This window comes from Alligator mississippiensis, chromosome 2 (genome assembly GCF_030867095.1).
Source record: "Alligator mississippiensis isolate rAllMis1 chromosome 2, rAllMis1, whole genome shotgun sequence".
In the NCBI taxonomy this organism is placed as follows: domain Eukaryota; kingdom Metazoa; phylum Chordata; order Crocodylia; family Alligatoridae; genus Alligator; species Alligator mississippiensis.
The window spans coordinates 5,954,537-6,026,625 of NC_081825.1; the positions used below are offsets into that span (position 1 = coordinate 5,954,537).

Below are 72,089 nucleotides of genomic sequence, written 5' to 3' on the forward strand. Positions count from 1 at the left end.
GTCCCCCTTTCTCTTCCCCTAGCTCCTTCAGCCTTTCCTTGCAAGTCACGCATCCCACCTCTAAGCATTTTTGTCGCTGGAAGCAATGCTGGAAAGGAATCCCATCCTCTCCCTGCTTTCTCCTTGCTATGGTAGCCAAACCATTTGCTAGTGGCCTTTTCCACTAACCCTTCCCCCCATTATATGCTGGCTGAGCTGTGCTGGCTGGTGGGTTGTGGGGCTGGGTTTACAGTCCCATTTTTTCTGCCAGCTCTGGAGCGCAGAAGCGGCCACGCACCCGCTCATGCACCTGCTCCCAACACCTTGGTGGTTGCATTAGGCTAACGGGGGAGCTTCATTTCCTTTTACATTCCCCGGGGGGATGTTGTGACCAAGAGACCGTGCAGCCGGGAGCAGGGAGCATAGACATTTTGCACCCAACAGCAACCACCTACCCCGAGACCCCTCCATGGGCCAGGCCGGCAACATCCTCAAGCCGGCAAGGACAGTGAAAAACAAATCCCCTCCAACACGTGGCTAGAATCAGCACTTAAGCAGAAAAAAGCAGGGAGTTGTAAATGCTGCCTGGGAGGGAAAAGGAGCTTATTTTTATTTGCAAAGCAAAGGCTTGCAAATTTATACGTCTGGGCAGACGGCAGCAAAATTAGCAGTGACAAGCCCCTGGCCGGCAGCGACGAAAGCCCTTCATTGCACCGTTTCAGTCCAGAGTTTACCCACCTCTTCGTGCAAGATGCTGAATCCTCCCTCTCAAAGGGGGGGTTTCATTTTGCTTTTCAACCCCCACTTTGAGTTGTCCCTGCAACTGCCCCCCATCACCCCACTGAGCTTTTCCACGTGAGCTCATGATTTGATCCAGGCCCCAAATCTGCGCCACCAGCTCTCTCCCCGCAGCTGCCAGAGCCATCAAAGCCTGTGCTGCCCGCGCTATGCTGGCACTAGCACGTTCGTCCAGAAAGCAAGCAAAGTGCCATACGTTTCCCCCTCGCAACTCATTTGGGCCTCCTAGGATGTGCTCCTAATCCTCCTCCCGTGATGGGGAAGCGATAACCTGACCAAGTTGTACGGCCGTGTTTTGTCACCACTGCAGGCAAAAAAACCCCAAACCAAAAAAAAAAAAAAAATCAAAGCGAGCTGGATATAAACACTCTCAATCAGCCCATAATAACCTCGGCATCGCCGGGGCCAGCTGTAAAGCTGCTTTCAGGAGGAATATCTCCTGACATATTAGCAGTTGATTTAAATACTAATGGTCTGGTAACTGCATTTGAGCAGAATAATGCCCGTAATAATAGCAGCCATAAAAAAGAGCAGCATCCAGATATACTTGGCATTTTTTTGTAGGCTTACTCTCACCTGTGTGTTAACCCTATTGGTAACTCTCTTAGCAAGGAAAGCTTGCAGGTAAAACAACAGGCTGCCTAGACACGTTCTAAGGTAGGATTATGCATTGGTGGGAGCGCTGCCGGCAGGTCAAGGGCAGTGATTCTTTCCTCTGTTCAGCACTAGGGAGGCCACATCTGGAGTCCTGTGTCCAGCTGTGTGCCCCACTACAGAAAGGATGTGGACATGTTGGAGAGAGTCCAGTGGAGGGCAATGAAAATGGTTTGGGGGCTTGGGGACAGGACTGGTAAGGAGAGGCTGAGGGAATTGGGCTGATTGAGTCTGCAGAAGAGAAGACTGAGGGGGATTGAATAGCAGCCTAAAGGGTGTTTCCAAAGAGGATGGAGCTGGGCTGGTCTCAGTGGGGGCAGATGACAGGACAAGGAGCAATGGGCTCGAGCTGCAGCAAGTAGTTGAGGTTGGATATTAGGAAAAGCTTTCTCACTAGGAGGGTGGTGAAGCACCAGAACAAGCTACCTAGAGAAGTGGTGGGATTGCCATCTTTGGAGACATTTAAGGCCCAGTTCAACAAAATCCTATCTGGGATGATGTAGTTGGGGCTGGTCCTGCTTGGAGCAGGAGGTTGGACTAGATGTGACCTCCTGAGGTCCCTTCCCACCCTCATGTCCTATGATACTAAGATGCTTAAAGGGTCAATAACACTTGCCTTTATTATTACTACTATCACCACCGCCAGAGTGTCAGGAACCCTGACCCACCTTCTTCAGGTCCAAAACTCCTCTTGGCATCAGCTGTGATCAATAGCTGTTAAAATTAGGAGCAAAGAGATGTAGAAAGAGAAGGGAATTCCTGGCTTGTCTTGTACCGTCTTTTGTTGTGGCCAGCAAGCATGTATATAATCCTGGATGCCATGGGAATCGAATCCCATTCATAAATTTGTTAAACTCCATCTTGAAATGAGTTTGAGTGCTTTTGCCTGCACCCATCATAACAGGTCACTTGAAGCTGTGGCTCCTAGTCAGGTCCCCGAGAGCCACAGAGAATAGCTCATCTCTACCCTCTCTATAATTGCCCTTCAGGTATTTGAAGACCATTTTAGTCTGTTAATAGACCCCCTCTCCTCCAAAATATTTTCTTCTCCAGACTACCGGCACAGAAATGTGCTCGTCTGATGGCTTGGAGATTCCAGACTCAGTTTATCCACAGCCAGTTTGTACCCATTTGTTCCTATGCCCACATAGGAGGATCAATCCTTGGGGCCACAGAGTCCAGTCCCCTGCTATTGCAGAAATGGTACAGAGCCCCTTCTATAAACACATCTGGCTCCATCTTAAAAGCTGCCAGGTGTTTACCCCCTTCTTCCATCGGAAAGCTCTTCAGGAATTGTATTTCTCCAATAGCTGGAAACCTCATTTCAAGCCAGAGGGCCCAACACCTGTTAGATTAGCTAGCTCCCTGTCCTGGTGTATTTATAAACAGCAGTTCTAGCCTCCTCCCCCCCTTCAGTTTTCTAGATGAAACCAGGCAAGCACTGCCCATCTCTTCTCAGAAGAGCCATCCCCCCGATCATCCCAGTAGCTGTTCTTGCTTGACCATGGGTTCAGCTTGCTTGACCACGGTTGACCAGCAAGGCATGCAGGATTGCAGCTGAGGTTTCCCAATGCCTTATACAATGGTGTTAATAACTTACTTTCTACTGAAGTGCTCATCAGATGGATTTGAGGCTGCATTCGCCTTTTCCAGGGTCTCGTGACATCCCTGGCTCATGGCCTCCAGGCCATTACCTAATGTACTCTAATTTTTCTCCTCCCTCTACTGTTTCTGATCACGAACAGCAAGAATGACAATGACTTGGAAGGCAACATTCAGAGGACAGCAAAGTTTCCAAGTCCTGTTGACTTTCAACATGAGCTGGGCACTTTTCCACCTCTTGTGCTCATGAAAATCCACCCCAGCGCACTGTGGCTATGGTTTCCCTATGTTACCCACTTAAGTTATACTACATTTCAAGCCAGTGGTAGTATAGACATACCCTGAAATGAGCTAGCTCAGGGACCACGAGCAGTATAGCCACGGCAGCAACACATCATTTGTCCCACTGAGAAGGGCAGAGAGTGAAAATTCATCAAGTGGTTACGTTCAACAGTCTTGCAGTGATTCCAGTGGGCTTTGGGACCTAGCTGGTGCCAAGGTCATGTTCATCATACATGGGAGATGAAATCAGTCCCATGGTCTCTCTGGCATTTATTGCTGAGGTGCTGCTTGCACCCTCATTACAGTTGTGTTTGAACACCTCACGGTCCTTAATGGATTTGCACCATAGCTCTGTGAAGCAGGGCAGGGCGACGATTGCAGTTGTACAGGTGGGGACCTGAAATATGGCTCCTCAAAGATAAGCCATGAGACACGGGTATCTAAATCCCTTGGACGAGCTCCATTTCTACAACTTGCCTAGGGTCACCCAGGACTTTTGTGCTGCAGCCAGGAGTTGAACATCAGCGTCTTGAACCACTTTAGACCTGAGTTTGTCCCTTCAAGGCTCCTCTGATCAGGATCAAGGAGGACTGAACCCTCCAACCACGAGTTCTTGAGATCCAGAAGCATGTTAAATTTTACAAACCACTGTGCTCAGATATGACATGCCATAAATGTTTATGACTAACGAGCATTCATAATTAATGACCACACATCGGGATCACTGCCTTCACCCCTAGGTTGTCTTTTCCTTTCTACTTCCATAAAGATTTTTATTTTTCTTCTCAGGCCTATGAAACCCAGTTACGAGCAAGAGAATGGAAATGAAAATTCACTCTTGGGTAACATCAGAGTGGCAGCGCAGTAAATGAATTTGAAATGAAGTGTAGCAATAAAATGAATTATTCAAAAAACACACCTATTCCTGTGTTGTTTGATCAATTAGTGCTACTATATTAAGGCTATAATTTATTGCAAGGGAAGAAGAGAATTAAAAGTGAAACCAACAGAAGGGTAAGAATTAATTGTGAGAGGGATAAAAAACAAGGACGAATAAGTGAGATGTTAAAAGGAAAAAAGCTATCGGCCAATGTGAATGGATGTTTCTGTCCCCTGGGTCTTCTCACCTTGGCTCATCAAGGTCTAACGTGGATTAGCAGAGCTGGCTACACATTGGAAGACAAATGTGTATTCATGGATGAAGCGCTGGCCTTAGCTTTGAGATCCTGAGTTCAATTTCTCCCTCCTTCCCTGAGTAAATCACTTAAAATCTGCCTGCCACATGAAGATAGTGCTTCCTTCCCTACTTTGAGAGAGAGACGGGATCCTCCATGCTTGAGCTACGTCGTTATTACCATGCAATCGCACTCAGGCTTAAAAGCTACTGCCCAAATCACAGCCCATATTGTGTTAGGTGCTGGACAGACACATGGTTAGAAAGAGACAGTAGGGAGAGGAACCGATGAAGAGGCTTTCCCAAGGATACACGAGTCAGCTTGGACAAGACCGGAGATGTCTTCATTCCCAAACCAAGGCTCTAGTAAGGAGGCCAGAGTGGTTCCTTGATCTCTCTGTAGACATGCTAGCGGGAACATAGGATGCACAAAGACTTAGGGTACTGTTACAGGTGACCTCTAAAACATTTTTGAATCAGTAGACTGTTATATCCTTATTCATTTAGAACAGCTTCAGAGCAGTCACTGGGGAAGACTTAATGCCATCTCAGACCCATACTGGTATGACTGGGGAGCAGGAGCATGGGCAGGAGCCAGGAACCTATCCCTCCTCTGGGGTGGAAGAGGAGGTAGAAGGGCTAAAGCAGAGAAACCATCCTGGGGGCTGTGGTTTCCTCCCTCCACAGCTGTCAGGAGCCAGCCAGACCCACGGGTGGGAGGGGAAAAGTCTTGGGGGCCAACAAAAAAAAAAACCTGTTGGAAGTAAATGGGCAAAGGGGAGAAGTAAAGAAAAGAGTGGAAAAGAATAGAAGTAAATAAAGGACCAAAAAAATCTTGCACGCATTTCACTAAATTGGGATTGGGTCAGTGGTGTTGGGCCAATACTCACACCAGAGCAGAGCGGAGACCCCTTGCTGGCTTGCTTCATGCCACATCAGGGCAGGAGCTGGGTTAACACCTACACCAGGGAAGAGCTGAGACCCAGCAGGCTCACTGCATGCAGGCCACACCAAGGCAGAGCTAAGACCCAGCTAAAAATGTGAAGAGAAGGAGCCAGAGAGAGGTAGGATTGCTGCTGCTTTTTTGGACGTGGGTGCAAAAGCATGCAGCAAAGGGGTGAGCTACACCTGGGTGCTCAGAGTGGTCGGGGTGTGCTCGGGTCAGAGCCCATGGGTGTTGGCTTTGGACCAGAATGACCCCTGGGCAGAAGCGTTCAGGAGGGTTGAAAGTTTGCCCAAAGAGCTAGGAGGAAGAAGGCTGGGAATGGTGCATTCTGGGACGCTGGAGGAATGAAAAGAGAGTATTTTCTCTCTCTGGAGCAGATTAACAATACCTGTAGGATGCTCACAGAGGGGACAGAGACGGGGTTTTCTCTGTGGCCACAGGGGACAGGATTAGGAGCAATGGCCTCAAGTTGCAGCAGGGGAAGTTCAGGTTGGACATTAGGAGAAACCTATGGGATATGGGGATGGGTAGGAGTCAAACTTTGCAACAGGCCCCTACAGAAGTTGTGGAATCTCCATCTGGAAGCATTCAAGAGCAGGATGGACAGACCACCCGGCTGCGGTGGTTTAGTTGGAGACGATCCTGCCTTGAGCAGGGGCTGGACTAGATGCAAATCTCCCAAAGTCCTTTCCATCCCTAATTTCCTATGAACACAACACACACGTAGATGCACCGAGGTTCCTGCTCTCTGCCAGTTGCACACTGAGCATTTCTTTTCAGACCATACATACCATAGGGCATTAGTGGCTGCTTTGTGGCCGTGGTAGGGGGTAAGGGGTGTTCTAGTTCAGTGTTTCTCAACCGGTGGGTTGGGACGCTACAGTTGTGTAGGTGTTGGTGGGACTTTTAGTGTCCTTAAACATTTCCAATATAATACTAAAATGCATGTATATGTAAAAAAAATACACTTCTTGGAAAAAATGTGGTTTTGCTTTTATTATGGAGGGACCAGGGTTTTGTGACAAAATGATTGGTGAGATGCAAGGTGCAGATGGTTGAGGACTGCTGGTCTAGTGGACACACCTCTATTGCATGACAGCCTGCCATGACAAGGGCTGGATTCTGATCTGGCTAATTGTATAATCCTACTTGTTTCTCGTATGTGAGCCCAAGAGCAGTTTCTGTGCACCTATAGGGCATGTGTGCACACAAAGGAAGATGACCACCAATGGACATGAAAACAAAGTCCAGAAGGACCGTGGCTAGACTCAGCTAACAAGTTTATTGTGCTGCAAGAAAGATTCAGAGCCCCATTAAAACACAGACCCCGGTACTCCCAACATTGGGAGAGGAAAGGCTTTCCATAGTAACTGCCCTAGCACTATCCTCCTCTGCTTTGCTTGCTGAGGGTGCATTGGAGCTGTAGGACACTCTGACATGGATGCAAGCAGCTGGTAGTTTAGGGAGAGCTCTCAGATTCTGTTTTAAAACACCGAGCTCACCATATCTGCTCTGGCTCAGGTCAAGACACCCTACAGATGAGCAGAAACACAAATGTGTTGGACTTAATGTGGGTTGCTCGAGGGCTGGTATCTGCAGCCAGAAGCTCTTCCTCTGTTGGAAGTCACAGCAAGAAGGTCAAGGGCTACCTGGACAGGTTAATGAAAGGGAAGTCCAGGAAGGGCCATATGGGGCAGAGACCTTTTTGAAGGACACAGACTATAGAGCAAGCCTTCTGGAGGTCTGCCAGCATCTCCTTTAGGATATGGAGGAGGAGGATAGATGGGCTGAACACACTGGAGGCTGCTCAGACAGCCCTCGGTCATTGTAAAATTCAATGCAAATCAGCAAGAGGGTTCCCAATGGGATGGCTCCTGGCTAGCAACAGCAATGACCAAAAAGGGGGTGATCTTCCTGAAATAAGAAAAGTGGAGATCCAGGAAAGCCTTAAGTTTTGTTGAGAGACAGCTTTGCTGGGACAAGGAAGGGTTTGCAGACAGCTACACACTCAAGAGTCTACTTTTCTTTGGCAAAAGGTAAGTCAGTGGGCTCTGATGCCATTATCAGCTTTCTTGTCTGATAATATTGAGGCAGGTGTCTCAGCACGTAGAGGCCCATGTCTTCAGTTGGGAAGGGGAGGAGATGGCTTGGTAGTGACAAGTGTTTGGAGCAACAGTGACGAGGAAGGTGAGACCTCACCTGCCAACACAAACAGCCCTTCATGACTCTTTATGCCACATCTCAGCCATGTCTCCTGCCTGCCCATCCCACATCGTGAGGGTCTAAACCCAGGGGTCAGAAGGAGGTATAATAAGGGTTAGCGACTTGTCTGGCAAGGGCCCAAGAAGATAGAGGGGTATGGGAGAGGTAAGGGCAGGGAAATCTAGGGCCCTGCCCCCTCCTAACAAGCCTTTTGGCCAAGACAAAACCCAACGCTCCTTGAGATAGGTTGAATGAAAGACCTTGGCTACCTTCTGGGCTGGTAAAGGATGCATCCCATTCATCTTTGCCCCCCACCTAAGTTTGGCTGGATGAAGAAGGACTCCTTTCCTAACACAACCAAGCCTACCACCATGGAGTCAGGGGGTCCAAGAATACCTTGATGATCAATGGCATTGATAAAGACCCCCCTCACAGTGCCTCTACTAGGGTGGTGTAGGCAGGATCACCAAAAGGGTCTTCAAAACTGACATCATCTACCTCCCACCCAAGCATGCAATGCTAGTAGGCAGGTTGTCAGGGCATAGAGGGGAGGGAGCAGGAGAAGGTTGGAAGGGAACTTGGTCCACATGTTTCTCTGGTGTCTAAGTCAGGTATTTTTGTATTTATGCAATTGTTACAAGTCAGAGACTTAAAAAAATGTCTAGCATTGCAGCAGAATACAAGTGCCATACCTCTGCACGGAAGCTGGCTTACAAAGCAGCCACGGGAAACGAAGGAAAACAGCTCAATGGAGTTTCTTGAAGTCTGAGAGGGTCAAGCTGAGATACAGGAAGGATCCAGGAGGATGAAGCAGGACTGAGTTGAGCTATTTAGATGCCAAAAGCCTCCATCAGTGCCTCCAAGGCAGATCCGGGCTTGGCACAGTGCAGTGTGTCTATGCTACCTCGGCAGTCACCTCTCTAAAAAAGAGGGCAGCCACTTGTTGAATGAGGATAAATGAAATCAAGTCCAGCTGTCAAAAGCAGTGATATTCAAAGAATATGCAGAGACCCTTATTTAAAACCCAGAATGGGAGCAGGCCCAATTTCAGCCAGGCACGCCGCAGAAAGAAGGTGTTTGCACATCCCATAGCTTCTGCATACAGTATCTAGACTGAGGAGGCGTTGCATTGCGATAGCCACAGATAATGCCTCTGTGCCACCGAAGAGGCGTGCGGTTATCAGCTGTTTCAGGAACAGAGGATGTCTCAGGCCTACAGAAGTGCTTATCGCAACGCAGCCTGCTGTGAAACCAAATCACACCCGGGGAAGTTTCTCTGTAAGCCAGTTTGAGGAAGGAACTGATAAAAGTTGATAGGAGTAGCCCAAGGTGCTTGATGGTGACCTTTCAAAGGGATACGGGCAGGAGATGACTGTCAAAGCAGTTTGGGTTGATGTGAGCTGCCAACTTCTGCTTGCTGGAAAGGCTGGTGGACGGGAGTCTGGAGGGAGCTGAAAGGCTCGATAAGGGTTTATTCCCCTTCCCCTCCCGCTCAGCTGACATTTGCTTTGCTCCAAAAAGCACGGCGCGAAGTTCACCCCGAGTCAGATCCTGGTGTGTTATGCCCTCTACGTCGACTTTCTTTGGTACTTCTTCCTATGGATCCTGACCCAATCGCCCCTTGCATTCATTTTGCCCAAGGCATAGACGATGGCACAGGATGGAAAGTCAAGCTGTGGGAGTCTGTCCTACTTCCACTTGGGATCTGTTTCTTCTTTTCTTCACCTTCTTGTGGGAACCAAGACCAAGTATCCATGAAAATCACTGGAAAAATCACTGGAAAAAAAGAAATATCCCGCTGATTTTAGTGTGCATCTGATCAGATCTATAGTCCCATCTGGCTTTGTGAGTTGACGTGCTAGTAATATATCTTATATATAGTAATACATCTATATTATATATGGTAATTATCAGTTGGTTACATCTCACCCCTTCTTCTGGGTTGGGATCAGGGCTGATAAAGTCATCCATGCCAGTGCAGCCTTCAGGTATGGAAAGCCACAAATTGTTCAACAAGCATCCCAGGATCAGAAGGGACCTTGAAGGTCGTCTAGTCCGACCATGGTAGATGTTGTTCCTACCCCATCCTTGACAGATGCCCATTCAGCCTCAGCCCCCTTGAGCAGCTGGTTTAACTGGAGAGAGAACTGCATCACAGAGTTTCATCGCATTAAGATCACCATCTCTTTCCACCAGTTGCTTCTGCCCCTCATCATCCTCTTCTTACAAATCGGAAACGGTTCCACCATAGTGCTAGTGAGAGACCGGCATCCCTCAGCTGCCTCCTTCTCATTTGCACAGCGTCTGCCCTTGCAATCCCCAAACCATTTGGCAATAATTACACAACAGCCCTTGGAGCTGGATGAAGGACTCACAGCTTCTCCCCACCCTGGCTATCAAGTATAATCCTGGCCCTGAAGCGACTGAAGCAGCCTCAGCAGCTGCAATAGCCAGACTATGTGATGCTCTCTCCAGCCCCCAACATTTCCCCCGCCCCCCCAAAAAAATACAACGTTCAACTGGAACATCTCCAGAGCTTTGCAAAGAGCACATCCATACCTGCATTGGTGCTCTTTTGGAGACATTGGTGTTGAGCTCGTTTGAGCCCAATAACTTCCTGCCCATGGAAGGGGACTTCTATGCTATTATGATTTTTCTTTGCACGTCATGGACCTCTTCACTCATTTTATAAGCCACTCAGTCCGAAGACAGCCTGAGCACAACTAAGGTGGCTGGATCCATCCGTGGTGGGGCTCCCAGCAAGGAAAGCAGCAGGTGGCTAATCAGGGCAGAGGATGAGCAGGTAGGGCCCTGAGCAAGGCAAAGGAGCACAAGCCTGCTGCATGAGAAGCCAAGACACATAAGATAAGGCTTTCTGCTCTTTGCATTTTAGCAGCTGCTCATAGCCATTTCCAGGAAGCCAGCGCCCACTATGCTTTTTGGCTAAGACACCGATTTCATGGGAGCAGTTTGTCCCGAATCCCTGATGTGCATAACTACCGGTATCAAAGGGAGATATGTAAATCTGTGCCCACATCCAGCTCCAAGTGGGATAGATTTCCAGCAACTATTTTGTCTCGCTTTGATGTTAAAGAAAACCCACCTTAGGAGGTAAAACCCCCCCCCACATTTGAGACTGGCCAAACCTAATGACAAAACGCACCGAAGAAGACAACGCCACGCTTGCAGCAAGATAAACTCAGAACTGTAATAAGATCTTTTTCCACCTCCTATTTATACAGACTCAAACTGCTCATGCAGAAAGCAAGGAGAGACCGGGGAGAGCTATTTGTGTGGGTAATTGGAGTTATTTTCCCTGCCAGACAGCACGCCCAACTTCCACAATTAATATAAACATTTTCTAATGATAGCCTGTGCCTTTTGCGGGCATGACGTGGCATTAAAATTTACAGCTAAAAAGCATTCCCTGCGAGAGCCAGGCGGCGCGTTTCAGCAGAGCGCTGTAGTCCCTTGCAAATACAGATCTGGGTTGACCAAAATGATTTGCAAATTTATGCTGAACTGGTCTGGAGATTTTTTTTGGCAAGACATGCACACACAGAAGACAAATTTTGAAAATGTTTTGACTGACTTTTAAGCGAGTCTCTTTTACTTCAAGTCAAACACTGGTAGAATTAGGTAAGTCCCCAGATGAAACCTGTCTTATAAGAAGACATGAAAATGAAGGGGTTTCTTTGTGTTGGGATTTTTTCAGTGGGGAAAAACACTGAAAGTTTCCTTTTAATTTAACACCCCCCGAGGATTTGGGGGGCTTTTTTGGTTTGGCTAGTGAACAAAAACCCCCCAACCCCAGTGACTCATCCACCGTACTCCTCGGAGGGAAGGTGATAAAGTTGCACTGCTATAAACCCCGAGAGCTGCGGCTCTGACAGGTGAACAAAAGGGGGTGGGGGTCTCATTCACACGATTTCCTGCCCCATCCTTTGTCCTTTGGGGGGTATATGAACCAAGCTTAAAAAGGCTGCATTTAAACTGATGCGTATTACTCGAATGCCTGGAAATCGCACCCCAGATCCGGGCCCCGTCTTGTTTGCACTGCAGGTTCGCTTTAGTGGAGACTCTTCTTGTCCTGACGAGTTCACAGCCTCATGACGGAAGAAGCAAAGAGTCCAGATCATGCAATTCATTGTGGGAGACCCATGATTAGGAGTGAAGTCACTCCCCATCTCCTTCCCCCATAGTTGCTATCTCATGTCTGCACATTATGTGTTCAGCTCCTTTCCTCAGCTGATTTAACAATAGCCACTGCGCTAAACGCATCTGCTGCACTCCACTCCAGAAGTGGCTGCATCTGTTCACTGGATGAAGTATCTTCTTTTTACATGACTATTGGTGCAGCGACCTCTTACTCAGACTCTTGTTTCAGAGCAAAGTAAGGCTGGGGCAATCAGGCCGGACACATTCCCAGTTTTAGGAGCAGACTGGGATGGGTGGAAACAGGCCACTTCAATGGAAGGAGTACGCAAGACTGCTTCAATATAACCTGCCTCGCTGGCTTTGACTGTAGACCTCCACAGTAACCTCCGAAATGAGGAGAGCAGGTCATCTCAGTTGCAAGACTAGAGCCAAATCATCTTGGGAGCCTTCTCTACCGGTCTTGTTTCCTCACTTCAGCCACTCACAGTCACAATGAGAAGCAAATTTCCTAGGTTATACAATGCTGCAGAAGATCCCGCGAGGGCCACAATCTCTCTTACTATTCGGGACAATACCAAGCAAGGAGCTGGTGGCAGGAAGGGCAAGAGATGCAACAGCAGCTCAAGGCTTGTAGTAAGCAAGCAGCATCAGGGACCTATGCTGGATCGATAACAGGGCAGATTAGGGTGGCTTCAATGGACTCATAACCGCTGATGAGCTGGCTTGTCCTTGGAGAAGAGACAACCAGCCTGGCAATAGCAGAAGGTGACATAAGTCTAACAAAGAAACCCCCCATCCCCTCCAGATCTGGGCGGGACAGAGAGATCAGGAGAAGGAGAGAGAAGGGAGGCAAATGAGATGGAGCAGAACCAACATTGCAGGGTGTCCGGAGGAGGTAGCCGTGTTGGATCTACATTTATCACCCGGTAATGCCCCGAGCCCTGCGACACTTCCAAAAGCGGCTAAGTCCTCGAGACTGTTGTATTCAGAGGTATCCATCAGCAGAGGGGCAAGGCTCGAGTGCAGAAATCCTCTTTGCCACCTTGAGTTTCTATGATCACCGGTTCTTCGCCCTCAGCACAACTGCGGTTGTATGAAGGACCCCCCCAGGGTCTTAAAGCAACGTGGAGGGCCTTGCTCCACCCCCAAAGATGCTCCAAATCCTTCCTGAGACATGAAACACTGTGAGCACCCCTAGGAGGTCTCACAGACTGTATTAAAGGGGTGCACTCCCCAAATTCCTGTACACCTCAGAAATGAAAACCCTGCTCTATAAAGGGGCACAGGTTGTAGCTGTATATTGGTCTACAGGCGAAAGGGAGCAGCACTCGTGGTAGAGGTGATATCGTTTATTAGACCAACTAGATATTTGCAAAAAGATTTTGATTTCCACCTAGGAGAAATTTTACAATCTTTGCATTCTCCTATGCCTGACGAAGGGTGTGCGTGCCCAAAAGCTTGCAAATAAAGATATATATTTTTTGCAAATATTTAGTTGGTCTAATAAAAGATATCACCTCTACCATGAGTTCTGCACTATAAAGGCAGTCATGCTCAAGGGTTGCTTGCATAGTTAGGAGACCACGGCCCAGTGTGAGCTATCAAACCAGTGTACCCTGGTCCAGCTGTTGAACATGAGAGGAATCACTGCCATTTTCCTTTGGGGATAGTGGTTCAGTGAGCCATTGTTGGGGGGCTCTTTTTAAAGTAAAAGATACTGGAACGAGCCCTTCCATCTCTCCTCCATTTATTATTTCTTGGCTTTATTTAGTGCGTTCCCTCATGGCTTGGGATCAGTCAGACAGGCCGGTTCCTCGCTTCCAGCCAGGGATACAGCTGCCGCAGACCTGCCGTTACAAGCGGCTTGTGTTGTCTTCATAACTGGTCTCTCATACTGCAGCTGGGCTCTTGCCGGGAAGATGAACTGCTGGCTTCTTGGCAGAGGCTGCCCCGAAAACGTATATCATAGCCAGGCCCAGAGGTGACCCACCTGACTTTGCCTCTAACACTTTTGGTTGGACAGGGACCCTTGTCCCTTGCCAAGTAGAGTGAGGTCCATGCAATGCACATGTCCCAGTGTTGAGGGCATCTTCTTGGGCTCTGGAGACATGCCTTGCATTCCCCGTGACTACTCCTCCTTCCCCCACCACCATCTGCAATAACCCTTCTCTACCTGACAGGGTCAGCTTGAGGATAGACAAGTCGAAGCCTGAAAGGCACTCAGATGCCACAGTCATGGGGATCAGAGAAGAACATGCTTCCAAAATGGTCCAGTGGTAGACCCAGGATGATAAAGGATTGCCAGTGTAAGGCAACGGTGACTGGCCCCATATAGGGAGGTCTGCGGAGAGAACCAGGCTGGATGCTTCTTGTAGGGCTCCCAGATGTCTCCCCACTGCCCCCAAACCTCCCAAGGAGTAAGACACAATGGTCAAACATCTGAAGAGTTGGGGCCCAGGCCCCATTTGGAGACTTTTAGGTTCCTCCTCCATGAGGAGAAGGAATCACACCTCATCTACAGGGTCGGAGAAGAGCTCAGGGGGCATGTCATCTGGCCCCCAAAAGCAGAAGCGGTTACAACTCGAGTTAAAGAGTCACGCCTTCCCTAAAAATCACATTGCAGGGCCCTCAGGAGGTCACATCTAGTCCAGCATCCCAGCTAAGGGTCCAACAACCTACGCTTAAAACTACACACATAACCCTCCTGCAGATGCCCCCAAGCACCAAGAACACCATCCGTGTCCCAGGTCAAGCAAGGGGACGAGGGCCCTGCCAGTGTCCCACCACTTCAAGGAGAGGAAATAGTTGTTAAACATATTGGTGCCATGCCTGCCTGTTACAGAGGAAGGTGAATCCTTACTGACCCCAAACATGGAGATCATCTAACCCTGAGCAGGATCTTCTAGCCAGAAGCCTCTGGGTTTTAATCCCAGCGGGAGCATTGGCACAGCCAAGTCAGCTTCCCCAGCCCTGATACACTCCACGCCAGTTTGATCTGAGCATTGGCTGCTTTGCAGGGACGTGGGCAGTTGTAGGCTGCAGAGCCCCGGGTACTACCTTCAGCTTGAAACCTCCCCAGACATGCAACTTCCCCAGGTACAAAGCACGGTCAGGCTGCAGGAAGCAGGCATCATGGTATGGGTGGAGGACCTGAATCACAATAGTGAGAAACCCGGCTAGGATCAGAGCGAGCCAGTCCACAAAACACCTCTGATGGGTTTAAATAAGGATCCTGCTGCCCTTCCTAGCAATCAGGAGCTGGAGAGGTGGGGCTAGCTTGATGTCTTCCAGCTGGCATGCAGCTCCGGCAGGGCTGCCTGACAATTTATTCCCACCAGCCTTAGCTCTTTGCTAAGGGGGCAAACATGTCATGTTAGGAGATGCATGGACAGACACAGAATGAGGGTGGGAAGAGACCTCAGGAGGTCACATCTAGTCCACCCCGTGCTCCAAGCAGCACCAGCCCCAACTACACAGGATGAACCCTGTCTTGGTACCCACTGCAGAAAGCATGCAATGTTTTTGAAGAGTGTTGCCTGTGTCTGGTTAACCTGAGATCCCCGGGTGTCTACAGCCCGCTGATGCATTTTCAACACAACAGACTCATGTGAACTAAGGGTAAGATCATGCTTGACATCCAGCTGGTTAAAACTAGACACTAAAGAGAAGCAGATTTTGACTGTAATTCAGAAAGCACCGGACTATGGGTGCAGCAGGATGGTGAAACCAGCTGCTCAGGGAGGCTGCGGAGTCTCCTTCCTTCCCTGGAAGTTTGCAAGCAGAGACTGGATGGGCATCCGCCTGGGAGGGCATAGGAGCTGTGCATCCTGTATCTGGGCAGGGGGTTGGAGCAGAGGACCCCTCTCCAGCCCTCTCACTCAATGGGCCCAACACCATGAGCTGCAAAGCTGATGTTTTGAGGACTGAGAAAACTCAGCAGCTGGCAGGGTGGAAACCTTAACAACAATGCACCTTCCAGCTGCTTTAATTGAAATTCCTGTCCTGGCCTGGGGAAACAAAGAAGGGGCATGCTATGTTGGTCTTCAGCCATGCCCCTAGCTTTCCTTCAGAGCTGGGTTTGGAGAATGGCACGTAGGAAGTATGGTCTGGTGGGTGGAGCACTTGTAACACCCAAGTGCCATTCCCTTTTGGCCCATTCCCGCTCTGTGCCTCAGTTTCCCCATCTGTGAAATGGAGCTGTTTTGTCACATGCATCAGGAACAACTGTTTTATACAAGAGCTGAATGATAACAGCATCCCAGTGATATACAGGCTAATATATGCCCCTGGGACAGGAGTTATTCTTAGGGGGGGTGTCTCAGGCCTGAGTGCCAAGGAGATCCAGGCTAGACAAACCAGTTTCCATCAGGCCTGGGGTAGCAGGTGATGGTGAAGCAAGGAGAAGGCTCACCGGCTGCTCCACAAACACAGCTGGGGATGCTGCCTTGAGGGTCCCTCGGAGCATGTAGAGCCCCTTCAATGTGACAGCTGGAGGGGTGGCACAGGCATGATGGGGGGAGGATCATCCTGGACACCCATGCAGGGAATCATAGGGAAGTGGGGCTCCAGAGGTCACATCTAGTCCCACCCCTTGCACGAGGCAGGATCAGCCCCATCCAAACCATCCCACGCAAATCCATTGTCTAACCCATTAGCAGAACTACACCATCCATCCTGGCACATCACAGCGCCCTACCCTGCCCCAGGGAAAGCTGGGAAAGCACGGCAGCCAGCATCCTCAAGAGATCCCAGGTAAAGGCCACATCCCCCACTACAACCCCCCCAGTCTGTACCCATCTGAGCATGGGGGAAAATGTCTTCCTGGCCCCAAATATAGTGATCGATCTGACCCCAAGCAGAGGGACAAGACCCTCTAGCCAGGAACCTCCTGGTTTAAATCCCGTTGCCACAGCCCAGTCACCATCCCCAGCCAAAACCCAGTGCAACTGAGGAAGGCTTTATTAAAAAAAAACCAAAAAACCAGACACATGTAGGAGCAAAAGGAGAAAAAATTGTTTTTCTGCATTTCAATCTGAATCTGTTGAATTTCTCCCCCCACGAGTAGAAGGACCTACCAGTTCTTAGCTGCCTTTGCTGTAGGAAAGTTATTTTAACCTCGTTGGTTATTTTGACTCTTTCCTATCGACACGACTCCTTCGCAGTTCCCGAGGTGCACGACTAGACGCTGCAAATAAACACCGCTGTTACAAAACCCCCTGATTTTAGAATTCAACATTTTGGAGAAAGACAGAGAGCGAGAAAAAAATAACGGTGATGGGTTCTTTGCTCGGGAATAATCATTCTTATTGTACCACTGTACAATCAGCCCACTCTGATGAATTAACATCCTTTGAAACCTATCATTTCAGGAGAAGTTTAGCAACTGCAGGTTTAAAAATCTAGAGATTTGCTGCTCGTTGTCTGGGAGAGATCTGCGTTGTTACGGAGGTGCAATGATTGAGCGTACGTCTAGTTGTGTCATTAACCAATCCATGAGAGCGGATAAGTAGAGAGCCAAACAATGCGATACCTATCTCTTGACAATTGCTTAATATATATCTTTTGGAGAGTTCAGATGGAGTCTTTCTTCATAGAAATGCTATTTGGAAAGCCAGCGAGTAATGCAGAGGGAGCTCTTTTTACTTACATCCATTAATTCAGGAATAATTCATAAGTGCATAGGACTGCAAGGGGCCTCTAGAGTCACTGAGTTCACAGGTGATCATTAATCAAAACCAGCCCCTTCCAACCCTCACCGAAAACTATTGAAACACCAAGAATGTCCTACAACTTACACAGGTAAAAGCCGGGGAGACAAGAGCGCTGCCCGTTGTGCCGCAGTTCGGTTGACGGAGGGAGAGATATAGTCCAAATAGCACTGATGGATGACATTTCCGAGAGACATCCATTTTAACATGGTAGGCACATCGCTGAGCCATCAAAGAACCAAGATAGACACGCTTTTTGCTTTGCCCCTGACTTCAAGGCTCAAAGCCATCTTTCCTCTGCTATAAAATATGAAATGTTATCATCGTCTAGCCAGGGAATCCCAGAATCCTTTGTGTAACTACGAGCAAGCCCATGAGCTAATGGCTCCCTGCTGTGACCAACTAAGGATGAGGTCACTGCTTCTCTCTGGAAAGGTTTCAGGCAAAACCTGGACTTCATTATCTTCCTTCCTCTGGCCTCGGAAATACAAACGTGAGTTGGTCTTTGGAGACGTATGAATTTCGATTGCAAGTATTCAAGGAGTTCCTAGCCAATTAACTCTAGACGCTAACTCCCAGCAGGTGCGTGCTGCAGAAGAATAAGCAATGGTATTAAGATAATCTAAATAACTTCCAGATATTCCAGATCATTACAGTTTTATGATCACATCCTTCTAAGAGGTTTCAGTCTCCAGGGCTTATTTGATCCTGAGCTCTTCTGCTAAAGATGCCAGCCAGGGCATCAGCTGTGGTTGGGGGTGTTTTCACAATTCTCCTTTCCCTTTTCTCCTAAACAAGAGTTTGACCGAGTTCAGTAGCCAACACTTGACTGAAGTCCGCTTGCCTGACTTGGGGTGCTCAGGAAGAGGGGGATTTTTTGGACCCATGGGCTTTTGTGGGTTCCCATGGGCTGGGGAGGCATGATGATGGGCTGCGGTTGGGTAGGGAGTGAGGACACAGGTGTCTGTTAGATAGCTTTTGTAGTTTCATAAATGTTAGGGGCTGAAAGGGACCTTACAGATCATTGGGTCCAGCCCCCCCCCCCCCCTGCACTGGGGCAGGAAAGACCACTGGGATCAGATGACCCCAGCAAGATGGGCGTCAAGACGCTTTTTGAAGATCGCTGGGGTGGGTGACTACCACCTGAGGGACCTTTTATTGAGCAAGAGAGCTCATTTCTAAAAAAAAAAGTGACAACAAGAGGGAAAAAAAGACGGTAGTAGAGTTCTGGCTGTGTACCAGAGCAGCCAGTTACACCAGAAGGGGGCTGAGAAGCAATGCAATGTGGGATGCCTGGAGGACTGATCCAACCAGTGTCTTGGATTGCTTGGTGTCTACATGCAACATTGAACCTGCTTCACAGTGCACCAGTTCAAAAGCATACTTGCTTTTCCAGGTATCCAGGTTGTAGCCGCATTGCTCTAGATGCAAAAGGAATCAGAACTGGTGATAGAGGTGATATCTTTTATTTAGCAACTAGATTTTTGAGGTGAACAGACTCTCCTGGCAGGTAGGAGCTTGGGTTCTTGTCACTGGATCTCCAAAGGCATTTTCACATCTTGCATTTAAAATCCAATGGGAAATGGATAAACAGGAGCATGGTGGTTTCCTCCCCAGAAGTCAGGAATCAAGGTCAGAGTCGAGCCCTCCTACAGAACCACGCTCCCTTTGGATTGCTGTCTTTCAGGCCCCATATATCTCCCCCTCTTGACAACATCAAGAAGAGAGCTAGGGAGTCCTCCAGGCTATGTCTAGCCCCTGGCTTGGCATGGACATGACTCTGTTATTGAGAGTGCAGGAACAAGCCATCCCAATGCAAAGGAAAACTAATAAGTATGGCAGAAGGCTAGCTTGGCTTAGCAGGGAACTCTTCAGTAAACTAAGTCACAAAAGGGGAGCTTATAAGAAGTGGACACTTGGACAAATAACTAGGGAAGAATATAAGAGCATCACTTGGACATGCAGGGATGAAGTCAGGAAGGCCAAAGTGCAATTGGAGTTGCAGCTATAAGGGATGTGAAGGGGAACCAGAAGGGTCAGCTCCCAGACTTCTGCACTGGGCAGCACAATTTGGGGAGGAGGTGAGCAGCCTTCAGTGGTAAAAGAGCAGGTTAGGGGCTACTTAGACAAGCTGGATGTATATAAGTCCACGGGGCCAGATGGGATGCGCCTGTGAGGGAGTTGGCTGATGTGATTGCAGAGCCACTGGCCAACATCTTTGAAAACTCATGGTGATCAGGAGAGGTCCTGGATGATTGCAAAAGGGCAAACATAGTGCCCATATTTAAAAAAGGGAAAAAAGAGGATCCAGGGAACTACAGACCAGTCAGCATCACCTCAGTCCCTGAAAAAATCATGGGGCAGATCCTCAAGGAACCTATTTCTGAGCACTTGGAGGAGAAGAGGGTGATCAGGAACAGTCATCTTGGATTCACCGGGGCAAGCCATGTCTGACCAACCTGATTGCCTTCTGTGATGAGATGACTGGATCTGTGGATGCGGGGAGACCGGTGGGTATGATGTACCTTGATTTTAGCAAGGCTTTTGATACTGTCTCGCACAACATTCTTGCACGCAAGCTAAGGAAGTCCGGGCTGGATGAATGGACTGTAAGGTGGGTATAAAACTGGCTGGAGCATCGGGCTGAGAGATTAGGAATAAATGGCTCGATGTCTAGTTGGTAGCTGGTGTCAAGTGATGTGCCCCAGGGGTTGGTCTTGGGGCCAGTTTTGTTCAATGTCTTCATCAATGACCTGGTAGATGGCAGAGCGCACCCTCAGCAAGTATGCAGATGACACCAGGCTGGGGGGGAGTAGTAGATACACTGGAGGGTAGGGTGAGGATTTAGAGTGACCTCAACAACTTGGAGGATTGGGTCAAAAGAAATCTCATGAAGTTCAACAAGGACAAGTGCAAAGTCCTGCACTTAGGAAGGAGTAATCCCATGCATTGAGACAGGCTAGGGGTGACGGGCTGGGCAGCAGCTCTGCAGAAAAGGACCTGGGGGTGACAGGGGACAAGAAGCTGAATATGAGCCAGCAGTGCGCCCTTGTTGGCAAGATGGCTAATGGCATCCTGGGCTGTGTGTTGCTAGCAGGTCAAGGGAAGTGATTATCCCCTTCTGTTTAGCACTGGTGATGCCACATCTGCAGTCCTGTGTCCAGTTTTGATTTGGGCCAACCACTACAGAAAGGACGTGGAAAAATTTGGGACAGTCCAGTGGAGGGCAACAAAAATGTTTGGGGGACATGAATGGTCAGGAGAGGCTGAGGGAAATGGGCTGATTGAGTCTGCAGAAGAGAAGATTTAGGGGGATTGAATAGCAGCCTTCACCTCCCTGCAGGGGGGCTGCAAAGAGGATGGAGCTGGGCTGGTCTCAGTGGGGGCAGATGACAGGACAAGGAGCAATGGGCTCAGGTTGCAGCAAGGGAAGTTGAGGTTGGATAATAGGAAGAATGTTGTCACTAGGAGGGTAGTGAAGCACTGGAACAGGTTACCCAGAGAAGTGGTGCAATCTCCATCCTTGAAGGCTTTCAAGACCTGGCTAGACAGAACTTTCTCTGGGATGATGTAGCTGGGACTGTTCTTGCTTGGAGCAGGGGGTTGGACTAGATGTGACCTCCTGAGGTCCCTTCCCACCCTCATTTTCTATGATTCTATGATTTTCTTTGACTAGAGTTTTGGGGATTTATGTGGCATTAAACTCATAGCCAGATGTTTTTATTCCACCCCAGAGCCTGCGTGGCCCAAAGGGAGCTTTTTTAATGGGCTCAGAAGGCTTCATTGTGGCTGCATGAGGAAATAGAATCCAAAATATGTGTAAGTGCCAAAAATCACACTTACCGCACTACATAATTGCTGCTTGGGCATGTTACAGTGAAACAGGATTTAGTCCCAAGTGACAGCCAGGAGGCTAGAAAATCTTTGTCATCATCATTGTCGATAGTATTATCATCATCTCCAACAAGGAGAAGCAGCGGAAGCAACATGGAGGTTTCTCTCCGAATCGAGGTTTGGTGGTGCTAGGTTCTGTGCAAACATGCTAAGAAATGGCGCCCTTCTGGGAGCTCATACCCCGTCGACAGGAAAGAGGACTAGGAAGGCAAATAAAATGGTAAGAATGCTTTGGCTAGGAAACAAAGAGGAACTTTGCTATGCCACTATATAACCCCACAATGTGCCCACATCTTGAGTGCGGTGTCACCTCTTCTCAAAACAATGGGACGGGAAAAGATGATGAGCAGGACAACATGGGCGATGAGGGGTTTGCAATAGTTTCCCTATGAGGACAGCCTGAAGTGGCTGGGGACACTTCACCTTGGAAAACAGACCAATGAAAATAGGTATGAGAGAAGTCAATAAAATCTTGACCAGTATAGAAAAAAACGACCTGGGAACCGTTATTCACTATTTCTTCATATACAAGCAAGAGGGTCACCTGTTGGAATTACCAAGCAACAGGTTTAAAACAAATATAAGGAGCTTCTTTTTTACACAGCGTCTAGTTAAGATATGAAGCTCAGTGCCACAAAGCCTTGCAGAGGCCAGTAGCACCAGCAGGTTCAAATATAGGTTGCTGTTTTTGTCGGCAGTCCCTCAGTACAAGGATGACAGTCTTCCAGTAAACAGGAAAGTCATCGATGAGTCCATAGATGACTGAAGGGGCTGATCCAGGATCCTCATGTTCAACTGCAGACATGACAACTAGTTCTTGGAGAAAGGAGAAGATCGTGGAGATGTCAGGTCGCAGCTGCTTCCCTTTGTTGCTCTTCTATCACACTCCATAGTGAGGCAAGTTTGCTTGAAACGATTGATGCCTTGTCATGTGTCAGGATGCCATTGGAGACAATTCAGTGCTTGGGTTCTCCGGGTAGCAATGTTCATATCGCATTTCCAAACGTCAAAAAAGGGCTAGATAAAGGTGTGGAGAGCAGGTCCGTCAAGAGGCATTAAACACAATAGTGAAGGATGTAATCTACTGCTGGCTGGGATGGGGATGGATCACGCTACACGCACCCTGTATAAGTGTACTCTCCTTTGAGAGCGTCCACTATGACTGGACCAGCCCAGCCTTTGGTCTGATCGAGTCAGGTCAAGTCAGTCCTGAGGCCACTGCAACCATTGGGGCACCTTGTATGCTGTAACACCCCTCCTAGGTTAGTTGAGTTGCTCTGCACCATTGGTGATTCTGTTGAGTGACCTGGTGGCGCCCATCTCCTCTCCAGGTATGGATGGCCATTGGCACACGATGAGCTAATCTGCACTTTGACAAGTCTAGTTTTTAGTCCCGCTGGGGTCCGCACACCCTCCTCACCCAGGCTAGCCCAGGTGGAGGCACCGGTTTAGTCACCCCCAACCTGACCATGGAATAAACTACTGGTTTACATGGTACCAGATAGCAAACCAAGAGAGGCCTGGCCTGACAGGGTTTGGTCTGATGCAATACAGCAATTTTTATGTCATTATTGTTTTCTCTGTAGCAGAGGTATGGAACTAAAAGCAAAGAGCAGTTAAGTGGTCACCCAAGATGGCTACAGCAGAGTTGGGATTTGAACCGAGATTACTGCCATCCAGTGTTTAATTGCAATAGATTGTCTCTACACTGCTAAGCTGCAGAGGCAAATATTGGATGATGACATTAGATGCTGAGGGCTTTCTGCATGGCACAGCATCCTTACTGAGGCTGCAGCTTAGCTCCATTAATGCACAGATAATGTGGCAAAGAAACATGGATGCAAAACTTGTTATCAGCCCTTTCTTCCCACACCCCTCCCACCAAACACTTCTGATCAGCATTTCACCAGCTAATTTTCTCTTTTTGTCACGGAAACAAAAACACTTGCTCATTTCGTGTCATCTCCAAATACCGCCACAATAGAAAAATGCAGCCATTAATTACAGAAATTACCATTACGAGAGAAAATTATAGTAATTAAAACTGAGGTGAAACTCATTTGTACTTTCCTCAACTTCTCCTTTGTGGATGTTTATAAAAATCGCAAACTTGATGTCTCTCGTAAAAGACCTTGTAATGCAGCGATAGTTTAAAAGTCTGAGAGTATCCAAAAGGGATGTAGCTGTTCCCAACAGATGTTTGCTTTTCCAACACTAAAGATTTCAGGCTCCTATTCAGTCGCACGCTGTCTGCAGTGCTTGGAGGGGGTGAGCTGGCATCCATAGTGCTTTCTGGATGGTATTGCCAATGCAGTCATTGACTAGTTCATGATGATGAAATCTTTGTCACGGGTGATCATGGGACGAACAGGATCGGTGCAGTTCTTAACACCAGGGAAAGGGCCCAGAAGTGCTTACTGCTGGGATCACCCAGTGTTGGGCAGTGTAACAGGGCACTGGCCACAGGCTCTGTTATGGTCTGGGTTGTCTCGTCGGACCTGAACACATGGGAGAACTTACTGGGGGAAGCCAGGCAGATAGCGTGGCTAAGGGAGCAGCACTGACAGAGCCTGAGATGGGCATGGCATGCTACATGCCTGACGCAGGGTGAATCCGGGTCATGGGAAACTGGAGCCAGCTCCTACTGGCTGGAGGGAGCCCAGCCAGAAGTTAAAGGGGATGCCAGCAGAATTGAAGATCCCCCAGAGAGGGGAACCACCAGGGAGGAAGAACTTTTGCAAGCTGTGTGAAAGTGCAGAGTTGCCAAGAGAAGCTGCACTGACGGACCGCAAGTGGAATTTCGCAAAGCAGGACGCTGCACTCATCCACTGACAAGACAACTCTTAAAGACCAGTAAAGGGAAGAGCTATTTGGACTGGCAAAATGGAGATTTAAACAGTTTTATGCCCTGGGATATTGGATATGGCTTAGAGATATAGGCTGGCAAGTGAGGGGCTTCAGCCCTATAGAGACTCAAGTAAGAGGCCAGGCCTTACTGGACCTAATGCACTGAGGAGGGGAATTGATGACCTGAGGCTGGAAAGCCAGTGAATTGGACTAGACTGTTGAGACACTGATAGGGGGGAAGCTGACAGACTCTAAAACTGATCATCCCAAAGAGGGATAGGTTAGAAATGAATTGATAAACCTAATGAGTGATGGTAGGCAATTGATATGAGCCAAGGACGGGGCATTAGTTGATTGATATAGCTCAATGAAAATTGATAATGTGAGAGCAGGCACCAATTAGAGGTGTAAACCACACCCCACTGAAGTAAGGGTAAAACTGGGTGATTGCTACGAAGACAACTGGTTGGTTACCAAACCTCAATATACCATTATTGGGAGGACGAGACCCAGAGGTAGGTCAGGTGCCAGTGCCTATGTAGGTGTGGTAAGGGCAGGGTGTAAGGGCGGTGGAGCCCTGTGAAGAACGATCCCATTTGAACCCCAGCCACTAAGGGCAACAAACACCTTGCCTCCCCTTATTCTCCTTTTTCTTTCTTTTGAACATCAAGGCATGGCAGGAGAGGGTTAAGGGAGACAACCCAGAGTGAAGGTGATAAGCAGTGGATTGGTCACCACCGAGGTGCAGAACTCCCATAGGCAGGAACAGCTCTGTAGATTCAGCCTGAGTCTGTTGGCCATGGAGAAAAGAAAAGATGGTTAATATAGAACCAGGGACTGTGGTTTCTTTTGCTGCTACTGTAGAGCATTAGCCATAACGCTGCTCAGAGATGGGGCACGAAACTGGAAACATACCCTGCCTTGGTCTCATCAGATCATTCTTTGCCTCTCTTGATTGCTCCTCTATGAAAAGTAATAAGAGGAGGGACACCAAGTCTAAGCGCAACGTGAGAAATCATGCAGTTTGGGTGATTTTATACCCAAAGTCTTCCATTGAAGACAATGGAATGACTCTAACTGTCTTGTGATGGACTGTGGAGCACATTGAGCATATATTAGGTGTTATTCAGCCATTAAGATGTATCCAGAACCCTAGGGAAATGACTGACTTGAATTTTCTAATGAGCTGCCATTTTAGGCGAACTCTATACATGTCTTAGGGTCCATCATCCTCCAAGCTTCTCCTCATTTTCTTTTCCTGCTACACTGACTTCCTTTCCGAACCAGGACTGGGTGCTGCTGTTTGCAACTGATTAAACGTAACAGATATAAACAGATATAAAAATACCAGGAGGAAACACAATCCCATATGCCAAGGCCCGACACTTGAACATGTTCCCAGACAGACTGGATTCCCCCCTGCCACAACTCACCTGTAAACAAAATAATGCCTTCATTTGCAATAGTACAACCCCAATGACATGGTGTTTTGCATATGTAAATTAGCCCCATTGTGTCCATAAATAAGCCTCACCAAAATCTCTAGGGGATGGCATCCCTACTTGAATTAAAAGGGTCTTTCATGTGAAACCATCACGGCACATCACACAATATAGCACTAAGGAACACATTGTAAGGACCCGTGAGATGGCTTGGGAAACATCATGGGGTTTTTTTTTTTTCCATTTCTAAATGTTATGGTTATCCAGGTGGTTCTGAAACAGAAAATACCCTGGATTTCTCCACCCACTCCATATATCTGTGGTGTAGAAAGAGCTACAAGACATCCAAGGGAGAAAGATGAACAAATCTGCTATTTAGTCCATTCCATGGGGACAAATGCAGAACGGTTCCTTCACAACTGTGCTCAAATGCTTGGTCTTGTTTAATTTTAAATGACTCAAATGATGGAGCTTCTACCACTTCTCTTGGGAGACTGTTCCATAGTGTAATTAACACCGCAGCTAAGAAATGTCTTTCAGATTCACCCTGCCGTTTCTTTTTTCCTTCCTCAGCTTTTCCTCCCTTATATTCACCTCATTATATCCTCATCCCACTTTCTTTCCCTTATTGGCTTCCCTTCAACTACCTGTCATAAAACACTTACCTAATAGAAACACACATCAGACAAGTTCAGGAAGTGACTCGGAAACAGGTTCAGTTGTCTGCTGCCGTCACTGGAGGGAACATGTGGCTCTATAGTTCGTTGGCTTCCTTTAAACAGACGGATAATTACTCACGAGCAGCTACAAAAGTTAACTATAAATATGTAAATAGGGAGAGAATAAAATACTCATTAAACATTAGGCATTTACTATGGAAATTAAGTGTCATTAGATACATAGAAGACTTTCCCCAACATTTGTTCTCGTGGAATATCTCCCTATGCCTTCATTAACGTCTCTCTCCTTAATGCGTGGAGGATTGGGACACCCAATTTGAATAAATTCAGACCCATCCTGAACTCATGCCCGGCACTGAAACCCAAGTCTTGCTCTACATATTTTTGGGCTTTGGAGATGTTCCATCACTCTCTTTTTATTTTCCAGATGTTGCCTCTTCTCTGCTTTCTGGTTTGATGCCAAAGGCTACTACGGCATTTTTGCCTTAAGACAGGGTAGATATAGACTTCATAGATTTCATAGACATTACAGGCTAGAAGGGACCTCATGAGATCATCGGGTCCAGCCCCGCCGCCATAAGCAGAAAGTCAGCTGGGATCAAGTAACCCCAGCAAGAAATAAATCCAGCTGTTTTTGAAGGAGTCCAGAGTAGGTGCTTGCATCACCTCTGGGGTGGGTTTGTTCCAGACCCTGGACACACACACCGTGAAGAACATTTTTATTTATATCCAGCCTAAATCGGCCTTCCTGGAGTTTATGGCCATTAGACCTTGTTATCCCTTGGGGAGCTCTGGTGAACAGATGTTCTCCCAGGTCCTGATGTACCCCTCTCATGAAGTTGTAGGCTGCCACCAAGTCCCCCCTGAGCCTTCTCCTCTCCAGACTGAAGAGTCCCAAGTCCCTCAGCCTCTCCTCATACAGCCTTCCCTCCAGGCCTTGGATCATACAAGTGGCACAGTAACTAGGCCGCATTATTGCATATGTAGACATGCCCTGTGATGATCAACAGATCCTGTCCACTGGCTTGTTATAGAACTACATCATCCCAGACAAGGCTTTGTCTACCCGGGTTTTGAAAACTCCCAAGGATGGAGACTCCACCACCTCTCTGGGTAACCTGTTCTAGTGTTTTACTACCCTCCTAGTGAGAAAATTCTTTCGAATATACAACCTCAACTTCCATTGCTGCAACTTGAGCCCATTGCTCTTTGTTCTGTCATATTTATAACCCATTATCCGTTATCCATTTTGGTGTGAGGAACAGTGATGTGGAATTGGATATGACAAAGTTCCCTGAAAATGGGAGCCAGCAACACCTTGAAGGATCTCTGTAGATTTGAGGTATCCCTTGTTAGCATCAAGGAACCCCTTGAAAAAATTCTAGCTCTTTGCTTTCTCTAGCTTTTTGACAACAGAAAAATAATAGAGCAAGTTTTCTGTTGCAAAGAACTCTGAAAGACCATAGCAGGTCAGCATGCTTTTAATACTATGGATTCTTATTTGACATTTCTGGGTTTATCTTTTTAATCATGTTTGTACACATGGGCAATACCAGAAGTTGAAGACTGGTTTTTATTTTCAGCAACAGGAAAAAAAAAAACAGAAGGAAAAAGAAAAAGTCACAAAGCATTCATTTTTGTTGAACATTTTTCACATTTTTAGGGGTCTTTTTCTTTTCTAAATAAATTTATTATTTAGGGAGCTAGACTTAGCTGTTTTTTAGTGGTGGCAGATCAAAGACCAATGGTCTCAAGTTGCAGCAAGGGAAGTTGAGGTTGGATATTAGGAAAAACCTTTCTCAGGAGGAGGGTGGTGAAGCGCTGGAACGGGTTACCCAGAGAGGTGGTGGCGTCTCCATCCTTGGAGGTTTTTAAGACCCGGGTAGACAAAGTTTTGGCTGGGATGTAGTTGGCGCTGGTCCTACTTGGAGCATGAGGCTGGACTAGATGTGACCTCCTGAGGTCCCTTCAACCCTCATTTTCTATGATTCTATGAAAAATGTAATAGCTCAAAATACTTTAATTGATAAATCCCTGTGCACCCCCCGGTGTCAGTTTTTCACAGCTCTCTCAAAAAAATTCCAGCAAAACACAGACCTTTTCTCACAAGGGTTTCCATTTTTCTTTAGATGGGAGGCAGGAAGCGAGGGGAGATGAAGTTGCAAAATATCGGTGAAATATTTTTAACCAGCCCTTGCAATCACTTTGATGAGAACCCAGCTGTTTTTCTCTCACAGTTTTAGGAAGTGTATCATGGTGAGAAATGTTCTACTCTGCTCCTGCATGGGGATAATCCCGATTCACCTTTCTATTAACAGGCCGGAACAGTTCAGCTAAGTGCAATTTCACAGCCGCCATTGTGGAGGAAGTACAAGTATCTTCATCTGCGTGACACAGGATTTGAAAATATTGTAAGTGCTACAATAAGCTGGTCAAGGAATCTCCTTACAAATGCCGTAACATTTGGCCTATATTTACAGGTTGATTTTTTTGGAGATTTCCTTGTTATACCAAGGTCGTGCCTAACGGGCTCCAACCAGAGAACAGCACCTTGTTACGCTGGGTGCTATTCACACACATGATGAATGATTTCCCTTGTTCCAGACATTTGATTATATAGGTAAAAGTGGCATAAATGCACTGCTCCTTCAGCTATTGTCTGAGACATTTAAGCAATTAGATCATGTGACTACCATATTTGCTCGCATACAATGTACCCCTGAATAACATATGCACCTTGTTTTTGAAAGGTGGAATGAGGAAAGAAATCTTTCCTTGACACCCTCTGCCAGGTGTGGAAGATAAAGTATCTGCAGCCAGGGGCTAGGGACCCCAACATGCAGCCTGAACAGCTTTACTTTCTCTTTCCCTGGAAGAGACAAAAGCAGAGGCAGCTATTCCTGTATTTCCTCGCACCCGAATTTCTAGTAGCTAAATTCTGGGGGAAAGCAGCATGTTGTATATGAAGAAACATGACGAACATCAGCCAATTCGGGGATTCTGGATACACAGAATCAGTTGCCCAGGTGGTGGGAAATGAAGGAAAATATCATTATGTCATCTGATCATGTCAGCCAAATGGCTGGATTTTAGTCCTGTGAGGATGTATATATGCATAATAATGCACTGTGGTATGAAGACTCATAGGTTCATAGATTCACAGATGTTAGGGGCTGGAAGGGACCTCGCAGATGATGGAGTGCACTGGGCAGGAAGAGAACTGACCCCAGTTAGGTGACTGTCCAGTCTCCTCTTGAAACCTCCAGGATAGGTGACTGCACCACCTCTGGAAGGAGTTTATTCCACAGTATGGACACCCTGATTGTGAAGACTTTTTTTCTGGTATTAAGCCTGAAATGGCCTTCCAGGAGTTTGTATCCATTCATCCTGGTCTTTCCCAGGGGTGCCCTAGTGAAGAGTTGTTCACCGAACTCCTGATGCACTCCTCTGATATAGCAGTAAGCCACTATCAAGTCCCCTATCAACCTTTTCTTCTTTAGGTTGAAGAGTCCCAGGTCCCTCAGCCTTTCCTCGTATGGCTTGCCATGCAAGTTTCTGATCATACAGGTAGCTCTTCTCTGGACCCTCTCAAGTTTTTCCATGCCCTTATTGAAGTGTGGTGCCCAGAACTGGATGCCGTACTCCAGCCGTGGTCTCACCAGTGCAGAGTATGGTGGGAGTATCACATCCTTAGTTTGCACGAGATGCATCAGTTGATGCATGCCAGCGTGTTGTCTGCCCTGCTGCCCACCACCTTGCATGGATGGCTCATGTTCATGCGGTGGTCAGTCATTACCCCTAGGTCCCTTTCAGCCGTGGTTCAGGTCAGGCTGTCACCTCAGAGCCTGTAGGTATGTTGAGGGTTGTTTGCCCCCAAATGGAGCACCTTACACTAGGAAGTGTTGAACTTCATCTGGTTCTGGTCCACCCAACTCTCGAGCCTGTCCAGGTCCACCTGTATCTGCAACCCATCTTCTGGCATGACCACACTGCCCCATAACTTGACGTCATCCGCAAACTTAGCTGTCAAGCTTTTCACTCCCACATCCAAATCATTGATAAAGATGTTGAAAAGCACCAGTCCAAGCACAGACCCCTGGCCACTTTGCGCCAGGGCAACACAGATGTATTCATGAGAACTGTCTAGGTCCTACCATGCAGCCAGTTTCCCATCCACTGAACGATTGAGCAGCTGAACCCACAATCTTCCAGTTTTCCCACAAGGATATCATGGGATACTAGATCAAAACCTTTTGGAAGCCTAGGTATATAATGTCTACCTTGTCTCCCATGTCCAGGTGGCGAAAGACCTGTTTGTAGAAGATGAGATTGGTACCCGCGACGAAGCGGTGCTGGCTGTCGGTCAGCATCTTACCCTCAACGAGCGTATCACACATAGATTCTCTAATGAGTTTTTCCAAGACGGTCATCTAATGCTAAATACAAGGGTCTGCATGGGCCCACATAACGCTCATTTTGCCATGGCAATACAAAGTTTATTGCTTAAAGTATTTAAAAGCCTTTTGGGCATTCTTGGGAAATTATATTACATTACATTACATTACACTACACTAATGCAATGTTGCTATATTATTATTGTTAGAAAACTATTATGCATTATTATATAAAGTGCAGTATTGGACCCCATTTGGGGCCCAGCATTTTATGAAGGACACAGAGAAACTGGAAAGGATCCAGAGGTGAGCAACAAAGGATAATGAAAGGGTTGGGCAACAAGGTGTATGAGGAAAGGTTAAAGGAACAAGGTATATTTAGTGTGGAGAAAAGGAGATTAAGGAGGACATAATAGCTGTTTTCAAATATCTGATAGCTTGCCATAAAGAAAATAGAGGAAAATTGCTCTCCTTTGCCACAGATGGTAGGACAAGAAGCAATGGATTTAAATTACGACAAAACAGATGTAGATCCAGTTTTAGGAAAAACTTTCCAACTATTGGAGCAATAGGGATAATGGAACAAGCTGCCAAGGGCAGTAGTTTTCAATCTGTGGTTTGCAGATCCCTGGGGGTCTGCAGACTGTCTAAGGGATCTGCAAAAGATGATCAGGATCAAAGATAACAAGAAGTCCTTTTTTAAATACAGAGGGAGCAACAAGAAGGCACTGGGTAATGTGGGGCCCCTGCAGGACACGCTTGGCAATCTGGTGGCTGCACCAGATGACAAAGCTGATCTCTTTAACAAATTCTTTGCCTCCATTTTTCTGAGCAGGGACTGGGATGTCCCCCCCCACCGGTAGAGGCACAGCCAGGCCGAGGGTCAGAGAGGACCTAGTTAAGGAACTTCTGGTGGGGCTGGATATGTTCAAATCAGCAGGTCCTGACAACCTCCATCCCACGGTGCTGAAGGAATTAGCGGAGGTCATTGCGGCACCCCTGGCACGGCTCTACGAGCACTCGTGGTGCTCTGGTGCGGTGCCGGAGGACTGGAAAAGGGCCAATGTGGTCTCCATTTTCAAAAAAGGGAGGAAGGAGAACCCAGGAAACTATAGGCCCGTTAGTGTTACCTTGGTCCTGGGGAAGCTCTTTGAGAAAATTATCCAGGAGCACATCTGCAAGAGACCGGCAGGGGAGCTCATGCTTAGGGGCAACCAACACAGGCTTATTCGAGGCAGACCAACCCGATTGCCTTCTACGACCAGGTCACAAAATCCTTGGACACAGGTGTCACAGTGAACGTAGTCTTTCTGGACTTCAGGAAGGCCTTCGACACTGTCTCTCACCCCATCCGCATTAAAAAATTAGGCAACTGTGGTATCCATGCCTACACGGTCAGATGGGTCACTAACTGGCTGGAGGGCCGCACCCACAGAGTGGTGGTGGATGGGTCCTATTCAACCTGGAGGGATGTGAGCAGTGGGGTCCTGCAGGGCTCGGTCCTCAGGCCCGCGCTGTTCAACATCTTCATCAGTGACTTGGACGAGGGGGTGAAAAGCACCCTGTTCAAATTCATGGATGACACTAAGATGTGGGGGGATGTGGGCACGCTAGATGGGAGGAATAGGCAGCAATTGGACCTAGACAGGTTAGAGGGGTGGGCGGATGAGAGCAGGGTGGGTTTCAACACTGACAAGTGCAAGGTGCTGCACCTGGGGGGAAGAACCAGCAGCAGACCTACAGGCTGGGGAACTCCCTTCTCGTCAGCGGAGAGGCAGAAAAGGATCTTGGAGTCATTATTGATGCCAAAATGAACATGGGCCGACAGTGTGGGGACGCGGTCAGGAAGGCCAACTGCACCTTGTCATGCATCCACAGATGCATCTCGAGCAGGTCCCAGGCAGTGATCCTCCCCCTCGATGTGACACTGGTCAGGCCGCAGGTGGAGTACTGCGTCCAGTTCTGGGTGCTGCACTTCAGGAGGGATGTGGACAGCATGGAGAGGGTCCAGAGGAGGCCACCCGCATGATCAGGGGACAGCAGGGCAGGCCCTATGAGGACAGGCGACAGGACCTGAACCTGTTCAGCCTCCACAAGAGAAGACTGAGAGGAAACCTGGTGGCCGTCTACAAACTTACCAAGGTGCAACCAGGAGGGAACGGGAGAGTCCCTGCTCCCCCGAGCACTACTGGGTGTAACTAGGAACAACGGCCATAAGTTGACTGAGAGCAGATTCAAACTAGACATCAGGAGGCACTACTTCACAGTCAGGGCGGCTAGGATCTGGAACCAACTTCCAAGGGAAGTGGTGCTGGCTCCTACCCTGGGGGTCTTTAGGAGGAGGGTAGACAGTCACCTAGCTGGGGTTGTTTGACCCCAGCATCCTTTCTTGCCCATGGCAGGGGGTCGGACTTGATGATCTGCTCAGGTCCCTCCCAACCCTACCAACTACGAAACTATGAAACTATGACTATGGTCAGTGAAAAGTATGTGAATCCCCACGTTTACAATTGAAAGGTCCACACCTCCATTTGAAATTTCCAAAGGGGTCCGCAAATAAAAAAAGGTTGAAAACCACTGGCCTAGGGAAGTTGTAGAATCTTCTTCATTAGGGAACAGGTTGGGTGGGCATTTGTCTGTGATGGTTTAGAAGCCACGAAGCTTGCATCTGTCCATGCAGTTGACTAAATGCCCCCTGAGGTCCCTTCCAGATGTATGAATCTATCTATTATCTGTACAAGCAGGGAGGCAATTAACCCCACCATAGGATAGTACTGCCAGACACAAGTACTACCCTACAGCAGAAGCAGTCAGAAGTCTTGTGGTGGAGGCAATATCTTTTATTAGACCAACTAGATAGTTGCAAAAAATCCTACGGTGGAGTTATTCACCCCACCACAACACAAGTGTAGATGCTGATGGGGTTGGCTGGGGCGTGAGGGTGCTTTAGTGTGAGGGCTGCCTGCTGGCTAGGTCTGCATTCAAGCACCCTCATGCCCCAGTCACCCCCTTCCATTGCATGTTGAGCCAGGGTAGAGCAGTCCCGGACTGGCAGGTTGACTTGGGACCCCTGCCAGCTGGGGCTGCTCTGCCCTGGCTCAACATGCTGTGGTCCTGGGCGCACGTGCAAATGCAGCACCCAGGAGGAATAAACTCCAATGTAGGCTGTTTATTAAGCCACATATTTGCATGTGTAGCTGCGCCCACTGGTTATCAAGGGCATAAGCTGCTTAAATCAGTGATTCTCAACCGCGGTGCCTTGAGATCCTTTCAAGGGTGCAACGGGGTGCCATGAGATGTTAGCACTGTTAGGTGTGCTAACATGATCCGCAAGATAAACCCAGAAATTTCAAATAGGAACTTCAATTTACATCTTCACTGACGAGCTTTCTTGCATGCATACCAGCCTCTGGCTTCTTTACTATTCATTCCCTCCAGGAAGAGCGCACACCAACTGCAGATGCTTCCTCAGCCTGCCAGAGGGTATTTCTATCTCAAAGCTTACAAAGAAGAATGTTTCCAACTCTTTGAGTTGGTCTAATAAAAGATATCAGATTTACCCAAAGAAGCTTGCCTGCCTATGTCCTTAGACCAACCCAACTACTACCTCTACCCCTGTAAATAGGAACCAAGGGGTGTTTGTTGTAGCCGTGTTGGTCTAAGGACATAGGCAGGCAAGCTTCTTTGGGCAGATGTGATGTCTTTTATTAGACAAGCTAAATAGTTGGGGAAAAAGTTCTTTGAAAGCTTTGGGGCACAAACACCCTTCTGCAGGCAATGGAAAATGCTGCATAGGAATCCATAGTGTTAAAAGCATTTTTAGCTCCTGTGGTCTTTCTGAGCTCTTTGCAACAGAAGAATTGCTCTAGTACTTTTCTGTAGTCAAAAAACGAGTGGCAGCTAAGGGCTGGCCTTTTCTGAGGGATGCCTCCAGTCTATAGAGGGGGGGTCTTATGTCTAAAAAGGGTTGAGAACCACTTGCTTAAGTACACAGGAAGTTTTGGGCCCTTCTTTGCACTATAATTGTTCTCCAGTCTCCATTTAACTGCATAATTGTGAAGCTGGAGATCTTAAGGCTACTAACAGAAGCACGAGGCACCTGGGAAATAAGTTAGGGAGACTTAATGAGGTGTGAAAAGCTTAGCTTGGGCTGTTCCTGTAGTTAATGAGCTCTGTGTACATGGGGGTCAGGTGGAGGCCTGTGCTGGGTGTAACAGGACCTGCTTCTGAGGACAGCTGTGGTGCCTCTGGAGGTCACACTAGCTCTTCCCAGGGTGCCACCCCGTTAGCTCACTTTGTTGGAAGATGACTATAAATTTAGGAGGCTGCCCTCAGCTTGGAGGTGCTCCCCCCTGCCCTGCTCATCATGGGGCTGCCTAGGTCTGGCTCAGTATTTATAACCCAGCTCCTGGAGCAAGATGTTTCTCCAAATCCCAGGCATTAGCCAACCTTGTTGTCTTTATTGCCAGGACTCGCCCCCTCTGTAGCATCCCCAACTGGCTGCCCTTTTTGGGGCTCAGTCTTTCTCTGGTGTCCCTACTGACTGCCCTCTTCCAGGGCTCACGCTCTGTCTAATGCTCTTCCTTGCAGCCTGCAATCTGCCGTCAACCAAATTGTCCTGGACCCAAGGTCTCCACCTATTACTAGTCTCTTCTGGGCTGGCAGTTCTCACCCCTGACCAGTCCCTCACTGCTAGTCCCTTTGGCCAAGAGCTCCTCTCTGGGTCTTGCCACTAGTCCTCTCTGGGTCTCTGTCCTGCAACCCACTCCCTATCCGCTCACAACCTGCAGCCCTTCAGGGTCTCTTCCTTTGTCTTTGGAGCTCCTTTCATCTGCCTCTACTCATTGAGGCTCTTCTCTGAGTGCTCAGGGCCAGACTGCCTTTTTTGGCCCACAAACTAGGCTGATACCACCAGGACCTCCACTCTTTTTTGAGTTTTCAGCTGGACACAAGGTTTTCCCCTTCTTTTCCCAGTAATCAGCCTGCTCCGCTTCTCTTGTAGTCACGACTTAACGAGCTGCCTGGAGCTCTGCCCCGTGCAGCTTGTTGCAAGGCAGCTTGCTCCAGGATAGTCCCTTGCAGCTGTGAAGCTCCTCTCCTTGTCTTCCCTCAGCTGCTTACCTTCTTGGCCTGTAGCACTTTGCAGCCATATAATGCCACCTCTCACTCTTAAACTAACAGGGGTCAGGGCCAGGTAAATGTACAGCCTATGTTTGCTTCCCCAGGTTGTGCACTTAAATGAACCCTGTATGCATAGGTGGGTGGGAGGGAGATGGTTCATGTATTTCTGATATACAAGTTGGCATCACCCAGAATTGGAGAGTATGTGCAGGATTGCAGTATGTGGCGTTCCTACATCTGCCTGAGCTTTGACTGCATCCGTCAACCCAACCCAACCCAACCCAACCCAGCCCAACCCAACCCAACCCGCTGCTTCCACTCACTTTAAAGTTCAACAGTAGCAATCGCAGTCATTTGAAAACCCAGAACTTTAGCAAAGAAAGGATGGGGGGACAGGTCAGAACTGAGGTATAGGGGCATGGCAGTGTGGGGATGAATCATGCACTAACATTGACCACAAAATACTGTGCTTTTCTTGCCAAGACTGTGGACACCAAACCCTGCAGACCGATGACTGTCAAAATGATACCCCAGGACAGTAGGCGCTACAATGTTGCTGACTCTTGTGAATTGATCAGAAGCATTGAAAAATAGGAGGCTTTTCCTAAAGCTCTTGGGGGCATCTGATGAGGAAAGCATCTTCGCTTTTCCCATCAAAAAAAGCTTGTTTTTAGCACTCCTGGTTGCAGAGGAAAGCTTCAAAATACACCCAGAAGTACCCCAAACCAAAGGCAAACTCAAGTATATTGTGATTATTATTTTATTCTCATCATGTTATATTAAAGTCACGATTTTGGGGTGGAACTGAGATTTTTTAATATTTGCAGTATCCCTAAATGGGCTTAGAAATCAGGTCATTCAGAAACCACCAGCCTCTATCATTTGAGATAAAGAGGGCTCATCTACTCATGAGCTTTAATGCTCATTAGCCTATTTTAATAAGCATTAAAGTATCACTAAAAAAAACCATGCACTTGCACTAATGCCTATTAAAATAGGTTAATGCTCATTGAAGTGTTACTAAAAACCATGCTTTTTAGCTAATGCGCACTAATCTGAGCTAATGCGCATTTTCCTAGTACCTGAGGGCATGTCTACATGTGTATTAACACACTTTAGTTAATGCACATTAAATTGAGTACCTGCATTGTGAGGTAGCAGGAAAATGCACATTAGCCTGTTTCATGTGTATTATTAACTAAAGAGCATGGGCACCTGTACATGAGCACCAAGGCTGCTCCGACATGCTCAGATGAGCATTAGTTCAAGCTGCCATTTTCAAGCACGGGGATGCTGATACACAAGACACAGCAGCGCTTTAATTTAAGTGACTCTTGTAGCCACTCTAATTAAAGCACTGTCCCCTCCCCACCCCCAGGGGCAGGTGTAAAGTGCCCCGTGGTTAATGCACATGAACTAAATGGCATGTTTTTTAGTGATGCTTTAATGCACATTAAAAGAGTCTAATGTGTATTAAAGCACAAGTGTAGATGTGCCTTCATAATAGAAGGTGTTTATAGCTGTGCTCCAGGGGTCGCAGGAGGAGAGGGGGGGAGATGCTTTAATTAGAGTGGCTCTGAGAGCTACCCTAATTGAAGTGCCCAAAGCATCATGAACTTTAGTTAAATCACCCTTGCCACCATTTTTCAGTGTGGGGACACTGATACATGGGATGGCAGAGTCTGCTGGAGCGTGGTAATTACCACGCTCCAGCAGACTTGATTAATCAAGACGGCTCCAATGCACTGTAATTACAGCTCATTGGAGCAACCTCCCTGCATGTGTATAGGCACCCAGAGGTACTAGATTTTATGCACATTAACTTAAAGTGCTTTAATGCATGTGTAGATGCACTCTCTTTGCTATTCGTACTAATGTCACAGGGCGTTAGGACTTGAACCTGCACACTAATGGTCTTGTGATAACCCTTGGCCTCTCTGGGGTCTTAGATCACCTACATTATCACATACCCAACAGGATACCTTAGATAAAGCTTCCTGTCTCCTGGGCAAAGGAGCAGAGAGCAGAAACCAAATCTGGTGCCATGGAAGGAGCTAGCACTGAACACCTGACAGAGGGAAGGTGCATGTAGGTTGGAGATGGCAGAAGAGAGCAGCAGCTTTCAGAGACTCCTTGGGACAAGATTGCTTTGCTCAGGATCTTGGGTTTCTGCACGAGGAAATGAGCTATAGTGCCCATTTGCTCATGGTGCATGCATTGTGTTCCCCAGCATGCAGTGCGTTTAGGTCTCATATCCTCTGTGGAGCAGCGATGAAATGACAGTGGCATATTCGCTCACGCCAAGCCAGGAAGCTACCAGATGACTTTAGCTTCCAAGTCAATCTCCAGAAGCTCTCCCTCCCAGGGAGCACTGGACCAGAGCTGGGAAACATAAAGAGCGTCATTGTGTACAGATGGCTGAAGACACAGATCAGCTTGATTAATGCTACTAAGAAAGATGCTATTCAATATTTCGTTTGAGTACGAAATGCTTAGTCTGCGCAATTCCCAGGAGGTATTTAACTAGCTGCCAACAACAAAGGTTTAATCAATGGATGGAATAAGAAGAGTCTCCCCTCCTATATCTGTGAATGAGGAAATCACAGACACTGGAAGGGTCACAGCCCCCTGCTTTGCATTATCCCAGTTCCATAATTGGTGTAAAATGAGACTGAGCAGGTGTCTGAAAGATGCCAGTCTGTTCCCATGAAATGGGGAGAGACAGATGTGCTGGTACGTGTGTGCTCTGTCCTTCAAACTGTCGAAGGACAAGGGGCTGGAGGGGGCCAAAGGTGGAAGCGGTATGAGTATGCTATGGGGAATAAGCAAAAAGCTCCAGGGGTATGACCGTGATTTTTCTCTTACTCTAGAAAAACATGCAAAGAAACAACTCTATCTATGCTCCTTTGCCATCGTTATATGATAATTTATACATCATAAGGCAGATGGGACTATTCTGGTCACCCGGTCTGACTTCTCGCATAACACAGGCCCAGAGACTTCTCTGAATGAATTCCTGTTGAAACGAGAGCATCTCTTTTAGAAAGACAGCCAATCTCAACATTCAAACTTTAACTGATGGAAATTATCCACCACAACCTTTGGGAAGCGGTTCCAGTGGTGAAGCGTCCTCCCAGTTCAAAAGTTGCATCTTGTTTTAATCAAAATGTGTTTAGTTTCTTCCGTTGCAACTTGTTGACCCTTTGTCTTCTAGATTGAAGAGCCCATTCTTACCCAATTTCTGTTCCCCATAGAGGCATTTGCAGTCTGTGGTCAAGTCAACAAAACTCAACAGATGGACCTGCTGGAGCCTCTCAATTTACGACATACTTTTCCCAATTCTCCGTCCTCATTCTTGTGGCTCTTTGTTGAACCCTTTTCCAGCGGCCTTAACCAAAGTGGAATCACATCTTGCCAAACATCATGAGCTTGCTTTAAAAATAACAGGAGTTGTGGGTTTTCTAATGTTTCATCTGGCTTTGGAAGCTGTAGGAGGATGCCTTCCACCCCCAAAGCATGGGTGAACTTTGCAGGGTCATAGCCCGGGCTTGAATACACATAATAGGAGATGGTGGCCATTTTAACAAAGGGAAAATTTGTGTGCTAGCACCTTTCGTTGTGTTTGCACGAGGTGGGTGAGAGATACCTCCTGAACTGTTAGAGTTTTGATAAAATCATGAGACTTGGAAACAAGGGAAGCTACACAGTGCAGTGAGGTGTGTCTTCAGCTAAGCAAGCAGTATAGTGATGTACAGGCGTCGATTCTTTGAACTCCCGTTATTGCTGCAATAGAGGTTTCCAAGCTGTTGATGCTGATCTGTAGTGATTTAGCTACTCGTGGTGCTAGCTCTGCCTCTTTGTTTCCCACTAATCAATGTTATTAAGACATTAATTGTACCCCAAATACTTCCCTATCATTTCTTTCTTCTGTAAACAATTGCTTTAGCTGGCAAGGAAGCTACTCTACAAGATGTGAATGGTATGAGAGAAGGTCTACAAATAAATACCGCCGTTAAGATGTGGCTGAAACTATGACCAGTTCTGGGGGCCTGTGTTTCACACACGCCTGTTGTGGTTTTTTTGCGGCAGTGACCCAAATGGCCGCTAACTGAGGCAAAACCTTCCACCCACCCTTTACATATTTCTATACATTTGTATTTGTATCGAAGCATTCATGGAGGTACTTAAGACCCAGTTAGACAAAGCCTTGGCTGGGATGATGTAGCTGGGGCTGGTCCTGCTTTGAGCAGCGGGTTGGACTAGATGTGACCTCCTGATGTCCCTTCCACCCTCATTTTCTATGGTACCATTAGTGAGGTTGATTAGCCATGGGAACAAATTACCAAAGGATGTGGAAGATTCCCCATCTCTTGACCTCTTCAAATTAATGCTGAATATTTTTCCAGGAAAATATTGTTTAGTTACAGACAAGTTATTAAGTCAGTATGGGGAAACTCAGTAAAATGTTATGGCCTGTGATAGGCAGGCGGTCAGACCAGGTATTTAAACAATCCCTTCCTGGCTTTAGGATCTATAGATTTGTGTCTCCTGTGTGACTCTCTGGAAGCAAACACTTGAGCTTATACTTTCAAACGTGTCTGGTAGTTAACTTGCCTTATTTTCAGTTGTGCCATTTATGGTGACTTAACAACGCCTGCATTTTCAGTAGGAGGGTGCTTGAGATTTGCTGAAAAACAGGTTCCCAATTCTCTTTTGAAGTGTTAAGCTTTGGTTGCTTTAGCAATGAGGTACATTCAAGCTACTGTCATTCCAGTGAATACTTGCAATCCTCCAAACTGGCCAAGATCAGCCTTTGGGCACATCTTGTACTCATCACATACATCTGATATGTTTTATGAGGATCCAGTCATGCATGCACCCCAGTATAATGTTTAATGCACAGGGAGTTTACTCCCTGTCTGTGGTTACTTTTATTGGAATAGCCTGTGATACTCTTGCAACCTTAGCAAATAGTTAGGGATGGTTTAGGGTTGTAACTCCTGATTGACCCCAAACAAAAGTATTTTGGAAAAAATGTATCTGAACCAGCTTGAAGCTACACGATTATAACAGCAATATCATGCAGCAGTATGGCCCAGTTCCATCCAGATGTGCAACCCTGCAACTATACATGCATTAACGCACTTTAGTTAATGTGCATTAAATCTAATACCACATTGTGAGGTACTAGGGAAATGTGCTTAACCTGTCTTAATGAGTATTAACTAAAGAGCATGGTTTTTAAGTGATGCTTAATGCACATTAGGCTATTTTAATGCGCATTAAGTAAATAGCACGGGTTTTTATGTGACACATAAATGTGCATGAAAATAGGCTAATGTACATTAAAGTGCACGTGTAGACAAAGTCCTACCCCTGCAGGAGAGGGCAGAGTTTGTTCTATAGCATGCTGCACATCCATTTCTGGTAGCATTCATGTAGACAGTTCCTGTTGGACCACTCTACCCAGATCTTCAGTAGGAAGTATCTATTCTTTGACATAAAAAGCCAACTTTTAACAGCCAATAGCAGTCACTGGTCCCTGATCAAGACTTAAAATAGAGACCTTGTGTTGGCAGGCCAGGTTGGCTTGGTCAGCCTGGAAGTTAGAGAACCGGAGAAAACCACAGGTTACATCTTATTGATTTTCAGTAAGAATCATCTTTATATTCTTTACAACCAAGTCCTGTGTCTTCTTGGCAAGGTGAGACAACATGTAAAACCTGTCATCAGACCTTCAAACTTCAGTGGTAGATTCACCCCACCTGGAGTTTTTCAAGGTCTCTGATAAACCTGGCCTATCTAGCTCTCTGAAAAATATTGAATAGGGGAAAAAATCAGATAACTGAATGTTGGAGAAAATTGCCATAAGAATCTTAACACCATTAGTTGAAAAGGAAGTCAAAATACTTTGGATAGGTGGTTAGAGAAGAGGGAGGCAGCCCAGAGAAGGTAGTCACTAAAGGAACCAGAAGGTGAGGAAGACCAAGAAGAGCATAAGTCAAGGTCATGGAGGAGTCGATGGAATCGGGGATCCATTGGGCAACAAGATTACCGAAGAATAGACAGTTGTGGAGAGAGCTGGATTATCCTGCCACGGGCCCTCAAATTGAAGACAGTTTGGTCTGGGGCAGACATTGCACCAGTTTGAGCCAAATCACTTAAGTCCATAACTGCATTCAACCAAGTTTGTCTCAAACCAGTTTCAGCCCTGGTTTATGTGCACTGAACATCTGTTCTGTGAGAAGTTTAAACCAGTTCCTGATCACTTAAACCGGGTTTTGTGTAATGTCTGTCCCTAGCCTTTATGTCTACTACTACTACTGTCTCTGACACAACTTGGATTTTTACAGCTGCTATAAAGAGATGGTGTGTTTGATAAATTCAGCTCTGGATTGGATGTTAGGACACCTGACTGCTTTTCCCATCTCTGCTGCAGCCTTGTTCTGTGATCTTGAAGTCCCTCCTTCGGCAAAACAGGGCACCTTCCTTTAGTGAATACTGGAAAACTGAGGATAAGTAGTGCTCTGTAAGACCAGGTGGTGTTATAAGAGGCCATTTATTATTTGCATCACTTTAGCACTAGGGAGGCTCAATCCTAGGCCATTGCAATGCACAAAGCAGAACGGGGGAGAAATCCCAGCCCCAAATCTACCTTTACGGCATGCCCCTGCCATATGCATGCAATCAAAGCGGCTAAGGCAGGTGTAAAACAGACTGGGCATGGTGGGGACCACTCCAAACAGAAGCGAGTTGCTATTCCTGTGCAGTTTTCATACATGTCACGTTTAATAAAACCCCACTCCAGTCCTATTCGGTTTTATAGCCAGCACGAGCGCTCTTCTTTCCTCTGCTTTTGCTTTCATTTGCAATCCCATCTATAGCTCGAAGCACTGTTTGGAAACAGGCAGGAAGAGTTCCACATTGGCAGCTGGTCCTAAAATTAACTGAACAACAACAGCCACTAAAAGCCGAGATTTGACGCTGCCATTAATACACTCTCATGGCAAAAAAAAAAAGGGCTGGGGCCTGCCAGCTTCTTTGACAAGTGATAGTCCCACTCCTGACTTTGCAGCTGTGCAAGGAGATTACACACATCCCCCGTGCAAAGCAGCTTTCCTCCCGCCTGTCACTTCGAGGCTGCAGCAGCTGAATGTACCTGCTCAAACCCAGCTTTTCCCCTCCAGGCTTTAATGCATACATATATGACCTGCAAAAAGCCCACTATTTTTTTAATGTGTGAAAATCCCTGACGGGGGCTTAGCAAATGAATTCATTCACACAGGGAGAGGGGGTTGTTTTCAACGGAAGATGGTGCATCGTGGAAGGGAAAGAGCCAGCTTAGCAATCGCACTTCTCTCTGAAATTAGTCCGCCCGCTCTTGCTACGTGCTGCACATCGGGTGGCGGTGAGCGGAAGAGATTAGGGACAGAGAGTATTTTTTCCCTGCTGTCTCAGTCTGTGGACGCTACACGTTTTGCAGTGCTGCTGCAGCCCGTCAGGTTTAATCTTTCCTCTCTTGTTCTAAGTTTCCCAAGTTGTTTCAGAGTCTTGCTCTCACGAGTACGGGAGAGAAAACCCTGTATCAAAACAGGGTGGCATGACCCTAGAGTCGCCCGCTACGACTAGGGGCCATGAGCAGCACCTATGCATTATTGACCAATTAAACTTTATCCGTCGACTCTCTGTGCGAAGAGTCGGGGCCCACAGTATCGGTCCCCTGATGGGCTGCTTGGCTTCCTTCTTTCGATAATCAAGGATGCGGCAAACGACCAATACTTTTATTCATGCACAAATAATCTGGCCGGAGCCAGAAATGAAACATCACAACGGACCTGTCCACGGGCAGAAAATCGTTGACTTTGCTCTCACCAGGCTCAAGCAAAGGGACCCTCTAAAAAGGGCAAGAATCACAACCGGGATTTGGGGAGTGAGTAGGTTTTCCTGTAATCTGAGCTGCTCAACCGGACAAATAGCAACGGAGAATAACCATCCTCAATATTCCCCCTCAGCTGCACCTGCTGTCCGTCAGGAGCTCGGCCAGCACTTTCCAATACAACCCCTAACTCTCGCACGTCTCGGCTCTGCAAATCTCCTTTTTGACATTGCTTCTACAATACCCCCTGCATTTTTTGACCCCAAATCGCAGACAAATCCTTCCAAAATAGCATGCCGTGGATAAGCCTTGCTTTGAGGAATCCAGCTAGCAAGTCTGTTTGCCACAATCCTATAAGTCAGATGTAAAAATACGAAGGGGAAGGCAGGTTGTCACCTTGTGTCGTGGTCTCCTATGAAGTCTTCAGCCTGTTCCACTCTTCACAGCTCCCTTATTTTTCTGTTTTCTGTTCTAGGACCCGGTGCCCTTTTGAAAGGCTGGTCGTGTCAGTCGGTAGATGAATGGCAACCCATTAGGAGTCTCACCTCCAGCGCCGATATAGGAATGGAGTCAATTAATCCATTAATCCGTTACTTAGAACTAATGAAAAATGTTAGGGGAGTTTTGCCACACCTGAGCTTGCATGTTAATCAGCCTCCTTGTGTAATCTTTAAACTCTGCTCAGTCTCTGAGGCGCCTCCATCCTTCACTGGTCTTGATTGGAAAATTCACAGCGCCGAGTGACTTCAAAGAGGCAAAAGCTGAAGCTGTTTTGGTACCAAGTGTTGTGAAAATCAGCAGTAAGCACTGGGCTCGGGCTCTGCTCCCCTCCTTCAATCAGCCGGAGCGGGGGGTTGGTTTGAAAACCAAGTGAGATTGAAATTGGGCTGCTTGGTTCCTCCTTCCAGTTCTACCCCAGTTTGGAGATATGTTACGGGTTAAAAGGGAAGGGTCTCCTTCTGATTTCACACTCCTCTCTCTGTTTCATTGGAGACTCCCGAATTTGGGTGGGAGTCAAAGTCCCTGCGAGTTAGGCTGGATCCTGACAATGTATAAAACCAGCTTCAGGCCCCTCTTTTATCTGTGCAGTCAACAGATGGGAGTTTGCCCACAAAGAGAAATTCCCATGAAGCTTCAGCAAGAGCTACCAAGCATGTCCGGTCACTTCTCACCTCCCAACACGTCCGCATGTTCATGGGCCCTGCCACCCAAGTGGCCCTTCCCGGCCCATCCTGCTAAAACCCAAACCTCTTCTCCACTGCCTCTTTTCTTGTATTTGGTCCTAAATTAAATGCAGTAACATAAAGCCCGAGGGTTGCCTCATCACAAGAGCACCTGGGGCCCAGCATCAGTTTGAAACCTGAAAGTGCATCCATCTATGAGAACTGGAGCCAAGTGATGAGTAAAGCGACAGTCGCCCCTGGACCACTTGTCCTCCCTTCCACCAAAGGTCCAGATTGCCTGGCTTCAATAATAATTTTCCTCCATATATGTTGCATATGAAGTGAATTGACTTGCCAAGATAGATTTCACATACAACACAAAGAGTTTTATTTTTTCTCGTCCACTTTCCTTTTTTCTATTCAACAGGCCGTATTTTCCGGTGCCGTGAACCTTAGTCTGCCCTTTGCACCGATGCAAAGTGGCTGCAAAATGCCGGCAAATGTCGAGCCGGTCGTTTCTCTTGGCTCAGGGGAAAGTCTCGGCTCAAAACTTTTTAGTCCCATTCATATCGCTCTGCCATCTGCAGAAGTGTCGGTTACCACATTTTGACAACAGATTGGTGTGAAAATATCAGCCTTTCGGGTCCAGTGAATGAACAGCATGGGGTTGTAGTCAGAGAGCCGGACAAGTTTTGGCAACTGCAGTCTCAGATTTTGGCTCCGAGTAGGCAACACGCTTCCTAAAAGATGAGCCAGGTTGGGAGAGGAATGCCTGCACCCCCCTCAGACAGAAATCTCTGACTACACCATGTTTTTTCTCCTTTACTTGGCTGTGGTGGCATGAGTTTCCAGCCTCGCGGAGGTGCAATGGCCTTTGGCATCTGCTCCTCTTTTTTAGCTCTTGGGACCATGTAATGGTTCTTCAGCTTGATGGATAATAGACTTGGGTGGGGAGCAGAGCATTGCTTGCTGTGTGAGGCGGCTAGCGAGCCATCTCTTCCTTGCATTGAGGCGCCAACTTTTCCTTCTGCAAAGCTGCTACAAGATCTTCGAAGCCGACTAGCTTCCTCCCTGCTAGATGTCTGTGTGGACACCCTATTGATGCCTACCTGGTTCACAGCTGGGACATCTCCTCCTGCAGCTACAGGCTCCCTAATGGGCCTGCACCCTGGGTGACACCCTCTTCCTGGCTTCCTTCACCCATGCAAGCCAGATGCCAAGCACCTCAAGAGCAGGATTTGGGTGAAACCCTCTAGGCTTAAGTGTCCTGTCTGGGCAGGACCTCTCCAAATGGCTGGGATGATACAGTTGGGGCTGGTGCTGCTTTGAGCAGGGGTTGGACTACATGTGACCTCCTGAGGTCCCTCCTAACCCTCATTGTCTCTGATTTTAAATGCAGGCAGAGGTGCCAGTAGCTATGCCATTTTTTTCTCTTTAGAGGTTTTGCCCCTATACCAGCCCTAAAAGTCTCGCTCCCTGCCTTCCTCTGCTGACAGATGTGGCTGGCCGGCCCTGCGGGTCTCTCCGCTGCCTGTGGATATGCCCATACACCATGGTAGTAGAGTGCCACCAGGCTATAAGGCCCTCCTGTCCACTCCTGCTTTGTGCCAATCCCAGGCATAAAGCAATGCAGGGTGACCTGGGGAGAGCATTGGAAAGCCAGGCCCTGAGGGCAGGGCTGCGGGTGCCCCTCAGAGCATCCTCACAACCTTGTTTCTATGCACAGAGCAGGTAAATGGGCTTTGTTCCTCGAGCAGCGTGACTGAGCACCCTGGCACGGACCTGCCCTTAGCCTCCCCTGCCTCACGGACCATCTTCTGCAAGGTCCCACCCATGCATATGTTGTGGGCTGCTAATACCAACTCATTTCCATGCAACACATGCACATTAAGGAGACTTCATGCACATTAGCCTATAATACCAACTCATTTCCATTAAACACATGCACACACATAGATTCCTCAATCTTTCTGCTCTTGTTTAGAGCCATAGAAAAGTGGGGCCGGCAGGGACCTGCAGAGCTCACGTCGAGTCCAACCCCTGCCTGAGGCAGGATCAGCTCAATCCAAACCATCCCATGCAAATCCATTGCCTGACCTCTTAGCAAAACTACACGGTCAACCCTGACACAACCACAAAACGTACCACCCCAACCTGCCACAGGTAAAGCAGAAGGACCGTGGAGGACAATGTCCCGCGGCTGTGAAGGATGCACGGGAGCAAGGGGCACGGCCTCCAAATCAGACCTTCAATGCCAGAGGCTGCAAGTGAGAGAGGATTGGTGGGAAAAACCCTATTCAGACCCAACTCACTTTCCCTTTCAGGGCACTATGACACAGGAGACCAGGCAAGATGACCCTATGGTCTGACCCAATATGTGGCGGCTCTTATGTTCTGCAAATATGCTTGAGAGAGCCAAGGAAGGGAGCCATGTCTACCATCTGCAAGGGCTTGAGCTCCGCTGTCGCAGCTGTGGAAGAGCCAGTCCTGCCGGGTTATTTTTCGAAAGGGGTGCAGGGAAGGGGAAGCAACCCCTCAGGAAGCGCCCTGCCACCCGAGCAGGCCCTCGTACCCGGGCGAAGTGCGAGTCATGCCTGCCCGTGCGGTGATGGATCTCCACGCCAGGCTTGGCGAGCATTCAGCAAAATTCATCAGCAGCTCATCGAGGCAGCGCGCCGAGAGTTCACGGGGAGTTTAGCCCGTGAACTGTCGAGGGTTAATGGCAATCTTAGCATATTGAGCTGCGCGATTACTAAATAATGAACTTTTCTCTCCAATAAATTTGCCCTTGACTTATAAAAAAAAATCTTTAACCTGTCAGTCTTCAGTCATTTTTTTTTTTTTGGACTGGAAACTCAGAATAATTTTTAATCTGCTCTTCCCCCCCCCCCCCTTTTTTTTTTAAATGTGACCATTTATACAAAGCCTCTGATGTGCCATATTTATAGCAGCTTCATCACCCGGATAGATTTTTATGTGGGTGCCTGCCTACTGCTTGGTTTAATCATTTCATTCTTCCAGTCTCTCCCCTCCCCGCCCTCCACCCTCCCTTCCCTGTGCTTTTTTATTATCCTATCACCAGCTCCGATCTACAGGAAGGGTTTCATGGGCTGAGGAATGTCTAAGAGGTCAGGTCAATTGGGACCGAGCCAAAAATATTAGCGCTTGCTAACCACTGGAGAGAGCAATTGAAATAATACTTAGTGGTTTTAAAATGCTACAGACTTTGAACTGCGAGAGGAAGGATAGATCCTTTGTTTTCTTAAAGCAAACAGAGCTGGGCTCAGGTCTTGATTATGCCTTTGCACCCCGGGGGGGATATTACTTAGTCTCCTTTATGTCTTAGCTCCATGCTACAGAAGGAATTATAACCCTCTTCCTTTGTGGCATGGTCTCCCGTCTATTTAAACAGCGAGCTGTGCAGAACAGGGACTCACACGACGTTTTGGGCACTTCCTGGCATCTCCTATTCTTCTACGTGCAATAATATCAATTCTGTGCGTTTGGAGTCGGGAGGGGGTTACCAAAGGGGAATCGAGTCACCTTTGCGCGCTCCTATTCTTGGATCCATCTGGGCTAGTCTAGATGCCAGGTGTAAAGGACCGGGGTGTAGGTGACCTGGCCGAAGCGTGGGGCCACTGAGAGAAAGTAGAGGCCGTATAACAAAGCCAGAGGGAGACCCAGAACCAGGGTCCATGGCAGTGCAGGGTCAGGATCTATCTGGGGGTCAGATGCCAAGTATCAAACCAGGGGGCAGTCCACAGGAAGAAGTCCAAAACCAGGTTGAGGATCCAGGAAGCAGAACTGCAGGGAAATCCAAAGCTGAAGTGCAGAAATCACCTAAAAACCAGGGTCGGGGACCAGAGGGCAGGACCCAGGAGGCTTTCCACTGCAGAACTGGTGACTGGCCTGCAGACCCTGGGCTCCAGCCAGTGCTAAATGGATAGGTGGTGCTCCCAGCAGCCTACCAGGATGCTCAACTAACACCAGGTGTCATTCAGAGCACTTTATAGCTGTGCTGGACCCAGGCTCGGAGGGCCAGTGTGGTATTCAGGGATGTCCCAGAGATGCCCATCTCTCCCAGTCATAGGGAGGACGGCAGCAAGGATACCACCAGGTTGTCTCCAAATTCCTATTGCTGGAATAACTCCGGTGATGTTATGATGGACAAGGGTGATGTAGTAGATCTGAGATGCAGACTTCCCGGGGTCAGGTCCTGCGTGGCCACTGGGCAGCTCGGGCCCATATTCGTTTTCCAAGCAACGTTCTCTGTTCTTTCGCACAGTCTGTTAAAGCAAGAATAAGACAGAGGTGGAAATCAGCTGCATTACCAACCATGATGAATGTGGCCCAGCGTGAGACTTTGCCACCCATCAGAGGATGTTTCATGAGCTGAATCCAACCGCACAAAGAAGACTGTAGTGGGAGCTAGCCTGATTCCAGCAAGACGTTTGCAATGCAAGGGATGTTGACTGGGTGATTGTGTCTCCATCTTCTATTGCCAAGTTGGTGCACTGGAACAGCTTGCCTAGTGCATGAGGACATGCCTGGACTAGAGTCATGCAGTGCATGGAGACATTTCCAAGCTAGCTTTAAACCAGCAAGTTCAGATAGTGCCCTGTCCAGTACTGCACACCCAAGTAGATATGCTGGTAGATACTGAGCTCTGTGCAGTTTTAGCTATACCACTAGCACTACTGATGCTGCCTTGTTTAAAGCTAGCTTGCGTTATGTCTGTATGAATTGCAGTCGAACCTCCCAACTAGACACTGGGCTTGGAGGAGGATCAGCTTGGACAAGTCAGGCTTTATATTGACAGGCTATGGGGGAAAGCCACCAGAAAAAATGACAACGATAATGCCCAGATGTGTCCTTCAGCTACAGATCTAGAGTAATGTATGGCTCTGTCACCTTGAGACAAGACTAGGAAGGTATTCTGCTTGGGCGCGCTCAAAGAGGGGATGAGGGTAGAAAGCTGCAGGCTGTATATGCATGGCCTCAGGCTGCCCTGACTGCCTGCCCAGCCGGTGGGAGGGCACGGACCTGTCGTACCGATGAAATATATTGATCTGGGCAATGACATGGGGAGCCGGCAACAGCAAGGCTCTCTGCTATGGCATTCAAGGATGCTGCAGACCTGTGAGGTGGGGGAAGGCACAAAGAAGGGATGTATCTCTTCATCCAGACCCCGAGTAAACACCTCTGCCCTAGTAAGTGCAGTGTTGTAAATCCTGTCCCCAGCGCCTGTGGAACTGGATTAAACTCTGAAACCCACTGGGAGTGTCTACATGTGCTATTAATGAGTTTACTGTGCAGTAAGCTTTCCCTGGGAGCACATCTACACGTGTGCCTGTTGGGAGCAATTTTCTCCCAATGGGAGCAGTTCACTCCTTCCCTGCTCTGCCTCCCTATAGCAGCCAAAGGGAGCTCCAGGCTCCCCTGGGTGCCAGCCCCATACTGTCAGGAGGCACCAGGGTTCAGACCTGGGCTTTGGGGTCAAGGGGAGCTGCCCCACCTCTGGACCAGCTGCTTTCCAGCCCTGCATCCCAAGCAGCAGGGGTGGGGGCTGGGAAACAGTCCCCTATGCTGGGCAGCTGCCTACTTCTCAGCTTGGGAGAGGTGACAATTCCCACGCCCTGTGCTACCTGGGGTGAGCAGGGGCAATTTGCTCCTGGTCAGCTGTCTACACATGTGCTACTGGACAGTAGCTACTGCACAGCAAATGCACTGTGTATCTATAGGTAGTAGCCAACTGTGCAGTAATTTATTGCGCAGTAAATGCTGCGCACGTGTAAACTGTGACACTACTGCGCAGCAGATTAGTCCATCACTCAGTAAAGTGTCTCGTGTAGATGCACCCACTGAAATGCAATTCAAAGCTCTAATTTTTTTCCATGGGATGTGGCAGGGATAGCAGACTGTGGAGGGAACAGGCAGCAGAGCAGTGGAAAGGGCAGGAGACAGAAAGCAGAGCAGCAGAGCAGGCAGGGAGCAGAGAGCAGAGCAACAGATTGGTCGAGGGAAGGGGGACTGGAGTGGCACTCACGGAGGAGGCAGGGCTGATTTCTGGCATGCCTATCAAACGGTTGGCAACATCCAAATCTAAGACCCGCTGCAGAAAGTAAGGCCTGGATATTTCCCCAGGGAGGTTTCATGTCTCCATTGCATTTGCTACAGCGCCGGTTCTGTGGCAGCTGCTGAGAGCGGTGGCCTGTGAGATAAGCACCTTTCAGCTCTTCCTCTGCATGGTTGAGACCAGTCAGCCAGTTACTTTCTACAAATCAGCTGTGCAAAGCAGAGGGCACCAGCATGTGTAGCTGAAGGACGCATCTGGCCGTTATCTTTGTCATTGCCAACCATGAAGGGCCATGCTAGTGCCCAGTCAGGCTGCTGCATGGATGCTCTTTTGACTCCCTCTGCATTTATTTGTTCTAAAAAAAAAAAAAGATGCATGCATTTGCTGTCTGCTCATAACTTGTGATGGGTGGAGCAGACTTCCCCTGATCTCAGACTGACTCCTTCAATGCAGGGGCAAGGAAACATCTTTGAGCTCAGAGCGGTGTTGTGCAACCAAGACTCCTAGGTCCTCATCTCAGCTTGTGTCTTGTTGCACTAGTCCCAAAGGCCCAACTTAGCAAGGTGCTTAGGTACCTAAGTCCTAACACAGCAGGCCAGATTCTGTACCATCTTGCAAATGGATTTAGGTACCTAATTGTGATTCTTTTCTCCCTTGCTCCCATTCTTGAAAAACTCTTAATACAAGAGGCAGGTGTGTCCTCACTGCTTTTTGGTGGCCCTGTCTTAAGGGTCAGGGGACAATGTTTTCCAGAAGCAGATGATTAATGGATGTCCAGGACTCGAATAGGTTGGAATAGAATTGCAGTTAGCAACCTAAGTCCACGTAGGCTGCAAACAGACATCAGATTTATCCCAGGATAAGCCATTTTATCTCAGGACAATCACACATATGCCCAAGCCCATTGTCACGGGATAAATGCAAAAACATTTCCTGGATAAGAGGGAGTAAAAGTTTGTCCTGGGATGTTGCAAAGTAGAGCTGGACAGTTATCCCAGAATTGCATCACTGAATGCAAAGCAAAAGAAAAATGACACTGCATCAGGTGCTCACTAAATCCTGATTAGAAGGGTGACATGTACACACCAGTCCAGGGATATTTGTCTTCCAGGACAAACACAGGCACAATTTATCCAGGGAGATACGCGACATCCAGTCCTAGACTTAGGTCTCTAATATGTGTAAAAGGATCCGGCCCCAAGTACTGAACTTTGAACAAGGGCATCACTGGGTCTACTCCCGTGATCAAAGTTATGCAAGTGTGTATATATACTTAGTTGAATAAAAGCTCTCATCCCTTTCTGGCCCTCCCTGTGGAGACAGTATGACTTGCTCACAGTGTAGGAAGAGGACTTATTGACGTTCCTACTCCATGTTGGGATCCAACCATGGTTTTTGCAATGGACCTGCTAATTCTTTATGATACGGTTACCGAAACATGCATGGCCAGTGGCTTCACCATCCAAGCAGGTGGAGATGAGAACCTTTCCATCCCGTTCTTTGCCTCAAAACTTTAAAAAATCCTTGTGATTTTATTCCGTGTTGATTGTTGCAACGGCTGCATCTCTGCATCCTCCCCCGAGAAAGGAAAAACAAGACGCTGAGGAAAACCCCCCACCGCCGTTCAGTAATTGTAGGCATTGTCACCAGCCTGAATTTAAATTCTAAAGCAGTGTTGTCAAGGCTGCAGCTTCCTGCTAATCTCAAGCAGCTTTTTGAGGCTGGCGGCATGTTCTTCGGGGGAAAGAACAGTCCTGCGGGGTGTGGACATCAAGGTCGTGTAATATCACCCTCTTGGTCACTGACTCAGCCCGGTGACCTTGGGGGAAGTCACGTCATGGCTTCCTGCCTTGTTTTCTCCACCTGGAAAATGGGGTTAAGAGAGCGATTTCTCCGGACGGTGAGGATTCATCTTCAGTGCAGCAAAAGGACTTGGAGCGCTTCTGGTGGAAGCGATAGAGGAACGCCGCAGGAGGTAAGGAACGGTGCGTGTCTGCATGTGAATCAAACCCTGCCGCTCTTTTCCAGCTCAGGTGCCAGGAGCCCATGGAGACAGAGGTTTTGCATCCCACCCTGTGAAGGCTTCTGTGGCTATAGCATGCCCTATGAAGCGTGCCAGTTTTGCATGGGTGCAATATGGGCTGCTACACGTGGATTTGGAAGCCTGCCGCTGCAAACAGGACTGTCTTCTGGCCTCGAAAGCAGTTCCACATCCCTGCAGATCCAAGCTACACCCGTCGTTGGGAACATTCATGTTAAATCAAGCAAGGCCTACGGTGGCTACGGCTATTAGTGTGACATGTTTCCCATTGCTGGGCCCTTATTTGCGAGCCTCTCTTTCAGCCTCCAAAGAGCAGGTTCCAGCAATAGACGTCCAGAGCCTGAAATATCAACCCGGTTTCTATGTAATTATGGAGTGTCCTCTAGAGCACATTGAGAAGCAAATCAGCAGGCTGCTAAAAGCAGTGTTTGTGGCTTTCTATTAATCCTTGCCTTCACACAGTGCCTGTTAGCAATGACTTACAGCCTTCCTTAAAATCCTTCGGCGACTGTGGACATGGTTTTCTGACAGCCATCCATGCTTAACTGTCTCCTTTTGCTCCTAATTGCAGTTATTAACTTTTTTTTGGTGGAAGGTTTATTGCTATTATGAAACAGCCAATCTACGATTCTCTTCCTTCCAAGTGTCATATTGTCTCCACTTATTTGGAAATCTCAACAAAATGCAAACAGTTGGTGCTCATTAAAATACCATCACACAGCAACACATTGACATTTAGTGGAGGATATTTTGGAGTTCTCACTGACCTTGTTCGTCGCCTTCTCGGCAGAGTTCGGGGGCGCTTCCTCTCAAGAGGGACACCTCGCTCTGCTAACGAGCTTTAAGTGTGCTTGTGATTATCACCAAAGACCAGGAGCACGGCAGAAAGTTCACTTTCATTTTTTATCACCTGGTTAATTCTTCTCCCTCAGCTCTCATTTCCGGAGACCATCCCTAACTGTGCTTAGATGAAAACCATGCAAAAGGGTTCCCAACGTCAAGGTTTTGCTGTGCGGGAAGGGAAATGTTTATATCGGGTCCCAGGTTAGACTCGGTAGAAAGCAGACCTGAATAACAAAGCAAGCGGTGAAATGTGCAAGCTCGAAAATGCATGAACTATATCGTTACCTTGGGAAAAGTCTACGTTTCCATTCGGTTGCAGGAATTTCACTTTTAGAGGCTCTCTTCACCTCCAAAGGCATTCAGGAACCTGATTCCAACTGGAAGCAATAGAAACCCATTGCCTAAATACCTTTGAAGAGTTAGACTTAAGTGATGTATGCACCAAGGCCAACAGCTGAGCTCAGGAAACCAGCGTTCTTGTCCATGGCCAAGTCCAACCTTTGGTTAAACACCCCTTCCCCCTCTCAAACTTACTTCTGGCTGCAATTGTGGACTACAAATCCCAGAGGCACCTGGAAGTAGGAAGAGGGAATGATGATGAGCAACCCTGCAGAGTCCTGCTGCTGTGATTCTGGACTGCAAATCCTAGAGACCTCAGGGGCAGGAGGAAGAGGAAGTGAACACAGAGTCAGAGAGTTGTACTCTAGCGCACCCCAGCTTCTGGCTTGAGCCCCTGCAGGCATGTGGCTGCATTTCCTGAATCAATGGTAAATGTCTGTCAATCTGTCAATCCTGTTTCAATTTAATCTATGCAGTTTAGACTAACCTGCAAAGACTGAATCGATTCAGCCTTGGGCTTTTTGCCTGTCTGTACTTAGCCCTAGTGTTCTCCTTGTCCCCGGCTGTTCAGCCCATAAAGTCAGCTTTAATGCCCCCATCCATTTGCTCCTCCCACCCATAAAGGAAAGATGCTTTCTGTGACAAAGTTCCCTGGCCTAGGATGAGAGACCTGAGCAGTCAGCATGGATTCACCAAGGGCACGTCATGTCTGACCAACCTGATTGCCTTCTATGATGAATGGCTGACTCTGTGGATGTGTGGAGACCAGTGAATGTGGTGTACCTTGATTTTAGCAAGGCTTTTGATATGGTCTCCCATAATATTCTCACAGGAAAGCTAAGGAACTACGGGCTGGATGAATGGACTGTAAGGAGGATAAAAAACTGGCTGGAGCATCGGGCTCAGAAAGTCGTAATCAATGACTTGATGTCTAGTTGGCAGCCGGTATCAAGTGGAGTGCCCCAGGGGTCAGTCCTGGGGCCGGTTTTGTTCAGTGTCATCATCAACAACCTGGAAGATGGCATAAAATGCACCCTCAGCAAGTTTGCAGATGATACCAAGCTGGGAATGGGGGGGAGTAGTAGGTATGCTGGAGGGTAGGGCTAGGATTCAGAGTGAAATTGGAGAATTGGGCCAAAAGGAATCTCACGAGGTTCAACAAGGACAAGTGCAAAGTCCTGCACTTAAGAGGGAGCAATCCCACGCACTGGGACAGGCTGGGGCTGACAGGCTGGACAGCAGCTCTGCAGAAAAGGACCTGGGGGTGATAGTGGGCAATAAACTAAATAGGAGCCAGCAGTGTGCCCGTGTTGCCAAAAAGGCTATCGGCATCCTGCTTTTCATGGGTAGGTGTCACCAGTAGGACAAGGGAAGTGATTCTTCCCCTCTATTCAGCACTGGGGAGGCCACATCGGGAGTCCTGTGTCTGGCTGTGGCCCCCCCCTACAGAAAGGATGTGGATTCATTGGAGAGAGTCTAGAGGAGGGCAATGAAAATGGTTGAGGGGCTGGGGGATATGACTTGTGAGGAGAGGCTGAGGGAAATGGGCTGATTTAGTCTGCAGAAGAGAAGACTGAGGGGCGGTTTAATAGCAGCTTTCAACTACCTGAAGGGATGTTTAAAAAAGGATGGAGCTGGACTGTTTTCAGTGGGAGCAAATGGCAGGACAAGGAGCAATGGGCTCAAGCTGCAGCAAGGGAAGTTGAGGTTAGATATTGGGAGGATTTTTCTCATAAGTAGGGTAGTAAAACTCTGGAACAAGTTACCCAGAGAGGTGGTGCAGTCTCCATCCTTGCAGGTTTTTAAGACCGAGGTAGACAAAGCCTTGGCTGGGATGATGGAGTTGGGGCTGGTCCTACTTGGAGCAGAGGGTTGGACTAGATGTGACCTCCTGAGGTCCCTTCCCACCCTCATTTTCTATGATTTTGCAAGGTGCTGTTCCCCTCTTCCACTTTCTCCAGTGATTCCTCAGGCAAGTAACTTCATTTCTTTGTGCCTCAGCTCTCCACCGACAGGGACAATTCTGTCTCACGTCACAGCTGGGTGGTGCCCTGGCTCAATTTTCTGGTGACAGAGACCCAGAGAGCAGACCACTGCTCCGTAGGCAGACAATGTGTGTCAATATTGCATGGGAGAGGAGGACTCTCAGACTTTTTGCTGCTGTGAGCTTAGCTGAAGCTTCCTAAAGTGTTGCATTTGCCTCTAACAGTGACTATTAGCATTGAAAAGGTACCAAAGGGAGAGAGAAAAATTAGCTGAGACAGAAAGGATTGCTGATACCCCACAAAGGACTGTTAAGATCATGACTGGTAAATGAGAAAAAGAATAAAAATTGGAAGTTAATGGACCAAAATGGGTTGATTGGAAATTAGGCCTAAATTAATAGGGGGTGGGCTATTTTGCCCCTAGCTTCCTCTTGGGATCCTTCAGAAGAGGTTTGGATAAAAGGTCCAAATGCCAGGGACTCGAAGGAGCAAAATTCAGCATCATGGCTCTCCCAGGCCCTTCCTGGTCCTCGTCCGAAAAGGCATCTTGGATAGACTACAGCAGGGAAGGGGAAAAGGGCATCACCTCCATCTGCTATCAGTAAATCCTGCACAGGCCCGGGAATCTGAGCTTTGGGCCCCTGCTTTCAGCTCACTTCCTCATGCTGCGTCTTTCTTTCTTCTCTTTTCTTGCTCTCTTCTACCTTTCATCTGCAGAGTCTGGCTGAGCCTAGTAGCCATTGACATGGCCCTTTAATATAACTTTGCAATACTGCTGTGACCCTCAGCTAGCTAAAAACTAGGCTTTAAATAGCCCGATGCAGGAGTGAATATTTCAGGTATCGGAGCGGCCCATCAGTGCCCGAGTGATGCCAGCAGGGAGGCTATCAGCAAGAGTCACAGTACCGGAGGCCGAATACAAACAGCGTTTCTTTCTAACTTGGCTTGTCTCGTCTCTCACCTTGTGTGTGTTTGTCTTGTTTTGTCTCAAAGGCAGCAGGATCAGACGTTAGCCACAGCAGGACCAGACAGTCTTCACTCGCTCTTCTCCGCTGCCCAACAGAACAGCTGTGACCATCTTTTCTTGTGTCCGAGTGACCATCAGGAAGGATAGGGAAAAGGCATAGGGAGGACATAAAATGAAAGCCTCACTTAATTTGCTACATGTTAAAATGTTTTAACTGCCCTCCTCCTTTAATAAAAAGCCATGTGGGTTTTTAACATCGAGCAAAGCAGTCGGTGTCTCTGTATTTCAAACCCAGCATTGTGTTGTGCAGCGACAGGTCGTGTTTACACCCCTGGCTCCCCTGCTCTGTTTATTCCACCAACACATAGACATGATGTGCCTCCATCAAAATGCTCCCCTGCCCGCTTAATGACTCAGCCCTACAGATCATCAGCCAGGTGGAAGTTTGCAAAGGCTGGCAGGAGATGTGAACAAGTGGGGCAAGACTGGAAGGGACCACCAAGCAAGCATGTTTCTCCGGGCAGCCCTGCTCTCTCTGTGCTCTCACCTTGGCTCTTCCTGTTGCATTGTCGTGCTCCAAGTGTTGTGTCTGGTCTGAATGCAGACAGCTAGTTTGTCTCTGCGGGGAAGGTGGAGCTTGCATCGATTTTTTGCCCCACAGAGCAGACTTTTTCGAGTGCTGGATATAATGGTAGCCAATTCCTGTCTGATGTGGAAGGATTAGCCCTCTTGCTTAAAACTATCCATGGCAAGAGGCTCCTCACAGATGCTATTGAAGTCAGTAGGATTGATGCACTCTCCACACCTCTGAATATCTTGGCAGTGTTGCGTCTGCTCTGCATGAGAGCGGCAACGATGCCCAATGGCACGTTGTGCAGAATCAAGGATTTTAGGGTGAATCCAAAGAGAAATTCATGGCCCAGGGAATCCTGGAAAGGAAAAAAAAATGTAAACAGTGCATGATAAGGTTCCTTCTTCTTCCTTGACATCAGTCCAGCCTACTTGGTGCTCTCCATGTTGGGTTAAAGCATCGACACAGCTTAGAAGACAAAAGCGTGGAATCATCCCCAGATGTGCCCATACCGGTTTGCTAGCTCCTGCCCCGGCTCAGACTCTGCACGCTGTCTCGTGCCACCGCTGCAGCACATCACATGAGGCTTGCCAACCCGCAAGACCCAGCAGCAATACAGCAATAACTGTTAATTGACCGAGAGCTGCTGTTACGGTGCCAACAAGAACAAAAGAACAAGCAGCTGGCACTGCCATCTGTGCCGATATAAATGCAGCTAAAAGAATCTCTTCCCCAGAGTTCCCAGCTGTGAGGAAAGGTAGCAAATCCAAGAATAACTCGGGGTCGCAAATCAGCCATGGCTGTGGTTCCTGGCCACTCTCATATGCTCCCGTCCTGACTTTAGTACCTAATATATACTTTTGTATGGCTGGAAGGGACCTCAGGAGGTCATCTAGTCCAGTGTTTTTTTCCACAATCCTTTGATATGTTTTTCCAACCCACTTTTGGGGCATGACCCACGGCTGAAAATCACTGATGTAGGCCAGCCCCCTGCTCAAGACAGGATCCCACCCAAGTTTCTGTCCATCCTGCTGTTGAAATCTTCCAAGGATGGAGATTTCACAGCTTCTCTGGGTGCCTGTTTCAGTGGTCGATTATCCTCAGAGTCAGAAAGTTCCTCTTATTCTCCAACTTAAATTTCCCCTTTTGAAGCTTTTGGCCATTGCTTCTAGTCCTGACCCCTATAGCCACAGAGAAAAACTCATCTCCATCTTGTCTGTAGTTGCTCTTCAGGTATTTGAAGACTGTTGTCCATCCATCCATCCACACTTCCCATGCCTACATGAGTGATGAGCCTCTGTGGTGCAACCAGGAACCCCAGTCCTGCCTACCACCCACCATTCAATGATGCAGCTGTAACCCTCCATGGAGCCTGGGTTTTTCCAAATCCTAGCCTTGCAGTCCATAACCCACTGGAGACTGCCAGCTTGGGGAGCAGACACTGTGCTCAGTGGGTGTTTGCTTAGTGCTCGTAAGAGATTCACTTTCACCGTCATCCTGTTCCAATTAGCTGTGAATGACAATGAAAATATCCCATTCACGAGCCCTGGTTCTCTGATTGGGAAGCTCCACCCTGGAAGGCCCAAGTCTCAGGACTGCAACTTTTATTTTCCAATACCTAATAATGCGGCAACCAACATTAAAGCAATGCAATTAGAAATATTCCTAACTAATGTGATTCACTCCGCGGCTGAGGTCAGGAGGTAACTGTTTTTAAGGTGCTAAGTGCCCGGCTATCTCAATGTTCAGGCCTTCTGCACGGGTCAGGAAGGAATTCTTCCCCAATTCATGGATGCTTTATCAGATTTGAGATTTATTCGTTTACCTTCCTCAAAAGCACTGGTCACAGCCCTGGCCAGGAGTGTCCTTGCGCTGCTATCAGTACTTCCCTTGAGGAAGAAGAGTTTTGGTGGGTCCACGTCCGGAGGGTGCTGTTGTGGCAGTGGTCCATTTCTTTCTTTCTCAGGCAAAATAAGTCTGCAGCCTGCCCCTTCTGTGCTCCTTCTTGGATTCTGGAGGGGGCGTTATTTATTCCTCCTTGGTATAAGTCTGGTTGTAACTCCATATGATTGCAGGGCTACACTGTGTGCCATCACTGGTGTTGGGCCCATCGTAGGGACACACAGCTCCATTTCCACCGAGACTTGGCAGTGGCTGGTGTAGCAGTCATTGGGTTTAGTACATACAGGGAACGTCTATTTGTGCATTCATGCATAATTAACTATGCATTAAGTTTAATACCTATAATATAGAGGTACACCTCGCTGGGGTCATCTGGCCTCGGTAGTCTTTCCTGCTTTAGAGAGTAGGGGATCTTGTGATGATGATCTTGTGAGGTCCCTTCCAGCCCCTAATGTCCATGAATCTATGAATATGAGGTACTTTTGTCATGACACGGTAATGCGCAGTAGTATTAGTCTACTGTGAGTTAAACGTCTCGTGTAGACGTGCTCACAGGCACACAATGAATGAGAAGAACTAAGCAACAATCTTTAATTGTAGAGCAGTAAGCAACCTCTGCAGACACTTTGTTTTTCTAACTAACTAGCTGGCTGCTCCCTAACTAAGGGACTCTCTCTCAAGTTCCTAACTCAGTCTCCTGGTAGGGAGCATCTCTCAATTATAACTTCTTTCACTACAGCCCAAATATTATTGATTTGGGATTTCACCTTGTCTGCCTTGCTATTCTTTGGCCATTCCCCATCGCCACCGAGATCGGTTTCTAACAATGCAGGTGTTCTCGTTTTCCATCCTCCCCTTGAATGGAAAGTCAGCAAGTGACAATCCATGCTTCGTTCTCCCATTCCAGGTATTCTTTTAGCTCCCTTTTAGGCCCAGGGTCCCGTGGTGCTTACAGATCACCCAGTGTTTAAAGGGGTCCATGAGATCTGTCTTATTCTGTGCTAGGTCCCAAGTGGCTGGACTTGGGCACCACAGCTCCAACACCAACAGCCAGGCTTTGTATAAGGACTCATCACTCAAGGGACTATGAGGAGGTGATAGACACTGACTGGTACACTCAACAAAGCTATAGACAGAGACATCATAGGTCTGGGATTTCTGAGATCTGACAGTCTGAGATGATGGATATGGGCTAATGAGAGACCTGATGCAAAGCCTATTAGCCTCAATGGAAACATGCCTCCCTACTTTGGATCAGCCCTACCTCTGAGTGGTCTCCAGAAACCAGGGAAGAGTATTTCCTTTTCATGGCCCTATGAAAAGGTACTATTTTATAGACAATGAGGGTTGGAAAGGACCTCAGGAGGACACATCTAGTCCAACCCCCTGCTCAAAGCAGGACCAGTGCCAACTACATCATTCCAGACCTCCAGGGTATTGCAATCATTGAATCATAGACAAGGAGGGTTGAAGGGACCTCAGGAGGTCACATCTAGTCCATCCCCCAACTCAAAGCAGGACCAGCCCCAACTACATCATCCCAGACCTCCAAGATATTGCAATCATTGAATCATAGACAAGGAGGGTTGAAGGGACCTCAGGAAGTCACATCTAGTCCAACCCCCTGCTCCAAGCAGGACCAGCCCCAACTACATCATCCCAGACCTCTACTCTTTATTAGATACTATATGTAGTACAAAATAGTACTGCAAGCAGGGCCAGCGCCCTGACCCTACCTGTGGCACATCCACCCCTTCATGGGAAGCGATTATCATAGCACTTGTGGACTTGCTTTCTACAGAGCTAGGCAGCCACACTGTGCTCAGTTCAGTGCAGACTGTTGAACAAGAGACTCACTTGCAGTGGGTTATCCTGAACACTTGGTCCTTGTTTCTTCTAATATGCTTGTTTCATCATTTAAAATGAAAGAAATTCTCTCTGAAAGCATCTGCCAGTGCTCCACGTGAGAGGACAGATAACAGGCTGGACTGCATGCATTACATTGCTTAGCATGTCTTCTATATTCATGAGCAACACATACCCAGCTAAAGTAGCCATCTACAAGTGATGGGAAAACAGCTGATAATTGCATCTTTTTTATACCATTCAGGCACAACTCTCTGTCAGCAGATGAAGGTAACTATCCCACTACGGTTTTGTGAAAACAGAAACTAGCACAGACTTTACCAACCCTGTTAATATGTGGTGCAAATGCAAAACAACAAAAGGCCCCTTAAAATGCTGTTAAAATCAATATGTTGGGAATTAGTGCTGTAGGAGGCAGTGAAATGCTGTCGTCTGGATGATTATCGGCCAGATTCTGCCCCAGAACTGGACAATAATCAAACCAAAGGAGATTGTAATGAGCTGAGGTCCAATTAAGGCATATCTTCCTCAGACAATAAGAGCGAGACATCCCTTTGGTAAAGGACCTGCCTTCCCTGGCCTATGAAAGCTAGGACCAGACAGCAGCAAGCTGTCTGCGCAACAAACCACCTGGATGTGCCTCTGGTCTGCCTGGAAATCCTAAATCTGACTTCAAGCTCTGACTTGGACCCTACTGCCTCTTCCTCTACTTGTCTTGGACCCCCCAGCCTGGATCACCTGTGTGCCCTGATCTCATCTTGACCCTCCGCTTGCTCTCCTGGTCCAGGGCTGATATATGGCTTTGACCTTGGTTTCCACTCCAGTAAAACTCTGACCAGCAGGATCCACCCAAATGGGCTGCCTACAGCCCGGTCAAACTTTACAAGAACTGACTTTGGAGCCTCGTAGCCACTTTGAGAATCAGGGAAGTTTCATTGTACAACTGCTTTGTGCAGACAGCAGCATTGTCTTCCGAAAAAATAAATAAAAGCACCTCCCTTCTGCACACAACAAGCCCGAATAATAGCCCATCACTGGTCACATTATAACGAAGCCTTCAGGGATGAGATTAGACGAGGGATCGCTTTGGAAATGAGCAGCCCGGTTCAGCAAGTGCCGTGCTCATCTCAGGGGTGCAGCTAGCAATCGGGACTTTGCACACGTGCTGCCTCATCTAATGGCATTGTCATTGCATCCCTTCCCTCTGCTCCACCCAGGGTCCCCAGAGCTGGTTTAGGGAAAACCCGCTGCACTGGAGGATCCAGCCAGCTGCGGGAGGACATCGAGCCTTGGTAGCGTGTGTTAATGAAAGGCATGATGAAGCATCTCTGACCTCCTGCCTCTCTGCCCTAAGGTAGGCGCTCACAGGAAATTAAAAGCCATGCACTGCATTTGACGTGCCATAGCCCTGTGCTCGGTCTCAGATCCAGGTCAGGCAGCAAGGAGCCGTGGAGGGGAGCCGCCAATGCACTCAGCATCCTCAACCCCTGCTGAGCTCAGCAGCTTTCCAGGATCTGGCTCTAATTTGGAAACAGGGATGGGCTTCCCTGGACTGCTTGAATCCTGAACGTAGGTTGCGGGCAGGTGCATCCCAGCCTTGCTGGTGAGGTCCATGGGTTCAAGCCAGCTCAGATAGGATTTAATAAATGCTGAAGTGGTGTTTAGAAAGCAGACTGCTGCTCAAGCACACACACAAAAAAATTATCTCCCTTCCATACATAGGATGATTTCTATGTGAATGGGACCTTCTTCTTTAGTAAAGTCAGGATGCATGCTTCAGGTCTTTGGGCACAGGGCTAGGAAAGGAGGCGATCGTGGGTCTGAAAGCACCAGAACTCAGTCAGATTCCTGAAGTCCAAACCTCAAGTCAAAGTTGGGAGCAACAGATTCTACTTTCTCTCTCCTTCTAGTGCAAATGTCTTCCTGGCGGGCTCACAAAACTCTGATTGTTTTGTCATGGCTCAGGTCTCAAGGCTGCTCCAGGGAATAATGGAAACAACGACAGCAAGGAGAGTTGCAAAGAGGATGGAGCTGGACTATCCTCAGTGGGGGCAGATGACAGGACAAGGAGCAATGGGCACAAGCTGCAGCAAGGCAAGTTGAGGTTGGATATTAGGCAGGATTTTCTTACTAGGAGGGTAGTAAAGCATTGGAGCAAGTTACCCAGAGAGGTGGTGCAATCTCTATCCTTGGAGGTTTTGAAGACCCGGCTAGACAAAACCGTGTCTGGGATGATGTAGTTGGGGCTGGCCCTGCTTGGAGCAGGGGGGTGGACTAGATGTGACCTCCTGAGGTCCCTTCAACCCTCATTTTCTCTGATTCTCTGATTGCATTCTGGGATAGCCCCCTCCTGGTGACATCCTTGAGAGCAGCCCATGTTGAATAGGGCTGGCAGAGCCCAGATGAAAGCTGGAGAGAGCAAGTGTCTGCTCCCCCATCTGCGCGAGCCCGGCTGGGTGTCAGAGAGAAGAGGTCTCTTCCCAAGGAGGTGGAAGAACGAGGCTGAGAAAGGATGATGTCTTCAACCGGGCTTGGTCAGTTCATTGAAGGGACGATGGGATGCCATGGTTGATAGGAGTCAGGAAGCAGGCAGGGGTTAGCCTTGGAGCGAGTCTGCTGCCAGGGGCCTTGCAACCCCCAGCTGGCCCATTTCTCTCCTGGAGGAGCTGCTCCAATATACACAGCTGGGACCTAACTAGTAGCAGGACGTAGCTCTCCAGCTCCTACCTCTAGCCTCAACCCCCATTTAGCTCCTGGTCATGTATAGCCTGGACTCCCAGCCAGACTTTTGCCTCCTTGCTCCTGCCAGCAGGCTCAATTCTGTCCTGGTCTTTCCCAGCAAGAGCTACCTGCTCCATTCCCCCTGGCTGGATCCCTGCTTCCTGCTCCATCCCTTCCAGCTGCAGCTCTTAGACCCCTGCGCTGCAACCTGGATCAGCTCTGCAAGGCTCAGGCAGGCTCCTGCCTGCAAAAGAGACCCAGTTAACACTAATGGAGGCCAGCTGGCCCCCCAGCCCCTTCCCTCTAATTGGGTGTGGAGAAGCACCTGAGCCTGGCTGCACAACACGCTGATCTTCAGTCTCTGAGCAGCTTTTCTCGTAGCAATGTCTCTAGCTTCCCTAGTTCCTGACCCTGCCTTTGGCTTGCTCCTGGCTTTTGCATTCTCCCTGCAAACCTATTTCCTGACCCTTGCTTGGCTTACTCGGTGGATTATCCTTTGGACTTGGTAACTAGGTTTCTGACTCCCATCTCTTGACCCTGGCTTGGCATTTTGGCTCCTGATTTGTGACTTCTGGTCCTCACCCCCTGCAGCCCCTAGCTCCATGCCTAGCTCTACCCACTAACCTGGCTGGCTGGCCTAGTGACCCGCTATCTGCTCCGTTCCCCCTGCAAAGAGAGTGCATGGCTCTCTTCTAGCAACTTTCTATACCTCAGTCCATGAGAGACCTTGGCTTCCTGACCCATTTGCTGCTGCCCCTTGCAATTCTGTTGTGGACCCCTGCTTCCTGCCAGAGCAAGGTGCAATGGTCTCCAGTGGCAGCAGGGGAAGTTTGCATTAGATATTAAGAAAAAGGGTTGTGAAGCATTGGGACAGGTTACTTGGAGGTTGTGAAGTCTCCATCCTTAGAGGTGTTGAAGACCTGGCTAGACAAAGCCTTGTCTGGGATGATGTAGTCGGGGCTGGTCCTGCTTGGAGCAGGGGGTTGCGCTAGATGTGACCCCCTGAGGTCCCTTCACACTCTCATTGCCTATGATTTCTGGCTGGCTCCTGACTTTCTAGGCCATTCCCTTCTGCACAGGAAGATGACATTGAGGCACATTGTCCCTGGTGATGGCTAAGTCAGCACATACAGAAGCAGGGAACTAGTGTAATGGGATCAAGAGGTCCCAGGACGGGGTCATCACAGCCTGCATCATGCTGACGACTGTAGCGGTGCCTTCTGACCTGCAGTTGGTGGGCTCGATTACCAGCTGGCAAGGCCTGGTGTGAAGGGGCAATAACTTATACCCGATGGAGTGCAGGCATAGACTGCTCATTTCTGAAATTCAGCACCAAAACAATGTACACAGACGGGAAGGAATGGGGGAAAGAGCTGTAGAAGTGGCCAAAGGCTTGGAAGCACGAGGGGAGATAACAATTAGCATCTTGGCTAAGGAAGAATTAAGGATACATTCATGAAAGTGGCCAACAACTATCTAGAGGGCATAAAGAGCAGGGAGAGAAAGGAATCGATGAAACGTGAATGAGTGGCTCTAAGTATGACTATTACATGAGCTCAACCAGAGGTTATGGCTTGACATCTGAGTGGTAGGATCATTTGGGGGGTGGCAAGAATTGGCCTCTTGCTGCAGCGTGGGGCACAGTCTGCTTGCTAGGGTCATCTGGGTGCTTTTCACCTAAATTTCTGTGCAATTGCAGGGGCGCAGCCATTGGCAATGCCCTTGTCCTTCCTGCCTCCTTGCGGCACGGTAGAGTCTGAGATCTTGTGGGATTTTTTTTTTTTTGTACTAAAGACCCTAAGTATGTCTGGGGGTGTAGCTGAGGCAGGCCCGGTCTGCAGCAGATGATCTATGGGTTGCTTTTGAATGCAACCTATTACCTCGTTATCTCCCATGGCTCGTGCCATCACTTCCATCCTTACGTCCTCACAACGGACCCTTCTGAAATTAAGAGGAAGGACAATTAGGCCCCAATGTGGTGTTGCCCCATTGGCTTCAATCAAATTGACTTCAGCTGACACAACTGGAGCTACCTCTGCAGGTATGGCCCCAAGCACTTTCCCAATCCTAGCAGTTCCCTTTCATTCAGCTTGGTGCAGCTTTTCCTCCCCGTTAGCATTTGCACGAGCAGGGTGGGTCCAGCTGAGTCTTTTTCAGCATGAAGGGTTGGCTGTGTTCAATCCTGTTGCACCTGGGTGAGCCCATATTTCACCTCGTGACAGTGGATGGTGCATGGAAATGAAAGACACTTAATCTGACCCTTGGCTACAAAGGTGAATTTGCAAGTTTGGCAATAGGAGGGGAGGCCTTTTTGCTCCTTATATCGTGGTCAGACAACGCGCGTGAAGAGCGGTCACTGCCATCTTTTAGGGAGTCACTTTTCAGAGCAAAACATGCCTTAAACATGCCCTCATATTCCTCATACGGGAGGTGTGAATGAGTGAATGCAACTTCTGGTTAAGTTAGGAAGCCAAAGGTCCTGTACTCATTCAACCGTTCCTACTGGTTATGGCTGGAAGGATGGACTCTCTCATAAGATGTCCAGTCCTTCTTGCTTGTTTTTAGGCTGGTATACTGCGCACAATGCCCCTTCAGGATTTGGGGGCTCTCACTACTGTTGATGTATTTCCACTGTTTCTGAATCTGCCAAATGGTTGACGTGAGAATTTGGGTTGAACGGGCTTTAATGGATCTTTTGCCCAAACCAGTTCCCCTCTTGCTTCATTTTGGCACGTGATATCAAGCTCTGCCTCTGACCTCCTTCAAACTTCCCAGGTTGTGGAGCTGGGGTTTTGGTTCAAGGCCAATGTGATAAAGGAGCCCTTTGAAGTATGAGGGAGTGAGCGGGTTCATGTGCTAGCTGGCTGGCAACCGAGCTATTTCCATGCAGAGAAGGGCCTCAAAATAAGCAAGGTTTGAGCTTCCAAGGTTGGATCAACATCTCGGCTGGAAGCATTTGGGATGGGAAATGTGAGAACTGTCTGAGCTAGACCTTCGGCAGATGGAAAGCATCACAGCGCCCCTGACTTTGTTCTCTACACTTGAGTTCAGTGGTATTATGCTGGTTTTCGGGGTTTCCTGACTAGAAAAAGCCGTGGCGGGGATGATCTACTTGGGGCCGGTCCTCTTGAGGTCCCCTCCAACCCTCAAGCTGTATGATTTCTGCTTCCTGCAGATTTCAGAGGGAGTAGGAGCAGGCCTGTGGAGCAGCCGTATCTCATTAGCACAGCCTGCGTTTGCTCTGCCCCCGTGCAGTTTGTTGCACACGTTGGTCGAACCTTGTCCCAAATGAGATCACCATCACTTTGGAGCAGGAACCAGCTCTGTTCAGACCGTGCCTGCCACAACAGGGCCCTGATCCTGGCTGGAGCTGTTGGATGCTGGGCATATGGACAATAGCAGAGTTGCATGGCATTGCTGGGTGGGCGTTGCAGACAGAAAACAATGGCACAGGACTGTGAAGCATCTTGCCTAGGGGGTCCCAGTGACTGGAGGCAGAAGTAGGGAAGGAATATGAATCCTTGCCCCCCTCCTCTAACCATTGACTCTCTTGCCTACACGCTGCACTGCCTGAGCAAGCATCATCTGCCTGTTGTTTCTGCCTGCTCTTCTGGCTTGCTGTCCCATGGCTCATGTCTTCTGGCCAATACCTCATCATGCTGTACAAGGAAAAGGGGACCTCCCTTCTCCCAGCCTCTCCAGATCACTTTGCAGGTGAATGCACTCAGGGGTGCAAGAGGGGCCTATTCAGGACCTGCTTTGGGTGTGACCATTTTGGCCCTTGGGATGGCCAAATCACTCTGATTCCTCCCTGCAAGCTGAATAGTAACTAGTTACCGTCTGTATAGGAAGCCCCAGGGCAGAGACAACAAGCCCATTATTAGCCAGGACTCTCAATGCTTCTTTTAGGAAGGCTGAGTACCCACTTTGTTTTTTTAAAGAGGCAACTTTCAGGCTGTCTGCTTTGTTTTGCTTGTCATGTAACCCCTGTAGACTGTAGTAGGTTCCCAGCTGCTTAAGGGCAATGTGGTGTAGCATTTGCTGGCCGAAAGTTTGGGGAAGTGAAGAAGAGGCAAAGGAAATGAGAAGGTGAGAGGTGAGAAACACTGGTCAGAAAAAGTTGGCTAGTAGTCACTTCAAGGTCATTTAGTGGCATTACACCAGCTGGATTTGGTTTAGGACATAGTGCAGGCAACACGCAGGCATTCAGGTTTTCCTGGGAGAGTTGCTGCTGTCCCCGGAGAAACCAGGAGCGTACAGTGCAATTCAAGTCATTACACATAGACTGTCATTTCGTAGAATTATAGAATTGTAGAAAATGAGGGTTTGGACGAGACGTCAGGAGGTCACATCTAGCCCAACCCCCTGCTTCAAGGAGGACCAGCCCCAACTCCATCATCCCAGCCAAGGCTTTGTTGATCTGGGCCTTAAAAACCTCCAAGGATGGAGACTGCACCACCTCTTTGGGTAAACCTGTCCCAGTGCTTCACCACCCTCCTAGTGAGAGAGTTTTTCCTAATATCCAACCTCAGCTTCCCTTGCTGCACCTTGAGCCCATTGCTCCTTCTGTCATCTGCCCCCACTGAGACCAGCCCAGCTCCATCCTCTTTGCAACCCCCTGCAGGGAGGTGAAGGCTGCTATTCAATCCCCCTTGGTCTTCTCTTCTCTAAATTAAATCAGCCCAGTTCCCTCAGCCTCTCCTCACAAATCATGCCCCTCAGCCCACATCCATTTTCATTGCCCTCCGCTGGACTCTCTCCAACGTGTCCACATCCCTTCTGTAGTGGTGGCCCACAGCTGGACACAGGACTCCAGATGTGGCCTCCCCAGTGCTGAACAGAGGGGAAGAATCACTTTTCTCAGCACTACTAATGCAGCCTGGTATGCTTATAAATGCCAGGGGCTGGAAGGGACCTTGCAAGATCATCAGGTCCAGCGCCACTGCGCTAGCAAGGCTGAACCCGATGCTGTTAGCCTTCTTCACAACCAGGGCATCCAGGACCTCCCCTGATTGCCGCAAGTTTTCAAAGACAAGAAAAGAAGCCTGGAAGCTTTGGGATCAAGGATGCCTCTTACTTTGCAGGCAGAGAGGGTCCCCGATGGGCCCCCGATTCTGCCTAGGGTTCACACCATCATAAAAATATCAGTGCTAACATTGCCATTGGGATTCCTGTTGCTCAGCGGAAGGTTTCATATTGGAGTCATTCGTTTGGTTGTGGCTTGCGGCAATAACCCCCTTTCCCTCTGGCGGCTGGCGGGATACAATCGATACCTTATGAAACCGAGGCTGAGCTGTCCTGGAGAACAGACGGGTACGCCTATCCCTAACGAACCCCTCCCGGCCCGCAGCAGGGTAGCAGTGATCTCACCCAGCACCGCCCATGCGGGGCCGAAATGTCAGGCCTTGTGCTGCGCAGGAGGGAGGGGGGAGGCGAGCGGGCCTGGCTAAGTCCATGATTAAACACAGTGTTTGTGACATTGTCTCTGCCGGGAAAACCTAAACAATCCTTCTGTTCATTCTCGAGCTGGAAAGTATTTTTGGACGGGGGAAGAACAAGCACCAGCTTGGTTGGATGTCGTTTATTTTTTCATGTGGCTTGTTTCTCTTGAAATCCCCCTACCCACAAAGCTGCCTCAGCACAGAGCTCAGGGGGTCAAAGGAGCTCTGTATCTCCCTTCTCCTGATTTTGCACCCCCTGGGCAATGCAGCCTGGGGTCTTCCCTGACTTGACCCCACAGCTTGAAGGCCCAAGAGGTCCTTCTAGCAGCTGAGGATAGCAGGAGCATGGGGATGGTCCCGTCACAGCTCCCAGGGGCTGCTCTAAAGGGAGATGCATACCTATGAATCCAGCTCTATACCAACCAAAGAGGCAGACCCATATACCCAACACCTGAACATTGCCAACGTTGGTGGTAGAATGAGGTCTTGCTACACCTTATGGGGTTGATCACCAGAAGACACGTCGCATCTCCCAGAACCATGCACCGAGGTATCAGCAAGGGTCTTCCTTTCCCTTGCTATTTTTTTCCTAGCAGGGCTCAAGAAGAGGCTTATTTTTGCAGCTGACTCTTTCCTCTAGTCCCAAGAAATGCCCTGGACCTCATGGCCCTGGGTTTTTGAGAGGACCCTAAGTAGGGCATCTCCCACATATGTTGAGTGGGGCTTTCTAAAGTTTTTGCCTTCCACCTGGTGAGTCTCATCAAGCCAACAGTTGTGTTACGGGACAAAGACTCATCCCTCCCTTTCTTATGCTTCCTATTTCCCTCTGTGCGTGCGTGTGTGTTTGCTCATCAATTTGGCCTGAAAAATGAATCATAGAAGTGGGGCTGGAAGGGACCTCCAGAGGTCACGTCTAGTCCAACCCCTGCTTGAGACAGGGTCGGCCCTGTCCAAACCATCCGACCCAAATCTGTTGTCCAACCTATTTGCAAAACTACATAGTCACCCTGACACAATGCAAGACCTCACACCTGAACCTGCCACAGGGAAAGCAAGGGGACCCCAGTGACCAAAGTCCAGCTTCTGTAAAAGCTTGTTAAGATACGCTCAAGGGATTGCAGGAAGCCGCTGCAGCCCCCGCTAAAGAGGAAGGCCAAACCCCCATTGTCCAGACTAGTCTGAGCATGGGGTAAAACTTTCTGATCCCGAGTAAAGGGGCAAACCTCCAGCTTCAAGTCCCAGAAGGAGCATTGGTTGAAATCCCCACACTTGGCTGCACCCAGGATCCACCTGAAGTAGGGAGAAGCGGAGCTGTCCTGGCAATTTGCACCGTTTCTCTGGAAAAACGCCAACCTGAACTTACTTTCCAGTGAGCTGTAGCTCACGCCAGGACCCCACTGCACCCTTCTACCTCTGTAGGACCCTCAGCCTAAACACTTCGGCAGGGATTAGGAGCCTGTCGTATCCACCAGCTCCCCCTTGCAAACATGCCCAGATCAGAGGCTGATCCCGGGGCTTGGCCTTCATGACAGGTGAGTTATTGGCTCCAGTCTGTGTCCTAGTGGACAGATCACTGGAGAAAGGGAGGATTACATTGATGTGCCCATGGTAATTATAGGGCCTTTCGCCACGGGTGCTGAACAGCTCGGGGTCTGAATGCATGTGCCATCAGGATGACCCTGTACGTGGGAGAAGAGCTGTTTTCTTACTTAACTGGGCAGGTAACTTATTTGACTAGAAAGATAACGGGGCACCGAACACTGCAGGTAGGTGGGATTTTCAGAAATGCTTAAGACTGATGCCTTTAAAAATCTCCCTGCCCCGATCCTCACCGGCCTGTGCCTCAGCCACATGCAGGCGTGATTTTCCAAGACACCCACCACTGACTTACCTTGGACGCCCTTGTCGTCCAGGGGAGATTGACCCGTGACACTAAGAGAGGCACAGGTGGGCCACCGCTGAAAGCTTTTGAAAATCCCAGCTCCTGTCTGGTGATCTGCACGTGCATCTGGTGGTACAATGGAAATGGAAGAGGCAGACTACCTTTCATGTCTCCGGCTGCTCTGCAGCACAAAAGGAAAGCCACTTGAATAGATTTCCCTTCCTTTTTAAATCTAGCGGGCCTAGTGTCTGCTATTAGCTGTCCAGCAAATTCAAAAGCCCTTATTATCACCTATGAACTCAATTAACTCTGTTTAGCACTGAGAACCTCTCTCGGCTGGTTCTCTGGGAACACTTCTGTGCCCAATATACCCTATAATGGTAAAAATATGCTTCTTATCTTCCCTGTGTTGGCGGCAGGCTTTCTATCAGCGTGCGACCATCCTCTGGCATCCTTGGTCTCAGAAGCAGAGCAGGATGAAGAGCAGAAATGAATGAACTCCCAACTACTTTCCCCAATATCTGCTGGGTTTTAT

At 48.3% G+C, this 72,089-nt stretch overlaps 1 long non-coding RNA gene across 1 annotated transcript; it reads right to left on the reverse strand.

Moving 5' to 3' along the window:
* Positions 1-16,736: 16,736 nt before the first annotated feature.
* On the reverse strand, positions 16,737-44,414 carry LOC109285155 (uncharacterized). The gene is made up of 3 exons (XR_002092817.2): positions 44,154-44,414; positions 26,352-26,458; positions 16,737-25,034 (listed from the first exon to the last, which is right to left on the reverse strand). It is a non-coding gene; the product is annotated as an uncharacterized LOC109285155 (long non-coding RNA).
* Between the last annotated feature and the right edge of the window lie 27,675 nt (positions 44,415-72,089).